General features: G+C 45.5%; 1 protein-coding gene and 1 long non-coding RNA gene across 2 annotated transcripts; one reads left to right on the plus strand and one right to left on the minus strand.

Annotated features, from left to right (window-relative positions):
* Window positions 1-8,218: 8,218 nt before the first annotated feature.
* LOC141272663 (uncharacterized) lies at window positions 8,219-16,147 on the minus strand. Its single transcript, XR_012322026.1, has 3 exons — window positions 16,048-16,147; window positions 8,435-8,519; window positions 8,219-8,352 (listed from the first exon to the last, which is right to left on the minus strand). It is a non-coding gene; the product is annotated as an uncharacterized lncRNA (long non-coding RNA).
* Window positions 16,148-16,178: 31 nt separating this feature from the next.
* VPS25 (vacuolar protein sorting 25 homolog) lies at window positions 16,179-32,196 on the plus strand. Its single transcript, XM_073683599.1, has 6 exons — window positions 16,179-16,337; window positions 17,983-18,128; window positions 19,166-19,219; window positions 20,171-20,259; window positions 29,949-30,024; window positions 31,615-32,196. Exons 1-6 carry the CDS (start codon window positions 16,207-16,209, stop codon window positions 31,725-31,727), a joined length of 609 nt encoding a protein of 202 aa, XP_073539700.1. The 5' UTR covers window positions 16,179-16,206; the 3' UTR covers window positions 31,728-32,196.
* The last annotated feature ends 39,893 nt before the right edge of the window (window positions 32,197-72,089 follow it).

Consider the following 72,089-nt stretch of genomic DNA (forward strand, 5'->3'; position numbering starts at 1 on the left):
TTGGAGCTCCCCCACAAGTGACCCCATTTTGGAAACTAGACCACCCAAGGCACCTATCTAGATGCATAGTGAGCACTTGGAACCCTCAGGTGCTTCACAAATTGATTCATACAAATGAAAAAGTGTTTTTTTTTTCACTTTTTCATTGTTACGAATCAATTTGTGAAGCACCTGGGGGTTCCAAGTGCTCACTATGCATCTAGATAGGTGCCTTGGGGGGTCTAGTTTCCAAAATGGGGTCACTTGTGGGGGAGCTCCAATGTTTGGGCACACAGGGACTCTCTAAATGCAACATGGTGTCCTCTAACAAATTTAACGGAAAATCGTCTCAAATTGTTAGCGACACCATGTTGCGTTTGGAGAGCCGCTGTGTGCCCAAACATTGGAGCTCCCCCACAAGTGACCCCATTTTGGAAACTAGACCCCCCAAGGCACCTATCTAGATGCATTGTGAGCACTTGGAACACTCAGGTGCTTCACAAATTGATTCATAAAAATGAAAAAGTGTTTTTTTTTTTCACTTTTTCATTGTTACGAATCAATTTGTGAAGCACCTGGGGGTTCCAAGTGCTCACTATGCATCTAGAAAGGTGCCTTGGGGGGTCTAGTTTCCAAAATGGGGTCACTTGTGGGGGAGCTCCAAAGTTTGGGCACACATGGGCTCTCCAAACACAACATGGCGTCCGCTAATTATTCAAGCAAATTTTACAATCAAAAAGTCAAATAGCGCTCCTTCCCTTCCGAGCCCTGCCGTGCGCCCAAACAGTATTTTTTCCCCAAATATTGGGTATCTGCGTGCCCAGGGGAAATTGCACAACAAATTTTGGGGTCCATTTTTTCTTGTTACCCCTGTGAAAATAAAAAAAATTGGGTCTAAATTAACATTTTTGTGAAAAAAGTTAAATGTTCATTTTTTTCTTCCACATTCAAAAAATTCCTGTGAAGCACCTGAAGGGTTAATAAAGTTCTTGAATGTGGTTTTGAGCACCTTGAGGGGTGCAGTTTTTAGAATGGTGTCACTTTTGGGTATTTTCTGTCATAAAGACCTCTCAAAGTGACTTCAAATGTGATGTGGTCCCTAAAAAAATGGTTTTGTAAATTTTGTTGGAAAAATGAGAAATCGCTGGTCAACTTTTAACCCTTATAGCTCCCTAACAAAAAAAAATTTTGGTTCCAAAATTGTGCTGATGTAAAGTAGACATGTGGGAAATGTTATTTATTAACTCTTTTGTGTGACATATCGCTCTGATTTCAGGGCTTAAAAATTCAAATTTTGAAAATTGCAAAATTTTCAAAATTTTCGCCAAATTTCCGTTTTTTTCACAAATAAACGCAAGTGATATCGAAGAAATTTTTCCACAATCATGAAGTACAATATGTCACGAAAAAACAATCTCAGAATCAGGGGGATCCGTTGAAGCGTTCGAGAGTAATTACCTCATAAAGTGACAGTGGTCAGAATTGTAAAAATTGGCCCGGTCATTAACGTGCAAACCACCCGCGGGGCTTAAGGGGTTAAATACAAATCAAAGAAAATGGATTTTAACAGAGTATTGGAAATCTCAAAATGCTGAAACCATTAGAGCGAACTGGGTTGAAACATTTGGTACTCAAGCCCCAAAGAGACAAACCATTTACCGCATTTGTGACAAATTCAATGCCACTGGCTCAATCCTTAATGCTCCAAAAACTGGTTGACCCAAAACAGTCTGTACAGAAGATAATAAACAACTTGTTGCTGAAACATTTGTTCAGAGTCCAAAAAAGTCCACCAGAAGAGCCTCTTTGGTATTGGGAATTTCACGAGCTTCTATCATGCGAATCCTGAAATCTATTGGGTGGAAAGCTTATCTTCCACGTCTAATTCATGGTTTATTGGAGGATGATCCAGACAGGCGGCTGCAATTTAGTGTTTGATAAATCTCCCCCTTCATAACCTTATTACACTTTCTGTCCACCTACTTTTGGACCACCCTGTGTGTATGTATATATATATATATATATATATATATATATATATATATATATATATATATATATATATATATATATATATATATATATATATATATAAAATTAGTTCAAAGGGCCCTGGGCAGTCATGGTGGAGCAATCAATATAGAGATCAGAATTGTAATACTAGCAATAAGTCATAGTTATAATGCTAGTAATAGTAGCTTAAAATAAGGTAAAGAGTTTACATGACATGATAATACTAGTAGTAGATAGGTTACCAAAATATGGCTGCCGCAGAGCAGAGTACAAACAATGTGGTTTAGGTATTGCATATAAGGCAGAAAAGGAGGGGGAAAGAGGGAGGAGTATAGATTACCTCCTGTAGAGTGTGGTGCCAGGCCCTGATGTACATTTCGGCGCATAAAGCCTCCTTCTGGGGGTCTCTTATCCTCATTCCCTTCTGACTTTCTTCCAATACTGCTTGCATCCCCAGCCAGTCTCTGTGCTTCCTCTGCTGCTGGAGCCAAGTCCAAGACCACTGCAACCAATTAATGCCTACAGAGGTGACCAACTAATCAAAGCTGCAGCGCTTACCTTTTTATTATGGTAGGACCAGGACGTACAGACCTTGTCTATTTTAAAGAAAACCACCAGGTTTGAACAACACCATTAAGATCTAGTTTGGCTTAAAAAATAAAAACTTTAAGTTAAAACTTCTACAATATGTTAAATTGCCCTAGTAGGTATATGGCAAATAACCTGGTGCTCAATGTAACTCTTTATACATCACTATATAAGCACAAGAGCATTAGAACAGCCTTGTAATATTCCCAGAATTGTGGAAGATAAAAAACAACACTATTCCCATCAGATACTTCACAAATTCAGCGGTTTATAACTCAGTATTATTATTGGAGAGTATCCTAAAAACGAATGTTTCTTATAATTGAATGGCTCTTATTTCAATAACTAAACATGCCAAATATTACCCTCAAAAGAGTGAACATTGTTGTGAAATCTTCCTAGAAGTGCATAGGACAAAGGGTCTGAAGTGTTATGAAGGTCTCCTCCCACACACTACCTTGTAAACTGAAAGTAGTCCTTAACTCGTAATTGTAGGAGAAACAATGGTTGAACTATCGTAACAATGAAACTTCATCACCAAGCAATTACATAGTGCACCAACATTGTCATCAAGCCAGCATCATCAGAATGTTCAATGGGTGACTAAAAAAATGAGAACGTTTTCTAAAGAGCCTTCCTTCCAACTGAATGATTCTTATTTTGCTGATTAATTATGCCATACAAAGCTCTGAATAGAGTAAGCATTGATGGAATGTTTGTATAAATGTTTATAATATATATATATATATATATATATATATATATACTGTATACAGTACAGACCAAAAGTTTGGACTCACCTTCTCATTTAAAGATTTTTCTGTATTTTCATGACTATAAAAATTGTACATTCACACTGAAGGCATCAAAACTATGAATTAACACATGTGGAATTATATACTTAACAAAAAAGTGTGAAACAACTGAAAATATGTCTTATGTTCTAGGTTCTTCAAAGTAGCCACCTTTTGCTTTGATGACTGCTTTGCACACTCTTGGCATTCTCTTGATGAGCTTCAAGAGGTAGTCACCGGAAATGGTCTTCAACAATCTTGAAGAAGTTCCCAGAGATGCTTAGCACTTGTTGGCCCTTTTGCCTTCACTCTGCGGTCCAGCTCACCCCAAACCATCTCGATTTGGTTCAGGTCTGGTGACTGTGGAGGCCAGGTCATCTGGCGTAGCACCCTATAATTCTCCTTCTTGGTCAAATAGCCCTTACACAGCCTGGAGGTGTGTTTGGGGTCATTGTCCTGTTGAAAAATAAATGATGGTCCAACTAAACACAAACCGGATGGAATAGCATGCCGCTGCAAGATGCTGTGGTAGCCATTCTGGTTTAGTATACCTTCAATTTTGAATAAATCCCCAACAGTGTCACCAGCAAAGCACCCCCACATCATCACACCTCCTCCTCCATGCTTCACGGTGGGAACCAGGCATGTAGAGTCCATCCGTTCACCTTTTCTGCGTCGCACAAAGACACGGTGGTTGGAACCAAAGATCTCAAATTTGGACTCATCAGACCAAAGCACAGATTTCCACTGGTCTAATGTCCATTCCTTGTGTTCTTTAGCCCAAACAAGTCTCTTCTGCTTGTTGCCTGTCCTTAGCAGTGGTTTCCTAGCAGCTCTTTTACCATGAAGGCCGGCTGCACAAAGTCTCATCTTAACAGTTGTTGTAAAGATGTGCCTGCTGCTAGAACTCTGTGTGGCATTGACCTGGTCTCTAATCTGAGCTGCTGTTAACCTGCGAATTCTGAGGCTGGTGACTCTGATAAACTTATCCTCAGAAACAGAGGTGACTCTTGGTCTTCCTTTCCTGGGGCGGCCGTCATGTGAGCCAGTTTCTTTGTAGCGCTTGATTGTTTTTGCAACTGCACTTGGGGACACTTTCAAAGTTTTCCCAATTTTTCGCACTGACTGACCTTCATTTCTTAAAGTAATGATGGCCACTCGTTTTTCTTTACTTAGCTGCTTTTTTCTTGCCATAATACAAATTCTAACAGTCTATTCAGTAGGCCTATCAGCTGTGTATCCACCTGACTTCTGCACAACACAACTGATGGTCCCAACCCCATTGATAAGGCAAGAAATCCCACTTATTAAACCTGACAGGGCACACCTGTGAAGTGAAAACCATTTCCGGTGACTACCTCTTGAAGCTCATCAAGAGAATGCCAAGAGTGTGCAAAGCAGTCATCAAAGCAAAAGGTGGCTACTTTGAACCACCTAGAATATAAGACATATTTTCAGTAGTTTCACACTTTTTTGTTAAGTATATAATTCCATATGTGTTAATTCATAGTTTTGATGCCTTCAGTGTGAATATACAATTTTCATAGTCATGAAAATACAGAAAAATCTTTAAATGAGGTGTGTCCAAACTTTTGGTCTGTACTGTATATTTTAAAAAATCCAGAAAATCACATTGTATGATTTTTACATAATTAATTTGCATTTTATTGCATAAAATAAGTATTTGATACAATAGAAAAACAGAACGTGATATTTGGTACAGAAACCTTTGTTTGCAATTACAGAGGTCAGACGTTTGCTTTAGTTCTTGACCAAGTTTGCACACACTGCAGCAGGGATTTTTGCCCACTCCTCCATACAGATCTTCTCCAGATCTTTCAGGTTTCAGAGCTGTCACTGGGCAACATTGAGTTTCAGCTTCCTCTAAAGATTTTCTATTGGGTTCAGGTCTGGAGACTGGCTAGGCCACTCCAAGACCTTGAAATGCTTCTAATGGAGCCACTCCTTAGTTGCTGTGTTTCGGGTCATAGTCATGCTGGAAGACCCAGCCACGACCCATCTTCAATGCTCTTCCTGAGGGAAGGAGGTTGTTGGCCAAAATCTAGCAATACATGACCCCATCCATCCTCCCTTCAATACGGTCCAGTCGTTCTGTCCCCTTTGCCGAAAAGCACCCCCAAAGTATAATGTTTCCCCCATCATGCTTCACGGTTGGGACTGTGTTTTTGGGGTTGTACTCATCCTACTTCCTCCAAACACAGTGAGTGAAGTTGATACTAAAAAAGTTCTATTTTGGTCTCATCTGACCACATGACCTTCTCCCATGCCTCCTTTGGATCATCGGGATGGTCATTGTTGAACTTCAAATGGGCCTGGACATGTGCTGGCATGAGCAGGGGGACCATGCGTGCACTGCAGGATTTTAATCCATGACAGCGTAGTGTGTTACTAACGGTAGTGTTTGAGACTGTGGTCCCAGCTCTCTTCAGGTCATTGACCAGGTGCTCCCGTGTAATTCTGGCCGATTCCTGATCTTTCCCAAAATAATCCTTACCCCAAGAGGTGAAATCTTACATGGAGCCCCAGACTGAGTAAGATTGACAGTCACCTTGTGTTTCTTCCATTTTCTAATAATTGTGCCAACAGTTGTTGCGTTCTCACCAAGATGCTTGCCTATTGTCCAGTAGCCCATTCCTAGTCTTGTGCAGGTCTACAATTTTGTCCCTGGTGTCCTTAGACAGCTCTTTGTTCTTGGCCATGGTGGAGAGGTTGGAGTGTGATTGATTGTGTGAACAGGTGTCTTTTATACAGGTAACAAGTTCAAACAGTTGCAATTAATACAAGTAATGAGTGCATAGTAGGAGGGCGTCCTAAATAAAAACGAACAGGTTTTTGAGAGCCAGAACTGTTGCTGGTTGGTATGTGATCAAATACTTATTTCACGCACTGAAATGCAATTTAATTATTTAAAAATCATACAGTGTAATTTTCTGGATTTTTTTAAAGATTCTGTTTCTCACAGTTGAAGCGTACCTACGATAAAAATTACAGACCTCTCCATTCTTTATAGGTGGGAAAACCGGCAAAATCAGCAGTGTACCAATACTTATTTTCCCCACTGTATATATCATAAAGCTTATTTACATAGAAATCTAAGATATTGTGCTAAATAGTTAGACAAATTGGAGTATTATAGCCCAATGCTGCATTGATAATAAGCCATGATCTGCGAATGAATACAAAGTAAAGGGATTTTACAGTTTTCGGAAAATCCCTCTACACGTGCTTCAGTTTGAATTAATAAAAGAAAAACAAACATACTGTGCTTTACTCAGCCTCCTGGCTCCAGAGCTGAATCTTTGCCACTTCCCCTGGTGCCTGTTATTGTCTGCAGCGCTGACGCCTGCAGCCAATAACTAAGCTCAGCAGCTCTGCAAAAGTTGAAATGTAAGGAGATGGACATACTACCCACGTTTTTCTCTAGAAGAAACAAATGTAATGTTATGTGGTGTAATGTGAAATGTGATGCATAATATGAATTATGATGTGCGTTAAAGATGCTAGTAATATTGATGATGTGTGTATTTTGATGGAGGAATAGTGAGAGTTAATGTTTGGGATTAGCCCAGAGTGGGAAGGATAGAGCAGAAGGGGAAGTGGCAATTTCCTGTTAGGAAGTCAGATAAGGCCTGGAGTGTATAGAAAGAGGACCTAAGATCCATTGTGAGCAGTGCCATATTCTGGGGTGTCCCTAAAGTGAGAGGAGACAGAAGGAAAGAGATAGAGTGATCTCGAGCAGAAGTGACTAAGAGACAGAGTGATCTACTGAAGACGAGTCCTGGGAGAGGACGCCTAACAGAAAGGCCACTTGTAGCTTACAGCTCTTTAAGGCAACGAGCCTAGAAAGGACTGAGTATGTGAAACGAATAGATTATCCTGGGTGGGAGCTACAGGGCGTCAGCACTAAAGAAGAAAAGTACTTGCCATACTGTCCCCCATGAGGGAAGAGAAGAAGTGTAACTGCAGGTCGAGTAAAGGACTCTTGCTAAACAGGACTGTAGTACTGAGCTGGGTTGTGGTGAAGTAGTGAGAAACAGTGGAGACAGAAGACAAGTAGAGCGAGTGAAGAGGAAAGGTGAAAAATAAAGAAAAGAATGAAGAAAACTGTGTGGAAAATGCTTCGAGTTGTAAAGGAAATGTTAATAAGACTTTCATTTCTGAAAGCCCAAAATGTACGATTTATACACATGGGGTGGTTTGTCATAAAATGCTACCTCGCAATCATCATGGTTTCCTGTACTTTAATTGCATTTCACTAACTCACTAGACTTGACTCTACATTTACATACTACTGCCCCCTGGTGATACCTAGACTGAATGGATCACAAGATTATTTTAGCAAAAGTTCGCTGTTCAGCATCTTGTTTCCATCTGTTCTCAACAGAAAATCATACTCAATAAATCACAGGAAACTGGTGAAACCTTTTCAAGAAATCACAGCTAAGATATCTTAATAAAGTCCATTCATGACTCAAAGTTTCAAGAACATGTTTCAAATCGCGACATGAACTTTTAAATTAATGTTATATACAGTCTCGCATTAAATGACTATGGGTACAGACAAATCACCATAACCAATGTAAAGACTACTGGATAACAAATAAAAAATGATATAAGACTCCGCTATGAGACAGCAGGGATAGCAGTTGTACAATGGCAGCTGTCGATAGCAATTTATAATATGAGGATATAATAAGTTCTTACTTAATTGCTCGTTATATGTTGTATACAACTTTTTCCTAAATGTACATTAAATTACTAACAAACTTTATTATATAGCCATTTTTTATTCCTTTATTATTAACCATACCATTCTGAATTGTTTCGCCTTTTATTCTTTTGATTGCTTCCTTTTTGGGATCCGTTCTCCAATTTGTATGTGGTACCTCACTCCAAATCAATATGACCAAAAGACGTAATGGTCTTGATACCATTAGAAGGCATAGTAATGTCAAGACTGTCAAATTAAAGAATTTCAGCATATTTTTACTTGGCTCTTTAGTCTCCCCCTCGCCCTCCATCTATTTGCTCAATCTTACCTTTCCAGTGGAAAAACAAAGGATATGGATATTTTGATTGATTCTTATCTGTGATGATTATTTAGCATTGGGCTTGTACTTTTACCTAAAATGATTAAAACAGATTTAAATAAATTGTGAAAATGTGCACTTTATATTTCTGTTGGACCAAAATCCTTTTTCTACCTAGATGTGACGCTGAGTCACTTCTCATGGCCAAGCCGTGACACGGGATAGTCAAGGAGTTAGAGGTCAAAAGCCAGGAGGCTATGTCACAAATAGAAGGGAGAGACAAAGGTGTAGTCAAGTAACGTTCCGAGGTCAGAATACCAGGATAGCGGATTAGAGCAGAAGGGGTTAAACAGACGAATGGTCAGAATGAGGTCCAAGCTCAGGCAAGGAAAGATCTATTCACAGAGAACAAGGCACAGAGACGCAAACCTCACACAAGCTGAATGTACATCTGGCACAGGTCTGGAGTAACAGCCCAGTAAAATAGCCTGGCAATTACCTGGGATAATAAACACCTGGAGATAGCCAGCGCTTCCCAGTCTCAGATTGGACGGCCGAGCTGTCAATCAAAGTACTGACAGCTTCAGTACGCCCCTGTACCAGATTGGATGGCTGAGCTGTCAGTAACTGCATCCCAGATACACTGAGGGGTAGAACCGTGACACTAGATAGTTCTATCAGTGAGCTCATCTCCCCAGCCACAATCCTCTACTTAAAGATGCACTCCAATCAAAGTTTTCATCCTCTTAATATATTGCAATCATCAAATTATATAGCGCTGTGTAGCTACAATTGCTCATTTTGCTTTTCTACCCAGCAAATTCTTCTCTATGTAGAAACAGGAAGTCTCGTTTCCTTGCAAAAATCTTTCCCCTCTTCAACTCCTGACCCAGCTGCTCCCTCCTCCCGTCCGCCAGGGACTTTTGCAGTAACTCAAGACTCATGCAGGGAAAATAGACTTCCTGTTTCTATATAGAGCTGAGGATTTAACTGGTCAGTTTTTAATCATGTGATGTCATAGACCTAATGGAAAAGAAAAGAATGAACTGGGTAAAAAGGCAAAAGGAGCAATTGTAAGTACACAGTGCTAGAAAATATGATGATCACAATATATTAAGAAGATAAAAACTTTGATGGGAGTGCTTCTTTAAACTGGATATTAACGTATGCCCATCCCTCAGAAAATGAATGGACAGTGTTTCTACCACACATCTGCTGATTCAATCTATGTAACAAGATATGTTTTCCAAATGCAACTAATAAATCTCCTTTCACTCGTGGTCTTTGACTGAGCTCTGAGTTTCCCTAGTTCTATTGATTGGTATTACCTCTCAGAATCTCTTATCACAAAAACTACGGTATTTTAAAAAAAACTTCAAATCACTAGATGCGCTCCAGGAAAACTGACACAAAAACACAGTCCTGAAGGTCAATTATCCCCTCGTGGGAAAATGTGAGCCACCATGTGTAAAGGAATGATATGTTTGTCCTGCTGTAGCTCCAATAATAATTTTCTTCCCAATGGAGATAATCTAGATGACAGCCATGCTCAGTTGACAAGCTAGCAGAGCGACAGTTACTAATTTATAATAATTAGTGGATTAAAGAAACAGAATCAGGACTTTAGGGAGGAATTGGAAAAAATATAATGTATTTTTATCTATAGACTTGACATGCTATTAAACTATGAACAAGAAAAGTACAAAACTTCCTTATTTAATTTATGCTGAATAGTTATCCTCTGTCAGAAGACTATTTTGGTGGCATCTCCCAAATTTTTTTTCTCCAGATTTTGGAGCAGTCGTCTTTTATGATATTTGCTTAGGATCAGTTACATGGGATGATAACAATGTGGCATGCACTAAAACTAAATAAAGGGGTTAAATATCTTAAAGGGTTACTCCTCCCAAAAAACAAGTTATCCCCTATCCATAAGATAAGGGATAGCTTACTGATTGCTGGATTCTGACTACAAGGACCTCCAGTGATCCTGAGATCGGGGCTCTGGAACTCTGAGAATGGGACTCGGTAGCCCAGTTTGAATTGAGAAGAGGCCATCTCTATACATAACTAAGAAATAAAGTTGTACTCTGTAGTGTTATAGCATGTGAACATGATATATATGAGATTTGGATAGCATTACGGTTCTAGATAATAGGAAAAACGAAGATACTTAGCACTTAATTTCCCCAATTCATACATGCTTAGCAGCCACAGCAAGGCGACCTTCATTGCTGGGAACTTATCCTAATGTGACTCCTCTCATGGGCTGATAGCCTACAATTATATGGGTAGGTAGGATCTTGCTGTGATTAAAACTGCCACGGGCTGATGGGTAGAGTACTCAGTCAGAGAGACTATATATAAATAACAAAAGACTGATTGTCACGTCCAAACAGAAAACTGGTGTGTACAGGTGCAAACTAAGAGTAGCCATCTCTATACATAACTAACAAATATAGTTGTACTCTGTAGCGCTATAGAATGTAAACATAAAATATATGAAATTTGAATAGCATTACTGCTCTAGATAACAGGAAAAAACTAAGATACTTAGCACATTATTTGGCCAATTCATGTATGCCAATTAGCCAACGACAATGTGATCTCCTTTTACAGGGAACCTATCCCAATGTGATTCCCTTTCTTTTAGATATGGCCAACCCTCAGGTAACACTAAATGAAGGTCAATGGACACAGGTGGCTGAATTGAAGAAATTGCTTCATCAGCCATTTACAGTGACTAAAAAATGTAACTCCTGGCATTTTTATTAAGGAGTGGAAGAACTTGTTATTTTGCCTGTCCCAAAGAGGAGGTTTAATCGCAGATGGCATTGGTGCTTCAATGAAACGGAGAGAGACACTGCTATTATAAAATAAAACTCTTCTGGCAGCTGTTTATGTGAACCCAAGTCATCGTATATTGCTGGATGATCAACAGCTTACTAAAGGAAAAGAAGCTCTGATTGAGGTAGCAGTTGGGATGAGTGGGCTACAGGACGGCCAAGAGCAAGAGGACTTGGGTTCCGCCAGTGCTGCTGCAGTTTCTTCAGCCTCATCAGATGAGGAGTTTAATTTTGAAAAGTATTTAGACGACATGGAGCATGCAAAGCGTTGCCGCAGGGAAAAAGATTCCACACCCATAGAAAACAGATTGACCATATTTCAGCAAAATTTTTCACTTGCTCTCAAAGAAGTACAAGAGTTCAGTTGTTCATCAAAACTGACTGTGCACGAAGCAATTTCTTTATACCCTGAAATTGTTAGAGATGTTGCCCATGTGGTTACTGCTTTGCCACTGACCCAATTTAGTGTAGAGAGGTTGTTCTCTAGCCTTAAAATAATTAGGTCAGATTTGAGGTCATCTATGAAGGATGATCTGACGGAGGTGATACTATTATTCAGTACGGTTTCGTTGAAAACTGTTTTTTTCCCACTTACTGCATAGTGTATAATAGTTGGAAATATACAAAAGTTCTTTTGTTCTAAAGTTGTATTCCAATAAATATATATTATGCTCTATCTAAATAGCTTGATAATTGTATCATAATAATGATTAAAAGCCTGATGCTACCATTTTACTACAGTAAATTTATCACTTAAACATGAGCCATGTGTGAGGGAGTCGGAGAGTCGGTGTCATGGAAATTGAGGAGTCGGAGTTGGAGTCGGAGGTTTGGCTTACCGATTCCACAGCCCTGAATAAAACCCTAGGGGCTCGCTTTCACTTGCAATTAAATCGGACGAATGCAATCCGATAAACAATCGGATTGCATTCGGACCAATTTAATCCTATGAGTGTGTGCTCAGTGGCATTTTTTTTTCCAGCGCTGATCGGATTGGAAAAAAACGCAGCATGCTGCGATTGCATGCTGGATTCGGATCTCATTCACCCATATAATCTATAACACCCGAGTGCAGTGCGATACCCGCCAATGTCAGCAGCAGAGGAGATGGAGAAATTGATTTCTCCGTCCCCTCCGCAGCTGTGCTGCGATCCTCTCCGTGTGAGAGGATCGCAGCACGGAACACTGACATTCGGCTCCCGCTCGCAGCAGAGCAGGAGCCGAATGTCACTAGCATCTCGCATAGCATAGTGGGACCTCGGCCTAACACTAACACAACCCGAATACTAACCCTAACCCTATCCCAAGAGATCTATTCACTATACTGAGGCAGAAAAGTTACTCTGGACTCTGTCTGGCCTCTGTTTAGCGGTGTCCTTTTTTCAGAGGTTCACAAACTGTGGCCGACGGCACTTTTATGTATCACTGTAAACGTACTGACCCGAAGAATAAAGCTGCCTGATCAATTTTACCACACGCGGAACGGCATAAAAAAAATAATAAAAAAACTCCGGAATTGTTGTTTTTTGTTTATTCTGCCTCCCAAAAAACGAAACAGAAAGCGAACAAAAAATGTCACGTGCCCGAAAATGGTACCAATAAAAACGTCAACTTGTCCCGCAAGAAACAAGCCGTCACATGACTCTGCCGACCGAAATATGGAAAAATTATAGCTCTCAAAATATGGCGATGCAAAAACTTGTTTTTGCAAAAAAAAAAGCGTCTGTTTGTGTGTGTGACGGCTGGCAAACATAAAAACCCGACATAAATCTGGTATCGCTGTAATCTCACCGACCCGAAGAATAAAGTCGTCTAATCACTTATACCGCATGAGGAAGGCCTAAAAAAAAAATAAATAAAACCAATTCTTCACCTGCTGCTAATTTGCTCATTCCGCCTCCCAAAGCTCAATGCTCACGCCGAGGAGCCAGGGAGAATGACTCGCTCCAGCGAGCGGGCCCCGGAGCTGTGCTCAGTGAGTGGTGTCCTGTCACCTACTGAGCTCAGCGCAGCTTCGGGGCTTGCTCGCAGTAGCGAGTCATTCTTCCCGGCTCCTCTGCGTGAGTGGTCAGGTGGATTACAGCGGAGGACATCTTCGGACAGGTGAGTATAAGGATTTTTTTTATTTTATTCTTATTTTTACACCAGGACACAGCGGGAGCAGAATACTACTCTCATCATTGTCACTTGCTCACGCTGATCGCAGTACAAGCAGGAGGCAATGATGAGGGCAGCGTTCAGCACCCGGCGCTTTGGAACAGAGCTAACTGTGTACTGATTCCCAGGCGCCGGTACGTGTCACACTGATGACACATGGATGTCATCCATGTGTCATCAGTGTGGGACGTTTTGCAACCCATGCAGCGCGAAAAAAATGGACATGTCAAGGTGTTTTGCCCACAGACACACGGTCCGTGGAAACAAACTGACATGTGCACAGGCTCATTAATTTGAATGGGTCTGCATGTGTATGTGTCTCGGGTACATTTGGAAACTGTCACCACACATACCGGGCACACTGACGTGTGAAAGAGGCCTAACTCTGCTGCCTCATTATAGTGAATGGATCCCTCAGGGGTTCATCTGAATTACGTAGAAGCTGTGTATATGGAGTCTGCATACTATTCTAGGAAAATCTGCGCTCCAGGAGGCAGATAGCGCTCCGTCCATCCCGAGTCTCACCGTGTGGCTAAGCTGTGCTGTACAGCCACATATAGGGTATTTCTACATTCAGCAAAAATTGTGTGACACATTTTGGTGCCATTTTTACCCATTTCCCAGTGTGAAAATGTAAAATCTGGGGCTAAAACAAAACTTTGGTGGTAAAAATGTAATTATTCTTTCTTCACCGCCCAATAGTGTAAAATTCTGTGAGGTACATGTGGTTTCAACATGCTCAGTGCACCCCAAGATGAATTCATTGAGAGGTGTAGTTTGTAAAAAAGGGTCTCTTATGTGGGGGGATTCTGCTGTTGTGGCACTTAGGGGTTCTGCCAATGTAACATGGCACCGTCAAACCAGCCCAGCAAAATATGAACTCCAATATGGCGTTTCTTCCCTTCTGCGCCTTGCACTGTGTCTCAAAAGTAGTTTTCGACCACATATGGGGTATCTGCGTGCTCACTCAGGAGAAATTGCACAACAAATTTTGGTGTCCACTTTCTCTTGTTACCCTCGTGAAAATATTTTCTTTTCGGCTAAAATAAAATTTTTGTGGAAAATCTTAGATTTTTTTTATTTTCACAAATTAACGTTAGAATATTCTGCGAAGCACCTGAGGGTTCAAGGTTCTCACCACACATAGAGATAAATTCATTGGGGGGTCTAGTTTCCAAAAAGGAGGCACTTGTTGGGCATTTCCACTGTTTACGCACATCAGGGGCTCTCCAAACACAACATGGCATCCGCTCTCAATTCCAGCAAGTTTTGCGTTGACAAAGTCAAACGGTGCTCCTTCCCTTCCAAGCCCTGTTATGCGCCCAAACAATGTTTTTTCTCCACATATGGGGTATCAGCGTACTCAGGAGAAATCGCGCAACAACTTTTGGGGTCCAATATCTCCTGTTACCCTTGTGAAAATAAAAAAAATTGGGGCTAGAAGATCCTTTTTGTGGAAAAAAGTGATTTTTTTTTATTTTCACAGCTCTACATTATAAACTTTTGTGAAACACTTGGGAGTTCAAAGTGCTCACCACACATCTAGATAAGTTCCTTAAGGGGTCTAGTTTCCAAAATGGTGACACTTGTGGGGGCGTTTCCACTGTTTAGGCACATCAGGGGCTCTCCAAACGCAACATGGCATCCACTTATTATTCAAGTAAATTTTACATTCAAAAAGTCAAATGGCGCTCCTTCCCTTCCGAACCCTGCCGTGCGCCCAAACAGTGGTTTTCCCCCACATATGGGGTATCTCCGTGCACAGGAGAAGTTGCACAACTAATTTTGGGGTCCATTTTTTTCCTGTTAATTTTTACGAAAATAAAAAAAATTGGGTCTAAAGTAACATTTTTGTGAAAAAAGTTAAATGTTCATTTTTTTCTTCCACATTAAAAAAATTCCTGTGAAGCACCTGAAGGGTTAATAAACTTCTTGAATGTGGTTTTGAGCACCTTGAGGGGTGCAGTTTTTAGAATGGTGTCACTTTTGGATATTTTCTGTCATAAAGGCCCCTCAAAGTCACTTCAAATGTGATGTGGTCCCTATAAAAATGGTTTTGTAAATTTTGTTGGAAAAATGAGAAATCGCTGGTCAACTTTTAACCCTTATAGCTTCCTAACAAAAAAAAAATGTTGCTTCCAAAATTGTGCTGATGTAAAGTAGACAGTTGGGAAATGTTATTTATTAACTATTTTGTGTGACTTATCTCTCTGATTTAAGGGCATGAAAATTCAAAGTTTGAAAATTGCAAAATTTTCGCCAAATTTCCGTTTTTTTCACAAATAAACGCAAGTGATATCGAACAAATTTTTCCACAATCATGAAGTACAATATGTCACGAAAAAACAATCTCAGAATCAGGGGGATCCGTTGAAGCGTTCCAGAGTTATTACCTCATAAAGTGACAGTGGTCAGAATTGTAAAAATTGGCCTGGTCATTAACGTGCAAACCACCCGCGGGAGTAAAGGGGTTAAAATCAGACAAGCAGATTGCGAGCAATTTGTAACGAGCCGTGTCATTTCTTGTCCTCCTACTTCCCAATACAGAAGCCTGAGCTCACGGTGACCGACACAAACTATTGGCTTTAATTCACTTGTAATGTGACCAGGGCAACTTACTGAGCCCGGAGCAGCGAGGGAGGAGCTGGAGCTCGGTCACCACCTCACACCTGTACCGCTCACATCACTGCTATCCAGGCAACAAGAGCTTCCCGCCTCCCCTCAGCAGCTCCGCCCTGTCAGTCACTCTCCACCAATCAGCTCGCAGCGCCGGGGCGTATGGCATGTCGGAACCAGGAACCATCTAGTCGCTGCTTTTTCTTGTCTCTGCCCGGAAGAGATTTTCGGTGGCGCCGCAGAGAGATGGGTTTCGAGTGGCCTTGGCAGTACAACTTTCCTCCGTTCTACACGTGAGAGACTCTCTCATTACCGTCGGTGAATGCTCTGCATGACAAGGGGGGAACACTTAGGGGAGAGCACCCAGTGCTGTAGAGGTGCTTCTCTATATAGTTCCGGTAGAAACAAGGAAGTGAAGTCTGGCTTAACTCCTTCCTTGCTGGGTGAACTTAGTTTCTCTGTCACTATGCTCTCAGCTGTGATTATACCGTGTGTTACCATAGAGGACAGGCTAGACTTATACAGTATCTTTTATTGCTGCTTCATATGGCCATCTATGCGGGGAATACTGCTGTATATAGCGCTCTGCTACAGCTTTACACTGAGGGGCTCATGGCAATTAGTAATCAGCTGATCACTTGGAGCTATGATGTGGGGCACGACCCCTAACCTCCTTAGAGAGTCAGACTTCGGCTATGGTCCCACTATCAGTATTCGGTCAGTATTTTTTCTCAGGAGTGGGAGCCAAAACCAGGAGTGGGTGATAAATGCAGAATTGGAGACTTGTTTCCTTTTACCTTTTCTCTGATTGTTCCTCACCTGGTTTTGGATGGAGAAAAAATACTGACTGAATACTAACAGTGGGGCCGTGGCCTAAGGGCGCAGTCAGACGGCCGGATGAATCGGACCGTAGTGCACGGATTTCCCAGTGGGTCTCCCATGGTGATTCATAGAAATATATGAAGCTGCCACGGTCAGGTTGGGAGACCCTCTGGCAAATCCATGCACTGTGGTCCAATCTCGGCCAGTTTGCACAGACTTGTGAATGTTCCCTTAGCATGATACCATTGACAATAATCGCTTATTTCCTTTCATATACACAGGATATGGAACCTCCTCTTTTATATCACTGCTATGTTATGATGCGGCCCCTCCATTGATGCACTGCAGAGCCGGCTGTCAGCCAAAGAACCAGAACGTGCTTGCAGCCGCCACGCATAGTGTTGTAGCCTCTCCGGGCACCCCAGATTATTGAAAGCCAGTGGCTCCCTGGAGGAATAAAGTTCATTTTCTCCCGGGTGTTGCATTTACCATACTGCGGTCAGGCACCTTCATAACACTATTAACCTGCAGGTTAATAGTGTTATCTGACATGACTGGTTCTTTTTAAAGAGCATCTGTCACCTGGTGAAAAGTTTCCAGTTTTTGTTTCATTCCTGGTTCTCCCCTGAATATTCTGTTTTTTGTTTTTTTTTTGTTTAATCCATCGTACGATTCCAGAGATATGGACCTTAATGATTAGTGCTAATTGTTATGGCCTTTGCAACGGGTCGTAGCTGTGGATAGATGTTAAGTATTTATTGTTGGAGATTCCCTTTAGGTAAATACAAATCTGTACTTGTTACATGTTCCCACCTATGTTCCTAATTTTCAGAATTTTTAGGTGAACATCTCAGGTCTCTTGACATTTCTCATACGACTGCTCTGAGTCGGCGCCAGATAGAACAAGCAGGTGGTTGCTAACTTGTTAGCAACTACCTGCCTGTTAGTTTTTGACTTATAGTGAAGAAAAAATAAATTAAAAAAAAAATGGTCCAGGGTAATCCCTTTTAAGAAAATAAATGTCAGGAGAGCAATCAGATCCTTTTTAACAGCATATGTCTCAATAATTTGACAATGATGGCTCTCAATTATTTTCTTTACTTTATTTTTTTGCAGGTTACAGCCCAATGTTGATACCCGACAGAAGCAGCTATCAGCTTGGAGTTCACTAGTTTTGTCTTACTGCCGACATAACAAGTTATACACCATGAATGTAATGGAAATACAGGAGAGCCCCTTGTTCAACAACAAGAAAATACAAAGTATCCTTTTTGACTTAGGAACCTCTGGCATATCCTTTTAATCATGCAGGAGGTTAGACCAGGAGATCAGCCTGTCTTTGATCATACATCTCACTCACTGAGAAATCTGCTCTAACCTTTGTTGGGGTTGTGTTGTTTTTTTCCTATGAGTGTTGCTGCCTGTTTATAATTGCTCAGCGTCATACAGGGAGAAGTACACACCTAGTGAAAACTGTCTGATGACACCCACATGTGTCAAGTTCAACATGAAAATTTTTGTGAAGTCATCTTTAAAATGTGTGGTTTAGTTTATGATGAGCTTTCAAAATATTTGGCAATTAGCTTGACAACCTTGTTATTTAACCCCTTTCACGACCTATAACTAAATATACGTCATCGAATGTCAAGGGGTTAAATAACAATATTTTTACATCATCATCTGCATCTTTGCCTTGATGCAGGCTCACGCTCTGAGCCTGCATCTTTCCCCATACTTAATGGCTGATTTAATCAGCCATCAAATGCCTCCTGCCACTAAATATGTACTTAAAGGGGTATTCTCATATCCAAGATCCTATCCTATTTTTTAGTAGGTGTAATAATATTAGCCAATACCTCCAATTAGAAATGTAGTATAGTTCTTCTGATACGCTATGTCACTTACCTCATGTGCTGGCATTGCAGAACCTTGGGTATCCATGGTTACAACCACTGGCAAGTAGCTGTCACTATATCAGTTTTCATAACCATGGATACATAAGGTTCAGCAATGCTGATTCACTGCTATGTGTAGCACAGGCAATAGGGTCTTGAAGGTGTTATCCTTTTAACAAAGTTAGCAGATTTTTCAATTGGAAATTAATAATCTTTCGACAGACAACCCCTTTTAAACCAATACTGATGTAGGTCAGGGGATGGGGCCTGTATTTACATTTTTGTTCTTTCTTCGACTGAACAAAGCATCATTGCTATTATATGTACAGTGTGGCTTGTCTTCTCACAACACCTACAAAATTGAATCTGAAGTAAAGCACTCATTTGCCCTTGACATTGTCCAGGAAAGTTGTCCTTGGAGTCTGTACAGGTTGTCTTAGAGGAACTCAGGAAAAAAGGTTGGTTTATTGTTCCTTTTATGATAAAAAAAAAAAAAAAAATCCATCACGACAAGGAGATGTTACATATTTGTCTGCACATTTTACCTTTTAGGAGAAACTGGTATATTCTTTTTAAAGGCTATGGACTTGATATTTCTATAAATCTCATCCGCTTTGCTGGAACTGTAAGACAGGGTTTTTTTGCACAGCAAAAATATACAGCTTCAAAGGGTCATCATGGGACCTTAACCTTACTAATTTTATCCCTTTAATTCAGGTAGTATGTGAGTTATCGTTGTTATAATTTGGGTTGGGGTGTAACATTACTGGTTGGTGTGGTCCGGCACCTAAAATGTTCATTCAATATTTACATCCCTAACCACTTTTGTATTAAGCTTTATTATATAATACCTTACTCTTTTTCCCTATAAAGATAATCCTAAATGTGTGGGTTTTTTTTTTTTTTTTTTTTACTGCACTTCCTGTGATGTTTCGTTTGAGAGGATTATCAAACAGGACATCACAGGAGGCTGGGGCTGCACTCACTTCCCTGCAGAGTCTATCGCCCCTCCTGGAACAGGATGTTTTCAGGGTTACATACTACAGTTTCCAGTGTCCTGGATCCATGGTGATAGATGTTGCTGGAGAGTTGAGTGCAACGTGGGCACTCTGCTCCTATCTCCACCTCTTCATCTTTTAACTGTGAAACAATATGTCGTCAGGGGCTGGAGATAGAAGCAGTGAGTGACACCAGCGCCACCCCACAGCTTCTAGCACTGCCCTCAAACGAATTGTCATCAGGGGGCGACACTGATCTCACTAACTACTTTTATCACCACCCCCTGATGACAATGACATACAAAATGGAGACTTTGAATGCTTAAATTATTGACCTTAAAGGACATAGTGTTCATTCAGCTGTCATGCAGTTTATATTCTCTACAGGCTTGTTGTATTATTACATTGTAGGTAACTTAGAATGGTTGGATAAAAACAAAACCAGATTCCTAATAATGTGGAGAAGGCCAGATGAGTGGGGAAAAGTAATCTACCAATGGGTAAGTGGATACAGCACTTTTCTACCTACTGTAGGTTTCATTATTTAAAGGGAACCTGCCATGTCCCAAAATGCTATTAACCTTCAGATATGGGGTCAATGTGCAGGTTAATAGCATTCTAAAGCCATGCGGCTGCTGCACCAAAAGTGTGGCTGCCAGGAGGAAATTAACTTTATCCCCCTCTGGCTGCCTCCAGCTTTCAGTCATAAAGGTGCCACCAGAGTGGCTTCAGTCACTGGTCAGTATATAGTGAGTGGCCGCTTTAACCATGCCCCGGCACTGCTGGCTCTTGTACTGATGCACTGCTGAGCCTGCTGTCAGTTAGTAATAGGGCGTGGTTACTGCCGCTACTCACTGTGTACTGAGTGGTGACAGAAGCCATGCCTTTGTGACTGAAAGCCTGCAGATTAACCTCAAATTTGTATTCTAATAGCATATTTTGACATGACAGATTCCATTTAAAAACTTACAGATGCTTATATACCATTGCATTATGTGGCTGACAGTAACTACTTATATTATCGTAATACTCTATGGTTCACAAGGATATCAGTACATGTTAGCTGAATGAAGACATTGACCCTGAATTATCGTGTGTGTGTGTGTGTGTTTTTTTTTCTCCAATAACCCCCCACGACAGCACCAAAGGAGGATGTCACCCCACCCTAATAGGGACAGGAAACACAAAGAGGTCAAATAGCCCCTCCGTCCAGTGTTTTTCCTGTCCTATTGGGATGAAGAGGACATCCAGGGTGCTCTGTGCCGGCGGCAGAGACCCAGCATACCTTTTAAGCCGGGCAGGTGGGACCGAGCGGTGTTCTCCTCCCCTTATGCTGCTCCCGTCTCCTCTGGGACTCGGGACCCCCATCCCCACCGAGTCCGCGCCTATGGGTAAGGTCTTGTGCGTGTCGGGCTGGAGGCCTCCTCGAGCTCTCCAGCCCAGCTCCTCCCCCCTCTCAGGCGGCCTCCGGCGTTCTCCATAGCGGGAGAGACGCGCGCTGGATCCCGGAAGTGACGCGGACCGCTGGATAAACGTCACTTCCGGTCTGCGTTCCACCGTGGAACGCAGTTACCTAAGAACGACCAGAAAATGACGGTGGACACCGAAACAGGGTCCCTTAGGTTACTTCCGGTCCGTTTAGGACAATCTGGCCTCTGAAAGGGATAATAAAAAAAAAAAACCCGCAGGTGTTCCTGCTTCACCAATTGGACCAAGGGGGAGGAGCCTTCCCACCCTCCTCCCCAGGGAATGAGGGAAAGCGCTGTGTCCAGTCGAGTATATAAGAGCCCTGGACAGAAGACATCTAAGGTAGGACCTAATCCGTTTTATATATTTATACACTGGATGGTCAGTAATCGATCTTCTCCATGTCTGCGGAGCCCAGCGCGATTCCAGCCCCAGTAAGTTTGGCACTGGGGGTTCTTTCCTAGGTGCAGGTTAGAATTGATACATTAATTACCCTTCTCCCTCTTTTTTAGGGGGACAAGGATCCTGCACCAGGAAATAAGTCTAGCCGGAAGTGTGCTATATGCGCAAAACAACTATCTTCAAACAAGAAATATTTATGCCAGAAATGTACGGAGAAGATTATTAGGGAAGAGCAGCCATCCCTCATAGATGAAATCAAGGGTATAGTCCGTCAGGAAGTTCAATCTTCATTGGCCTCCTTTTCCCGATCCACTTCTGACTCGCCTCCAAAGGCTAAGAAGAGGAAGATTTCCCTGGAAGAAAGAAGAGACTCAGACTCCCAGGACGAAATATCCCTTCCAGAAGACCTCATAGAGGAAGGTGAACTCAGCCTAGCAGAGGAAGGTCTGGAAGATAAGAAATATAATTTCTCAACGGAATTTATGGAAGACCTCCTCATACCTGTAAGAAGAACGATGGAGGTGGAAGAAGAGAAGCCCACTAGGTCAGTCCAGGAAGAGATGTTCGGTGGTCTCCGTTCAAAGAAAAAGATGGTGTTCCTGATATATAAAAACATCCAGGACTTAATCCTGGACGAATGGCAAAATCCTGAAAGACGACTGAAGACACCAGCAGAATTGAAAGACAGGTTTCCGGTAGATGAAGAAACCTCAAAATGTTGGACCGAGATACCTAAGGTCGATATTCAAGTGGCAAGAGTCGCTAAAAAAACTATATTACCATTCGAGGATTCGTCGCAACTGAAGGATCCTCTGGATCGCAAGATGTACAGCCTTCTCAGGAAATCCTGGGAGACATCAGCAGCCCTTCTGAAAACTATTGTAGTCTCCACGTGTGTTGCACGATCCATGTCGAGATGGCTCATCCAACTTGAAGAGCATCTGGCTATAGGCACATCCAGAGAAGAGATAAAAGCTTCCCTACCCTTGCTGCAGAAGGCCACTGACTTTCTGGCAGATGCTTCAGCGGAATCTGTGAGCGTAACCGCCAGAGCAGCAGCCCTATCGAACTCCACAAGGCGGGCACTATTGCTGAAATCGTGGAACGGTGATGTGGCCTCCAAAATAAAACTCTGTTCCATTCCCTTCAGGGGGGAATATATGTTTGGCCAGGCCCTTGACCTTCTGGAGAAGGCGGCTGATAAAAAGAAGTCCATGCCAGAACCCAGACACTACAAGAAGACCCCCTTTCGCCCCCCGCGGAGCAGAATCCCTTTGAGGAAAGGGAAGTCTGGTTGGTGGAGCTACCCCAAAGGAGGGAAAGATAGGAATATTTTTTTCCCAAAAGGACAGCGACAACAGAAGCGGTGACGCCAGAGCAGTGGGGAGACGAATCATGAAATACCTTCCCCAATGGCAAAAGATCTGCTCCAGTCAATGGGTCTTGAAGGTAATTCAAGAAGGGGTGAAGATTGAATTCTCCTCATATCCTCCAAGAAAAGTAAGGATAACTCGTCTAACCTCCCCGAGATTAAAAACCGCACTGATGTCCGGCCTAAGAAACCTACTATCCTTGGGGACTATTTTACCAGTCCCAAAAAACAGAAAGACAAACAGGCCACTATTCACGCCTGTTTATGATAAGAAAACCAAACGGCACTTACAGAATAATGATAAATCTGAAACCCTTAAACCAATACATAATCTACCGAAGATTCAAAATGGAGTCGATCAAATCAGCAGTTCCCTTGATAGGACAAGGATATGTGATGGCAACCATCGACTTACAGGATTCATACTATCACGTCCCTATACATCCAACATACCGGAAATTTCTAAGGTTTGCGGTGGTTCAAGAGGATCAAACGTTACATTTTCAATTCAACGTATTGTCGTTCGGGATATCCTCAGCGACAAGAATATTTACCAAAATTATGTCAGAGGTAGTGGCTTTTATCAGAAAGGAGAAAATCTGCATCATTCCCTACCTCGAAGACTTCTTACTAGTAGGTCCCTTGGTGGCATCACTCCGGGAAGATGTGCAAAGAACAATCCAGATCCTGACCACTCTAGGGTGGCTGATAAATCATCAAAAGTCCCTGCCACAGAAAAAACGTTTCTGGGTGTTCTACTAGACTCCGCCAGACAAACCTCCTTCCTACCAAAGGACAGACAGATACTTTTGAGATCCAAGATATCGAATCTGAAGACCCTGAACAGGGTGTCCATAAGATTTGCCATGTCAGCCCTTGGCTCCATGACATCCTGCATTCAATCCGTAGCCTGGGCTCAGGCTCACACCAGGTTATTACAAACCCATATTCTAGCACAGTGGGATGGATCCCCAGACTCCCTAAACAGGAAGATCGTGATCCCACATTATGTGAAAACATCCCTGTCATGGTGGCTCAGCCCAAGAAACCTAAGAACAGGGGTTCCATGGTCTCAGTTCACTCTGATAACAGTCACGGTAAACGCCAGCAAGACGGGATGGGGAGCCGTCGTCATTCAAAACCCCCTTCCAAGGGGTCTGGACAGAAGAGACCAGCAGGAGAGCCTCCAAATTCCGCGAGTTAAAGGCAGTGGAGGAGGCACTCAAAATATCAGCTCCAATCATTACGGGCAAACACGTAAAAGTCTATTCACACAACATGACTACCGTAGCTCACCTGTCCCATCAAGGGAGTACAAGGTACGAGAATCTAAAAAGTATCTCAGCAAAATAATCTTCTGGGCAGAAGGACATCTTCGTTCCTTATCAGGTCTGCACATAAAAGGCTCAGACAACATCCAGGCCGATTTTCTGAGCAGAAGGAAAATCCATCCGGGGGAATGGGAGCTGTACTCAGACATTTTCCACATGCTGACCAGATAATGGGATTGTCCGGAGGTGGACCTCTTTGCAAGACGCCAGAACACCAAGGCAGAAAAAATACTTTTTCCTAGATCCAGACGACGTATGCCTGGGGATAGATGCATTCGCTCACCCGTGGTGTTTCCATCTAGCTTACGCTTTTCCCCCAATTCCATTGCTACCCAGGACCTTACAGAAAGTAAGGACCGAGGAGGTCAAGATAATCTTGATAGCCCCACTTTGGCCCAAAAGGAGCTGGTTCTGTGCACTAAACGGTCTAAGCACAGAAGGACCCCTCATTCTGCCAGCAGTCAAAAATCTTCATCAGGGTCCAATACTCCATCCAGATCCAGAGAACCTCCATCTAGCGGCCTGGCTTCTGAGTTCACAATCCGGAAAGCCAAGGGACTCTCAGACCGAGTAATTCATACCCTACAAAGAAGTAGGAAACAAATCACAAACTCCATATACAGCAAGATATGGAAGATCTTCCTAACCTGGTATAAACCGAATATACCAGATCTTCGGCATCCTGACATGACCTAGATCTTGGATTTTCTACAAGAGGGGCTGGAGAAGGGACTTAGACCCAGCACCCTCAAGGTACAGATTGCGGCGCTGAGTACCTATTTTGACCAGAGCCTAGCTGAACACCGATGGGTAAAAAGGTTCATGACAGCAGCTACTCGTCTGCGTCCCAGAATAATCAACCACGTTCCCTCCTGGGATCTTAATATTGTCCTTAAAGGTCTGACACTACCGCCGTTTGAACCTTTGGGCCTCAATAGAGCTGGATAAATTAGCCTGGAAAACAACTTTTTTAGTAGCGAGCAGGAGAAATCCAGGCCTTCTCGGTGAATGACCCATATTTGAGAATTCTGGATGATAGGATTATTCTACAGTTGGTCCCATCTTTCTTGCCAAAGGTGGTCTCAGACTTTCATAGATCACAGGAGATCATTCTTCCTTCCTTCTGTCAGGACCCAAAAAATAAAAGGGAAGAATTCCATACTTTGGACGTGAGGCGGGTTGTTCTTCACTACCTCCAAAAGACAGAGGCCTGGAGGAAGGATCAGAACCTCTTTATTCAGCCATCTGGTCAGAACAGAGGAAAGAAAGTCTCGAACGTTACCAGCGCTACTTGGATTAAGAAAGCAATTGTGGAATCATATCAGATCCAAAATCTCTCACCACCAGAAAAACTGAAAGCACACTCTACTAGAGCCATGTCAGTCTCCTGGGCAGAAAAGGCTAGCGCTTCACTCGAGCAGATATGTAGAGCAGCTACATGGTCCTCGGTCCATACCTTTACCAAGTATTACAAACTTAATTTAATGTCCATTAAAGACTTGGCCTTTGGGCAGAAAGTGCTTCAGGCCATTGTCCCTCCCTAAACATGAGTCTTTGGTACTCCTCCTTTGGTGCGGTCGTTGGGGGTTATTGGAGAAAATAGAATTAGACTTAACGGTAATTCGGTTTTTAATAACCCACCACGACAGCACTGGTAATTCCCTCCCAGGCTTGGTTAGCCAAAAAATCATCTAATTTGAACAAGAATAAATATAATTTGAAGCATCCATACTTGTGTGGTCCTTTATAAAACACTGGAGGGAGGATGAGGGAGGGGCTATTTGACCTCTTTGTGTTTCCTGTCCCTATTAGGGTGGGGTGACATCCTCCTTTGGTGCTGTCGTGGAGGGTTATTAGAAACCGAATTACCGGTAAGTCTAATTTTATTTTTTTTTTGGGGGGGGGGGATATTAGTTGCTGATTTTGGCACCAAACACACCAAAATGGTGCACACAATTCATGAATTTGGCACAACTTCAAAAGTGGGCTTTTTTCCTGTATTGAAATGCTTTAAGAACGAAAAGGTGGAAATTTTGTGCCAAATTGCTGGTGTATTCGAAAATTCACCAAGGGGGGACTGGATTGATATTGCGGCAAAATTTTTTTTTTAGCTTTCTAAAAAGTTGCAAATCTGTTTCACCCACGCAGTGGGTACAGGCTGTAATTGTGCAGTCCATATCCTCTCGCGTCAGTATGGCCGGACCAGAGCATCTTGACAGTCGGTGTCAGTTACCGGGGCGGCAGTCCATAAGCCAGCCAGCTGTTGCCTGCCCCACATTGTATGCATTTTGCATGAAGCAGAAATTGGATTTCGGGTCTTCAGGACAGATGAGTATAGCCTTGTGGGATATCCCTCACCACTCATCTTTCAGTCATCTTCTTCCCCTCCCCTGCCCCCTACCTCTCAGGGTAGTTTAGGAGGGTGGGAACAGCTTGGATTGGGGCCCGGTGGCATTGAGGAGAGCCATGGTCTTGTGTTGTTCGACTGCCTGGACCTGCCGGCGGTTTGAGATCTTGCTGGGTAGGCAGTTCGCGGCTGTGGCGTCGTGCCGTTTCGGTCCGCCCTGTGGACTTCTAGGGATCGCTCTCTACTCTTACTGTGCTGGAGTCGTGCGATTACCTGGGTCTGGTGGGGTGGGTCACAAGACGTCCGTTGCTCGGCATCGCCTCATCCGTCCAGGCGCGGCGATCCTGTACGGATGGCAGTTTAAATCAATCGGTGTGCTGCGGGCCAATCAGAATCTCTGGCATGCCGTGGCCTGTCTGCACGGCCGCTGTGCAGGCAATCAGCGCTTCCTGGCACCCGTCCCTTTTAGCCCCACCCCTTCCTTTTTCGGCAGCGGCGCTGTATCGTGCAGCAGTATTTTAAAGATGGCGCCTGCATGTGATCCTCACCCGTGTCGTCGTGCTTCCGACACTCGTTGGAGCATAACGGACACGAGCGACTCATGGGTGCACTTTTGGGATTGCGGGCAGGGTATTTGTCATCTGAGGGCTGATCAGTGGTTCTCCTCAGCAACTGCCCTTAAAGCACTGCTCACTTTTGTTTTTTTATTTCCCCTGCTCTCAGGATCTTATAATGTCCGTGTCCAGAGAAGACCGTGCTCACCCATCGGCGCAGCCCACATAAGTCACTTATTATGCATGCCTAGCCTTTATTAATAAGTTTTCAACAGAGCGATCAGTGGCTTACTGTACTACTCCACCTCCCTCCCTACGTATACATGCTCAGGGCACCCCTATAATGTCAGAAGAGAGTATAGCCCCACCTGCTTGGGCTCGTGATCTATCTCAGTCAGTAGCCAAACTAACCAGGGAGCTCCAGGCGCCGCTTTGGGTGAGTCGGACCCTCATGCCACGCCGGGGTCTCAGCTGAGATCCAGCTCGCTTTACCTCATCCTCCGGTTCTCCCTGTCGGGGAAGACGTCCAAGATCTTTCTCCCCTCTCTCATGAAGAATACTCCCCCCAATGCTAGGATTCTGATTTCACCTCTGAGTCTGTGTTAGACTAGTATCAGATGGGGAAGCTGAGGGAGATGGTGGAAAGTCTGGTGTCAGCTGCTGACTTGTCTCTAGGGGTGATGTCAGTTGAACCACAACCCTCCACTGAAACAGGTTTCTTGAGGAGAGGCAAGCGTGTGGCTAGATCTTTTTCTAACCACAAGGAATTTGGGTCCTACAGAGGGCATGGGAACATCCTGACAGGCGTATTCAGAAACGCAGTCGTATGGAGGTGTTATACCCATTTCCAGCGGAGTTGGTGGCATCCTGGTCTGCTCCGCCTGTTGTAGATACTCCTGTATCTCACCTATCTAGGACAACTATCTTACCTCTTGCAGAGGTCGCAGCAATTAGAGACCCTACAAACAGACGTATAGAACCTGTGTTTTAAGTCCGACTTTGAAACAGCGGACTTAAACACACATCTGTATGATTTTTATATGTGACTAATGTATTTAGATTTTTCTTGTATCGATGTTTGAGAGAGACCATTTCTGGTCGAAACGTCACAACATATCGCTTTAAGCTCCTTTTTTCTTTACAGTGTGGTGAATGTAAAATATTTTGAATAAACGGTTCCACTTTTTGCAAATTACCCTGAGTGCGGCTGTTATCTATATATTTACCTGAGGAGAGTATCCCATTCAGCCAGCACCTTATCTACAGCTGAGTGCACATCTTCTTCTATTATAGCTTGTTGTATTAAAACAGCTGTCATTCAGGCTTATAAAGCGAAGGCCAGGGCGCCTCCTTTTAGGGTTAAAATGCACACTATGCGGGCGGTGGGTGCTTCCTGGGCGGTTTGTCACCAATCCTCAGTCCTGCAACTCTGTAAAGCAGCTACCTGGTCATCAGTACATACCTTCTCCAAGTTTTCCAAGATCCACACCTTTGCTTCTGCGGATGCAAGTCTTGGCAGGAAGATTTTGCAGACAGCAGTTTCCTGAGCAAGAGTGGAGGATTTGGTGGTAACTGTATTTTTTTTCCCACCCCAGGGACAGCTTTAGGACGTCCCATGGTTCTCTGTGTCCCCCAATGAAGCGACCGAGAAATTAAGATTTGATACTCACTGTAAAATCTGTTTCTCGATTGGGGGACACAGCACCCACCCTTAGTTGCCCGGTTGGGCATGCATTTGTTGTTGTATCACTCTCTCGGGGTGTAATTAAATAATTTTTTCAAATGCTTTAATGGATTTTTCTTCTCCTACTACTTTCTCACTAAACTGAGGGAGCCTGAGGCTAGCAGGCGAGGTATAGTCTGCTGGGGAGGAGCCAATTTTAATTTAGAATGTAATAATAGTGTCAGCCTCCAGGTGGCAGCAGACTATCCCATGGTTCTGTGTCCCCCCAATGAACTGTCGAGACAGATTTTACGGTGAGTACCAAAAATCTTAATTTTACGTTTGACCTCTGCATGTGATGTATACATTTTTATGTGCTTCAAATGTATATGCCTGCATACCCATAGACTACCTTTAACAGAAAAGTTGCTGTAACTATGGTTTTTTTGTCAATCTTCATGTGTAAATCATTATACCCATATGTTTGTTTACTGTTTATATTTTGTAGTTTATGTACCTGGTGTTTTATAGCTTAGTCCGATGCACTTAAAGGGTTTTTCAAGTATTTTTTAAAACCAATGGCTTATCCTTAGGATGAGCCATCAATATTGCATCTGTGGGGGGCACTATGCACTAATCCCAATTAGCTATTTTGAAGAGGGCTCGTGCAGTACAAACTAGTTTGTAAGCTGCTGTAAACATTGAAAAGTGCTGCAGCCTTTTCAGACAACGGATCAGAGTGGGTGCCTATCGCCGGACTCCCCACCGATCCAATAGTGATGGCTTATTCTAAGGATAACCCTTTAAACCCTTCACGGCATATGACGTCCCTCAATTCCAAGCCCTCATCTTTCCCCGCACATGCCTGGCTTGTGTACGGTTTCAGAAATCTCCTCCTCCTAAATCAGCTGTCAAGAAGATGCAATGTTGCCAAAATAAAATAAATTACAAAGTTTACTACTATAAAATATCGTAATCCCTGTAATTAGGGTTAATTATAAATATACATGCTATACTTTGTTTTAAATTCATTACATCTTTGTTCCCACCAAGGTTTCAAAGAATGGGATGACCAATTCCGTGTTCACACTTTATGAGTTGATTAGTGGAGATGACACAGAAGGAGAAGGTAAGGAAATACTTCCTAGACTTGTTCCACATTTCAAATAATGCCTTCTTTGTAACCTGAGAAACAGAAAATTAGTGTTTTGACCTTCTCTGGGGGCATAATATGTATTTTTCCCCTCTGTTATGCCTCCTGCTTATGATTGGCCGGTGTTACAGAGGTGGAAATAGAACACGCCCCCTGAGAAGAATTTTTGTCGACTATGTGGTTGAAGGGAAAATTTATGAATAAACTTTATAGCTCTTATCTCGGTGACAATGGTCTTTTAAAAAAAAAAAAAAAAAAAAAAAATCTCGTCACTTTAGCCTCTATCTCAGGATATAGCCAGTGTAAAGCAAAGTCAGGAAAGTTCCTATTTAAGTCTACTTTGGTGCCCAAAATAAAAGCCCCTGACGATAGACCTTACATATTTGTCAGGAGATCGTGCTGTTGTCAGCCGGGCCAGAGGAAATATCATTGTTCTCCAGGGGAAGAAGAATCTGTGCTTAACTTTTTTTATTTATTTATTTTTTTCCACCCTAAATATTTTGTTAGAATAAAGGGGTTGTCCAAGATTGGTAAAAACTCCTTTATGTACACTTAATGGTGTAAAGGGACGTAATTGACTGTGTAACTGATGACGTCCCTTTCTAGTCACCTGACCACTGCAGCCAATCACAGGCCTTAGGGATCAAGGAAGCAAAGAATGTGATACCTTTAGAGAACACCATAGCAGCCTGTTCTAAATACCTGTTCAGTCAGGCAAGTAATGCTCCATTTCTTATTTTACACCATTAAAGTATTATTCCCGAAATAACAATTTCTTAAGGTTCTCGAGCCTTCTACGTGGGATTGCTGGGCTGACATATCAGCAGCGATTAGCAAGTTATCCCCTATTTAATGGATAGGGGATAACTTGTTATTTTAGGAATAATCCTTTAACTGTTTTAGAGGATATTTTTTATTTAACCTGGACAACCCTTTTAATGGTTTGGCTATTACAGGATTTTTTTTTTGTTTTTTTCTTTCTCTTGTTTGATAAATACTTACAGTATCATAAAAGGTCTGTGGAAGAGATCAGATTTTAATTTTTTTAACCGTGCCTTTCAAAGGGGCATTACTGATACAGGAAAACAGCCACTTGTCATGGCATCCGCTACAGGCAGTACTGATCTGGGCCTACTAAGACCGATCTGCTCTTCTATGTTGGGGAGAGTAGATTCAGGAGCGACTGGTGCCACTGTGATTGGAGAGATGACCATGCATTCTCATTCAGAACTTCCATAGAATCGAATAAGGAGAGCTGCTCATATGCAGACATCTCTCCAGTTATTGTGTGCATTATACCAGTGGTATTGTGGAATCCTTACTCTGGAGATAGGTGTGGCTCCTAGAGGAGGGCCCCAAATTTGTAAGACATTTACAGCAAATCCTGTTTGTTATGAGACAACCCTGCTGAGCACTAAAAATGGAGAAATGTCAGTTCAAGCTATGAGCGGTGTATATATATGGAACCAAGTAAAACAGTAGGAAGATCCTTGGGTTCAGGGGAAGACCTCTGCCACTAAGATTATGCTCACTTGTGATAATAGTCCTAATCTGTTTTGTGTTTAGATTTCCACGGGTTGGATGAAGCTATGCTCCTCAGATCATTGGAAGCCCTGCAGCTGGAACACAAAGCGGAGATCATAACACTAAACGACAGCAAGGGTGTGAAATTCTTTTAATGATTATTATCCCACTCCTGTCTGACTATTGAACGGACCTAGAACTATTTTATACAGGAGCATATTGAGTTCTCCTGCCGTCTGCTGGACTTTTGTATATATTACAAGGTGCCAGTCACTGCCTTGTAACAGTGGTACTCCCCGGATATTTCTGCTGACAGATGACGTCCTATTTTTACTCTGCATTCAGTGTGTCTGTATATATAGAGTGATCAGGTAACACTCCTTTGGGAATACAATTTATGGCTGATGTTTAATGGGATGCCAGAAGCTTCAAGGTGATATTACGGTATAAATATTTGCCAAAATATCAGCCCCTGCTTATTTTAGTTTTGCTTACAGATTTACCTTTGCCCTTGAACCATGTTGGAGATATGATGTTTGACTGTTGATCTCTTGCATTCATAGACATTTTGCAAGATTACTCACTTGATAAATCTGTATGTACAAAATAAACAGGATCCACCCATCTGTCTGGTATTACTTCTTTACCAATGCTGAGATTTTGGAATGAAGTGTTGTTTTTTTTTGTTTTAATATGCCCCTGAACTGTGTAAATTAAGGGGCATAAACTAGAGGGCTAATTGCTTGAGAGACACTATTAGTAATACAGTCCCTTTATTCTCATGATGAGGGGGTCCCTGGAGGATCAAAAAGTAGTGGTATTTCTTAGCCATGTGCCATTACTTTGATGTGTCAATGCCTCTTTATGGACAGCGCCCCGTTGTGCATGCTTTATTACTTTCATTACAAACAGTAAGGTGGTCCTTGTCTTGTTTGTTACAACAGTTGTCTAGGATAAGAAATGATGCCACCCTGATAAAGGGTTGTACATAGTATTGCAGTTCAGCTCCATTTAATTAAGTGGAGCAGAATTGCAATACTAGATACACCTCATGGTCAGGGGGGACACTGTTTATGAAAGAAAGCAGCCATGTTTTTCTAATCATGGACAACCACTTTAAGCACTGGTGCCTCTGCCTATCCAGGTCTTGGTTCACAGGGTACAGCAGTGATGTCAGATTTACAACACGTGGCCGATGGAGCCAGTCACTGGACTCAGCACTGATGCCCAGATAAAGAGTACAAAATTGCTGAGCCCATTGGAGCAGCAGTGCCCATGTGAGACCACTGCTCAATTCAAATGGGGGACACTGAACCCCAATTCTACTGCTTTTTTGATGGTTTCAGTGGATGGACAGTGAGCAATCATATATGAATATTTTTTATTAAATATAAGTAATGTTTTTCAGCACATTTTTAATAGATAACATAGCTTTTCTAGAGTCAGTGATTCCATATACAGTGCCTACAAGTAGTATTCAACCCCCTGCAGATTTAGCTGGTTGACACATGCGGAATTAACTTGGCATTGTGACATTTGTACTGTAGATCAGCCTGGAAGTGGGAAATGCACTGCAGCAAATTTTGTTTGTTTTTTTTGTTTTTTTTAAAACGTAAAAAGTTAATTCAGAGTGTCATTTATTATTCAACCCCTCAAACCACAAGAATTCTGTTTGGTCCCCCTAAAGTATTAAGAAGTAGTTCAGGCACCAAGAATAATGAGCTTCACATGTGTGGATTAAAGATCTCTTTTGCCAGCCTTTTCTGACTATTTAAGACCCTCCCCAAACTTGTGAACAGCACTCAGACATGGTCAACATGGGAAAGACAAAGGAGCATTCCAAGGCCCTCGGAGACAAGATCGTGGAGGGTCACAAGGCTGGCAAGGGGTACAAAACCCTTTCCAAGGAGTTGGGCCTACCTGTCTCCACTGTTAGGAGCATCATCCGTAAGTGGAAGGCTTATGGAACTACTGTTAGCCTTCCACGGCCTGGACAGCCTTTGAAAGTGTCCTCCCGTGCCGAGGCCAGGCTTGTCCGAAGAGTCAAGGCTAACCCAAGGACAACAAGGAAGGAGCTCCGGGAAGATCTCATGGCAGTGGGGACATTGGTTTCAGTTAATACCATAAGTAACGTACTCCACCGCAATGGTCTCCGTTCCAGACGAGCCCGTAAGGTACCTTTACTTTCAAAGCGTCATGTCAAGGCTCGTCTACAGTTTGCTCATGATCACTTGGAGGACTCTGAGACAGACTGGTTCAAGGTTCTATGGTCTGATGAGACCAAGATCGAGATCTTTGGTGCCAACCACACACACGTGACGTTTGGAGACTGGATGGCACTGCATACGACCCCAAGAATACCATCCCTACAGTCAAGCATGGTGGTGGCAGCATCATGCTGTGGGGCTGTTTCTCTGCCAAGGGGCCTGGCCATCTGGTCCGCATCCATGGGAAGATGGATAGCACGGCCTACCTGGAGATTTTGGCCAAGAACCTCCGCTCCTCCATCAAGGATCTTAAGATGGGTCGTAATTTCATCTTCCAACAAGACAACGACCCAAAGCACACAGCCAAGAAAACCAAGGCCTGGTTCAAGAGGGAAAAAGTCAAGGTGTTGGAGTGGCCTAGTCAGTCTCCTGACCTTAACCCAATTGAAAACTTGTGGAAGGAGCTCAAGAATAAAGTCCACATGAGACACCCAAAGAACCTAGATAACTTGGAGAAGATCTGCATGGAGGAGTGGGCCAAGATAACTCCACAGACCTGTGCCGGCCTGATCAGGTCTTATAAAAGACGATTATTAGCTGTAATTGCAAACAAGGGTTATTCCACAAAATATCAAACATAGGGGTTGAATAATAATTGTCCCACACTTTTATGTTTAAAAATTAATAAAATTCAACTGAGCAACATAACTTTTTGGTTTGTAAGATTTATGCTTCTGTTCATAAAACCTACTCTCGTTTGCAGTTTGAAGGCTCTAACTTATTTGCATCTTATCAAACCAGCTAAATCTGCAGGGGGTTGAATACTACTTGTAGGCACTGTATATACCAGAGTGGGTTATTTATCACTATAAAACCATGCACATTTTGCAGTTAGGGAGTATGAGAGAGCTTGGGTGGCAATGCCATAAAATATGTCACTTAGTGGCAGCGTGACATAAGAGGATAATTCCACTTACTTTAGTGGCGATTTTTTGTTTTAATAGGTAATTTTTAAAGCTGCATTTATCCTGGCCGCTACCATTAAGCAACCACCAGTCTGTCTTGTATGTAACAATCTACTGTCGTTTACTAGTCTTTTAGACATGCTGACCACACTTCTGAGCACATACCAATTGATAATGATTGTTCTATGTGCTTAAAAAATCATTTACTCAGCACCACATGTCCCATTTACCCGAGAACGAAGATTTTTAATAGGAACCTGTCACCCAATTTATGGTGCTCAAACCATGGCCAGCATGAATCGGAGCTCGAAAATATAGTTATAATCCAGCTGGAGACTAGACTCATTAGGCAGCTACCCTGGCCGGCTTTTCCCAGCGTGATTTGAAGGGTCTCTCTGTATGGAAAAGACCTGTTAACCACCTCTAGCAACGTGGGAAGAAACCTACCAAGGGTGGCGTCAGACAAGGCAACTCTCCAGTTTTGGTCCCTGGCTGGATCTTCTAACTACACTGCTCAAAATAATAAAGGGAACACTTAAATAACAGAATATAACTCCAAGTAAATCAAACTTCTGTGAAATCAAACTGTCCACTTAGGAAGCAACACTGATTGACAATCAATTTCACATGGTGTTGTGCAAATGGAATAGACAATAGATGGAAATTATTGGCAATTATCAAGACACACTCAATAAAGGAGTTGTTCTGCAGGTGGGGACCACAGCCCACATCTCAGTACCAATGCTTTCTGGCTGATGTTTTGGTCACTTTTGAATGTTGGTTGTGCTTTTACACTCGTGGTAGCATGAGATGGACTCTCTAACCCACAGAAGTTGGTCAGGTAGTGCAGCTCATCCAAGGTGGCACATCAATGCGAGCTGTGGCAAGAAAGTTTGCTGTGTCTGTCAGTGTAGTGTCCAGAGGCTGGAGGCGCTACCAGGAGACGTGGAGGAGGTCGTAGGAGGGCAACAACCCAGCAGCAGGACCGCTACCTCTGCCTTTGTGCAAGGAGGAACAGGAGGAGCACTGCCAGAGACCTGCAAAATGACCTCCAGCAGGCCACAAATGTGCATGTGTCTGCACAAACGGTTAGAAACCAACTCCATGAAGGTGGTATGAGGGCCCGACGTCCACAGATGGGGTTGTGCTCACAGCCCAACACCGTGCAGGACGCTTGGCATTTGCCACAGCACACCAGGATTGGCAAAGTCGACACTGGCGCCCTGTGCTCTTCACAGATGAAAGCAGGTTCACACTGAGCACATGTGACAGAGTCTGAAGACGCCGTACAGAGCGATCTGCAGCCTGCAACATCCTTCAGCATGACCGCTTTGGCAGTGGGTCAGTAATGGTGTGGGGTGGCATTTCTTTTGAGGGCCGTACAGCCCTCCATGTGCTCGCCAGAGGTAGCCTGACTGCCATTAGGTACTGAGATGAGATCCTCAGACCCCTTGTGAGACCATATGCTGGTGTGGTTGGCCCTGGGTTCCTCCTAATGCAGGACAATGCCAGACCTCATGTGACTGGAGTGTGTCAGCAGTTCCTGCAAGATGAAGGCATTGAAGCTATGGACTGGCCCGCCCGTTCCCCAGACCTGAATCCGATTGAGCACATCTGGGACATCGTGTCTCGCTCCATCCACCTACGTCACGTTACACCACAGACTGTACAGGAGTTGGCGGATGCTTTAGTCCAGGTCTGGGAGGAGATCCCACAGGAGACCATCCGCAACGTCATCAGGAGCATGCCCAGGCGTTGTAGGGAGGTCATACAGGCACGTGGAGGCCACACACAATACTGAGCCTCATTGTGACTTGTTTTAAGGACATTACATCAAAGTTGGATCAGCCTGTAGTGTGTTATTCCACTTTAATTTTGGGGGTGACTCCAAATCCAGGCCTCCATTGGTTAATAAATGTGATTTCCATTGATGATTTTTGTGTGATTTTGTTGTCAGCACATTCAACTTTGTACAGAACAAAGTATTCAATGAGAATATTTCATTCATTCAGATCTAGGATGTGTTATTTGAGTGTTCCCTTTATAGTGTTTTGCTCATTTGGCCAGTCATTTGCTTGTTTAGCTCCTTCCTGCCTATTGGCCTGTGTCCATGCATGCTAAAACCTGAGCTTTTTTGTTTTTACTCAATATTATATAATATATACATTTTTTTTTTCTAGATGTAGTTTGATATTGTCCAACAATATTAAGACATTAACACTCATTGCCACTTTGAACTTGGAAGATCCTTAAGATTAAACGTTTATATTATAACGACTGATATTACTTTAATAAATGATTCATGTTATACAGTCTCAGTCTTTGCACGGCGGTCGATAAGTAACCAGTCTTTACAGTACAGATGCATTTTGGTATACAATTTATATTGAATAAAATTACATTTATATTGAATGCATATTCCACCATGTGATGAGAAGCAGACAGATCTATTATTTAGGCAACACAATAAAGAGAACAGAAGTACATAAGATGATACATTTATGAACGCAATAATCCCTTTTTCATAAGTGTGTGCGGTATTATTTATAGCTTGGATTTCATCATTTGTTTACTACACATTTATCCTGCAGCCGAGCTATAGTAGCTTTCCATTTCTGTACTTTTCAATAATTTTATTATTTCTGTTAATCGGGTGCATGAGTAGCATTGAGTTAGTTTCCAATCACATTTGTGTTTCACGTCTATTTTTGATCCCTGTTTTTCACAGTGAACACGAAACCATTGTAGTCTGATCATGTTCACTGGAGACGTACATTTTTGATCCAATTTGTGAATCAATTTCAAGTAAATTGGTCCATCAAAAAACCTTGAGCCATCTGAGTGTTGTCAGCTTTTTACTGTAATAGGTAAGGGAAGCTTGGAAATGTTTTTATTTATGAAAACGATGAAAGATAAGAACAGACACATGGACTAAAAATGGAAGAAAATTGGATCTAGCGCACGGATGAAAAAAGATCTGTTTGTTATAATTCATTAATACAATACATTTAAAAAAAACAACTTGCGAGTCAGGCTCTATTAATGTAGTAATAGTGATATACCACTAGATGGCGACATACCATAGACTGTTCCCTGTGTTTTCAGTTTTGTATCTTGTAAGCAATCCAACAACTAAATGGGATATGGATAGAATATGTCTATTAGTTAGAATGCCTTAAAGGGAACCTGTCACCTCCAGAAATCTTATTTACCTACAGATGTAGTGGTAATCTTCTGGTAAATAGCATTTTACTCATGTTTGGCAGTGTAACTGGAAAGGCGGCTACAGGAAGAAAAGTTAGATTTCCCCTGCTGCCACTCGCTTTCAGTCACAGGAGTGGTACAGGGAGTTGTTACCATCTCCGCTGACTATACAATGAGCACATCTGTAATCACTCCCCGGCAGACTGGTTGACAGCCTGCTATGCACACACAGACTGAAGAGCTGACTGCCATCCAAGCTGCAGGGAGAGTGATTGTAGTGCAATCATTGTGGAGGCACTGCTGATTAACTGCTTCCTGCACCACTCCTGTGGCTGGAAGCGAGCAGCTGCAGGGATAATATAACTTAAATTTCTCCCTGTAGTCACTGTTCCAATTACACAGCCAAACATGATTAAAATGTTATTTACTTGCAGATTACTATATCTGTAGGTAAATAGCATTTTTGTTGCTGACAGGTTCCCTTTAAATGGTTGAAAAATTAAAGAAATGAACGCAATCTGGCCTGATTCCTGTACTTGTGAAATGACCAGCACACTCTGCGCAAAAAACAATGTTCCTCTACTTTGGAAAGACACTTGTTTCTATATTAACTAAAAGATTAGTTATGACATATTTTTTAATATGCTTTACAAGAGGGGACCTAGATAACAAAAGACCACCATGGGGAAATAACATCAAACAGTTTTAGTTGATGTCTGTCAGCAAACTGGAGTCTACCATTTACAGAAATAATTTCCTGCTTTTCTCAAGCTATGACCAAAAGTAGAGTAATGTGGTACAGGATCCACAATGCCTTTACTCAAATAAGACAGATTTAAAGCACCGCGCCATCGTGTTTTATATTTCACCACTGGAATGGTACTGAAAATCCAATTCTTGTGTCATCCCCTCCTTCCAGCATTTTCATCTGTTTTCACCGCTATTCTGCTCTGTTTCCTGCAGTTTGTGACCTGCTGGCAGCTCCAGTGTTTCACGGAGCGGTGCAGAGGTCACAAATCAATGTAAGACTTTGAAACCCTCGTTCTGACTCTCATAGACTTGCATTGAGAGCTTGCGATGTAGCTTCTGACTTCGGGTCAGTCAGAAGCTGCACTCACAAGATGGCGCCGCAGGTCCGGAGCAACGCCGGACGGTGAGTATGTGACTGGGGGGCAGCTGACTTACATTTAAAGCACCACTCCAGTGGTGAAAAAAAAACAAAAGTTGAAGTGGCGCTTTAATGTATGCATGGGTGCTTTAAAAAAAAAAAAATTTCTTTATTATAGTTTTATTTTTTTAAAGGATCATTCCAGTGTTTTTTGTTTTTTTTTCACCGCTGGAGTGGTGCTTTAAACATAAATCCCCTGCCCCTGGTCATAAACTTGCCCTCCAGCGTGTTCTCCGTTTTTCGGCACCACTCCAGTCCTGCGGCGCCATTTTGTGAGCGCAACTTCTGAGTAGCCAGAAGTAAGAAGCTACATGACAAGCTCTCAATACAAGTGTATGAGAGTCAGAACAAAGCCAGAATGCAGCCCTCATAGACTTACCTTGATCAGTGACTTCCGCTCCATGAAACAGTGGAGCAGCCGTTAGGTCACAAACTGCAGGAGATGGACCGGAGCGGTGGCATCAAGAGACCGGAAGGTGAGTATCAGACGAGGCAGGGGATTTTTCAGCACCACTCCAGTGGTGAAAAAAAAACAACAACGCTGGAGTGGGACTTTTATGCGTGCATGGGTGCTTTACAAACATAAATACATAATTTCTTTATTATTATCTTGGGGGATGATGAGCAGAGGGGGGGTGCCTGGAGACTAGACATAGCTACAATGTTCCAGGTACTGTGTTTGTGTGCCACTGGCTAAATAGTTTAAGGGCATATTTTAGTAAAATGATAGATCTATAATGCTTATCTATGAAACGCTCTTGTTCTTGCTATACTATAACTTCAATGGAATGAGGTTCAGTTCATATGTCCAGTTGTCATCCTTTTGTAATGGATCCAGTAATAAACATAAAAAAATGGATGCCATATGGAAACCAAAGTTTCTGGTTCCTTTTCAGAACAGACACTTTGGTTTCTGTTTTGCATTAAAGGGGTGGTCGAGGCTTGGGGTTTGCACATTGCACACTGTCAGGAGTCTCTGGGAGCAGGGAAGCTCTTGACTGGAAGTATGCAATTTGCTTAGATGCATTCACGGGCCAAATAGATATACACAGCCACGCTCAATGGAAGTGAACTGAGCAAGGCTAGACACATCTAGTCAGAATGTGGGCGGAAGTATGCAATGTGACGTAGTGCGCCGGAAGCCCAGGTCTGCACATGCGTGGGGTGCGATTCAGTAATCTGACGCATACCCGTACATGCGGGGGCCGCTGGGTCTGCGCACGCACAGAAGTGCAGATGTTGTGGCAAAGCTCGCCAGCTGGCTGTGTTTAAAAAAAATAAAATATGGGAGAGAGAGCATGCTGCCGCCAGGAAAGGGGTGGGGCCCAAAGGGGGTGGAGCCTCCATATACTTTATAGAGATGGTAAGCTGGCAAGATGGCGGTGTCTGCATCCCCTTCATTATGAGTGAGGAGCCGCAGTCACCTGGGCAGCAGCTGTCACCGCAGCAGCAGGAAGAACAGCAGCTGCCACAGCCGCCTAAGCAACGTAAGCAGCATGTAAAACAACCTGTCCAGCAACGTCGGGAGTCTTCCCATCATCAGAGCCACAGTAGTGGGAGCCGTATGAGCGCCGGCAGAACCGGTCAGAAAAAATCGGCTCGCGAGTCCACCTCCGCCAGATGGGATCGTTCATGCGAACGGGAACCACCGTCTCCGGTACCCTAGTCTGAACGGCAGTGTGGTGAGTGATCTTCATGAAAGTTCACCTTAGTAATGTGCTCTTCTCTATTTTCTCTTTTTCGTTTCTTTCTGTTTTTGGTAGGAACTGTTCACACCGTGCAGTAACTGAGGCAGTGACCCAAGCAAGTCCAACATAAGCAGCTTTTATTCAGCAAAACTTACAGGTAAACAGAAAGTCCTCCGGTTCGCAGCCGGGTTAAAATAAGTCCATAACAACGGTTGCCGGGGGAATCGGCCACCCGGGGCCGCTCAGAGCCTGACGGGTGCAGAGCCTTCCCAGGCGTGGGTTCAGCTGCTCACAGGCCCGCCGAGCTTTCCTGCTATGCTCCTAGCAGGTCCCAACACTGAACAACACTAATCCTTAATGCAGGGTTTGTAAAGGACCTGTGGCAAGAGCCACTGGAAAACCCGGGTTGGAGGGAGGAGGCCGCCCCACTGCCTTCCTGTAGCCTCCTCCAAGAAATGAAGGCCCTGCCGGGTTTTACTAATCTGCCTTAGCCAGATAGCCTGACGAGGTCAATGCTCACCTTCATTCCTGCATTGCAGCCGCAGGTGTGTCTGTGACTACAATGCACTCCAGTGGATTTAATAGGTCTCTGTACACATTCTGGGGATATATAACATCCCTCGTATACGATCCCAGTCACTGCCTCACAGAACCTAAAAAGATAGTGCACACTCCTTATTGTTGTTCTTAGAACCTATGTAGAGTTAGCCTTCCCAGCTCCTACGCTAAAAACCGTTGCTCAGGTTGCAGCCAGAAGACTATAGCAGAGAAGTCCCCTAGCTTTTCTATGGACCTGAAAAACTTAATCCATATGGAAGTCAGGGATTCCTTAAAGAACTTGACTTCACGTAAGAAGAAAAAGCAAAGATGGGTTACCTCTGACTTACAAGAATCGGTAGAATCCCGTATCGCAAAAGAATCATCAGAATCTTTGGATGATGATGGAGGGGGTAGACCATGTTTTTCAGTAGACAATACAGAGAGACTAGTCAAGGCTATTAAAGCGACCATGGGTATTGCCAATGCCAAAGCCCCCAGAACGGTCCAGGATATCATGTTTGGGGGGCCTGGATCAGAAGAAGAGACGCACATTCCCAGTCAATGAGAGGATCAAAACTCTTATAGATAGGGAATGGAAAAAGCCAGAAAGAAAGGGCCAGCTGCCTTCATCTTCTAAGCGGAAGTACCCTTTTGAAGAGGAGGATGCGGCTAAGTGGGACAAAACCCCTGAAAATTGATGTGGCCATCTCAAAATCCTCAAAGAGATCCACGCTACCATTTGAGGATTTGGGGGCCCTCAAGGATCCGCTCGATAAAAAAGCGGAGTCTTTTCTAAAACCGACCTGGGAGTCCTCTGCGGGGGGCTCTAAAACCGGCAGTGGCAACCACCTGCACCGCCAGGTCTATGATGATGTGGCTGCAGCAATTAGAGGACCAGATTAAGGGGAACGTCCCTAGGGATAAGATTCTGTCGGGTCTTCCTCTTATGCAGGGGGTGACTGCATTTCTTGCTTATGCATCGGCAGGCTGCCAGATCAGCTAACCTTTCCAATGCAACCCGTAGGGTGTTATGGCTCAAGAGCTGGCTAGGGGATGTGCAGTCTAAATCAAAACAGTGCTCAATCCCATGTGAAGGGGACTTTCTTTTCGGAAAAGCCTTAGATGACCTCTTGGATAAGGCCGTTTTCCTAGTGTATCTGTTCCCCGTTATAAGACCTCCTTTCGGAAAAGGAAATATAATCGGAGTAAATTTTCCAGAGACCAAGGTAGTTGGAGAGACAAGAAGCTGAATAATAGAGGCTTCATGTTCAGGGGTCCATCCTCCGAAAGTAAAAAAAAAAACTAAGTGACGGACCTCCCCAGGTAGGAGGAAGGTTGTCCCACTTCCTTCCCGCCTGGGAGAAGATCTCATCCAGCACCTGGATTTTAAGGATAATCGGGAGGGGGCTGAAATTGGAGTTCAAAACCATTCCCAGAGACACCGTCAGGATTTCAGCCCCAGAGGCCTGAGAGAGCAAATGGCCCTACAGCAGGAAGTACTCACTCTGGCCGAGAAGGGGGTTTTAATAGAAACGCCAATACCCGAGCAAGGGAGAGAATTTTACGCAACTCTCTTCCTAATAAAGAAGCCGGATGGCTCCTTCAGAACCATTGTCAACTTGAAGAAGCTAAACGACCACTTAACTTACAGACCATTCAAGATGGAGTCGATAAGATAGGCCATAAAGATGTTGTTCCCAGGGTGTTATATGTGCGTCCTCGATTTGAAGGACGCCTACTACCACATCCCAATCTTTCCAGTACATCAACAGTATCTGAGGGTAGCTGTACATATTGACAAGCATATAAAGCATTTTCAATTTGCAGCTCTTCCCTTTGGCATCTCCATGGCTCTGAGGGTTTTCACAAAGATTATCCTGGAAGTCACGGCACATCTAAAGGAGTAGGATATTCTAGTCATCCCTTACCTGGACGACTTTTTAGTGGTGGGCAGATCAAAAGAACTCTGTGCACTGGCTCTGGCGGAGGTCACAGCCAGTCTAAATGGATTGGGATGGATCCCAAATTTAGGAAAATTAAACTAAAACCGAGGAAGGTTCAGTTCTTTTTGGGTCTCATTCTAGACTCAGAGAACCAGACTTTTCTTCTGCCAGAGGATAAGAAATTGAAAATCAATTCCCTCATCTCACGCGTAATCAGCAATCCATCCATGACCCTGAGAAGTGCAATGTCTCTACTGGGTACGATGACATCCTGTATCCCAGCAGTACAGTGGGCCCAGTATCATTCCAGACATCTACAGCAGGAGATCCTGACAGCAGACAAGCAGCTCAGAGGTCACCTGGACGGAAGAATATCTCTTTCAAGTTCGGTAATCAGCTCGCTGGATTGGTGGATGAATCCGGAAAATCTATCTTTGGGGGTTCCTTAGTCATTCCAGGTAACAGATACGATTACAACAGATGCAAGCGCAGAAGGCTGGGGAGTTCACCTGAGAGACCAATACAGGGACTCTGGTCAAACAGCGAGACGGGTCTCTGCTCCAACATGAGGGAGCTGTTGGCAGTCAGAAACGCAGTAGTAGAGTTCAGTTCTCAGCTTCAGGGTCAACAGATCCGGATAATGTCGGACAACCGAACAACAGTCGCCTATATCAATCGTCGGGGGGGAGCAAGATCCCTTCCTCTGATGTTAGTGACAGAACAGATCCTTCATTTTGCGGAGAATCATCTATTTACACTCTCGGAGCTGCATATAAGAGGAGAGGAGAATGTAAAAGGCGATTTTCTAAGTCGTCACGTTTTGAAACAAGGGGAATGGGAATTGAATCCAGCGATATTCCAGCAGATTGTTTGTCGATGGGGGCAACCTCAAATAGATCTGTTCTAGTCACCACTCTACTGGCAAGTAGAAAACCGATAACTACTAGGATCTATGGGAGAACTTGGGCTAAATTTCTATCTACCTCAGGGCAGTCCGCTAAAGGTAGGGTTCCTATTGGGGCCAACCAAGTTCCTTCAGAAGAGCTTAATCATGGGGTTAGCCACCAGTACTCTTAAGGTACAAGTGTCAGCTCTGGGGGCACTATATAATTGTGATTTAGCAGCAAATAAATGGATCACTAGATTTGTTAAAGCTTGCAATAGATCTAGACCCATTTCTACTCCAAGGATGCCTCCATGGGACCTTAATCTGGTTCTGAAGGTGCTAACCAAGCCTCCCTTTGAACCCTTAGAGAAGGTTTCAGAGAAAGTTCTCACCTTTAAGACAGTCATGCTGGTAGCACTAACGTCAGCCCGTAGAGACCTGCATTCACGCAGGTCTCTACGGACAGAGTAACTTTAAGACCAGACCCTGCCTATCTTCCAAAAGTAGCCTCTAAATTCCACAGGGCACAAGTAAGTACTCTCCCTTCCTTCTATCCTGACCCTAGGAATTCGGAGGAACAAAGGCTTCACACTCTAGATGTTAAGAGGGTATTAGTCCAGTACTACGAGGTGACGAAGGCCAGGAGGAAAAGTGCTTTATTCATCTCATTCCAGGGGGCTAGGAAAGTGCTTAAGGTTACAAGGGGGACCATAGCAAGATGGGTCAGGGACACCATTGGTTTAGCATACTCCTCTGGCAATCTGTCAGTTCCAGAGAACCTGAAGGCCCACTCCACCAGGGCGTAGCGGCTTCCTGGGCTGAGAAGGCAGATGTGCCTATCGACATCATATGTAAGGCGGCAACTTGGTCATCTCCTTCTATATTCTACAAGCATTACCGTCTTGACCTTTTCTCTTCTACTGATCTGTCCTTTGGGAGGAAGGTGTTGCAAGCGGTGATCCCTCCCTCTGGTGTCTGATCTCTCTAAATCTCTCAGGTGGTGCTGTCATGGGAGAAGGGGAAAAGATCCTAGTTACTTACATGTAACGGGATTTTACAGAGCTCATGACAGCACCCTATTAATTCCCTCCCCTTTATCACTTATGGTGTGCACTACTATGGGTGTTTTACAAAGAAATATTTTGGTGGTAGTTGTGTACTAACATATTTTTCGGAGGCCCTCTCATGCTCGGAAACTAAAACTGATGCGGAAGAGAGGTACCGCCTTTTTATTCAGTAGGTTGCTGTCCTTGGTGGGCAGATACCCTCTCTCAGGTGGTGCTGTCATGGGCTCTGTAAACCTGCACAACCCTGTAATCTAGTATCAAAACACAAAAAGCGAGTCTGATTGTTGCTTCTGCCTCCGAGGTCTCCAGCGCTCCCAAGAATTGAGAGACTGTTGATCATGCTCCCTGCTGCTCCATTCTTAAGCTCAATTTTCAGGATCGCTGGGGTACATGGAGGTCAGACCCCAATGTGAAGCGAGTCCTCCCCGATCTACTAGATAGACGGGATAACTTTCAAACTTGAGAATATCCCATTAAACAAAGTTTTGGGACCAGAGTCTTGCAACTGGGGCAATGATTTGAGGATGCACTAGCATCTTATGTAAATATCATATAAAATTATTGTAGTGCCGGCGTCCCTGCCCTCTGCTAGGCAGGGACGCTGCTCCCCTCACCGCTCTGCTCCGTGCCCGGCATCTTCCCCCCGCTCTGCTGTCAGCGCGCGCTCCGTCCCGGCGTCCTCCTCCTGCTCTGCTCTCAGCGCGCGCTCCTTCCCGGCCCCTGTGCTTAGGGCGCGCGCGCGCGCGCTCCCCTCCTCTTAAAGGGGCCGCGCGCGCCGCCCTAAAGAGTCCCCGGCCAATGGCCGGAGGACTTCATCATATATAAGGCACCTCCTCCAAAATGGAGGTGCCCGAGCAATGTTGTTTGCACCTGTGTCTCACCTGTGCTTCAGCCCTCAGGTCCCATTGCCAGTTACCTGCCAGTTACCTGCCAGTTACCTGCCAGTTTCCTGCCAGTTTCCTGCTAGTTACCTGCCTGATTCCTGCCTGAATACTTGTTACCTGCCTGCCTGCCTGAGGTCCGACGGTCTGCCTTACAACTCCGGTCAGTCTGTCTAAGGACCAACTTGTCCGCTCACCTGGGAGCGCACATCAGCTACCTGCCTGCTTGCCTGAGGTCCGACGGTCCGCCTTACAACTCCGGTCAGTCTGTCTATGGACCAGCTTGCCCGCTCACCTGGGAGCGCTTCTCCGCTACCTGCCTGCTTGCCAGCCCGGAGGCTCCGTTGTCACGTGCTGTGACCACCAGCTATCTCAGAGACTCTTGCCCGCTCACCTGGGAGCGCATCTCCGTTACCTGCCTGCTTGCCAGCCCGGAGGTCCCGTTGTCACGTGCGGTGACCACCAGCTATTCCAGAGACTCTTGCCCGCTCACCTGGGAGCGCTTCTCCGTTACCTACCTGCCTGCCAGCCCGGAGGTTCCGCCGTCACGTGCCGTGACCACCTGCTATTCCAGAGACTCTCGCTTGCTCACCTGGGAGCACACTTCTACCATCTGCCTGCTAGCCTACCCGGAGGCTCCGCCATCACAGGTCGTACCTACCCCTTACCCAGAGACTGCCCTGATCACTTGCCGTAACTCCCTGTCCGTTCACCCAAAGACTGCCACCCGCTCCCTTACAAGGGCCGCCCCCTTGTATAGTAGCTCAGAGGTTCCGCCTCCCGGACCCGTTACAGTTTGCTCGGGCCATGGAACCCGGTGGCACCCAAGCTCCCTCGCTCACGGACCTGTGTCATGAACTGTCCCGTCAAAGGTCCCAACAGGAGTCCATCCTGGGTCACCTGCGGAATGTCAATACTCGCCTGGACACTCTGACTGCACCACCTGCAGCCACTGCCAGTACCATGACTCGCAACCCGGCAGCTCCGCTACCCACTAATACCATGGTAACCTATCCCGGTCCCCGGCTGTCTGCACCTCCTCGCTTCGGAGGCGACTCCGTCCAGGCTCGGGGCTTCATAAATCAGTGCACCCTGCACTTTGAACTTTTGTCCCATCAGTTTAATTCCGACCGGGCCAAAATTGCCTTTATCATGTCCCATCTCACCGGGGAGGCCCTGGCCTGGCTAAATCCTCTATGGGAGAGAGGAGACCCCCTGGTGTCCAACTTGCCTGCTTTTCTCTCGGCTTTCCGGAAAGTCTTCGACGAACCCGGACGGAAGACCTCATCCGCATCCTCTCTGCTACGCCTCCGTCAGGAGGGTCTCACCGTGGGCCAATATGCCATACGGTTCCGCACCCTTGCCTCGGAGCTGGCTTGGGATAACGACGCTCTGGTATCCGTCTTCTGGGAGGGTCTGTCCGGTCGTATTAAAGATGAACTTGCTGGTCGGGACATTCCTACCTCTCTCGATGATCTAATAACCCTTGCCACCCGGATTGACCTACGGTTCCAGGAGCGTGCCAAAGAGGTCACCCGTGAGAGAAGGATTCCACGTTTAGCTCCTACTTTCCAGAAACCCGTCATTCCCTCCATCTCTCCCCAGGTACACTCTCCTGAGCCTATGCAGGTCGACCAGACCAAGATGGTCAAAACCCGTCAGGACTCACGCCGTGCCGAGGGGAGCTGCTTCTACTGTGGCAGTAAGGAGCACCGGATCCGTGCCTGCCCGGAGAGGTCGGGAAACGCCTGTGTCTAGGTTCGCTCAGAGAGGTCCACCTAGACAAGAATAAATCCTCTCCATCCCTGCTGTTGTCAGTTTCGATCATCTACGGGGAGAACCGTTATTTCGAACTAGCCCAACTTGACTCTGGAGCAGCCGGGAACCTTATTTCACAGTCCCTGGTTGAGAAATACCGCATCCCCACCAAACCTCTGGCTGTACCCTTGTCTGTCGCTGCCGTGGATGGGGGCCTCTTACCTCGCCCCATTCAACTCATCACCGAATCCATTACCCTGCAGGTGGGAATGCTGCATTCTGAAAGTATCTCCTTTCATGTTCTGCCTGGACTCTCTCACGCCCTCTTGCTAGGTCTGCCCTGGCTCCAGAGACATGCACCCGTGCTAGACTGGCAAACCGGAGAGGTCCTTCGCTGGGGACAAGACTGTCATAAAACCTGCCTGGTTCCCGTCCATCCCGTCCGTCCCTCTCCTACCCCAGCTAATCTACCTGGACTTCCGATTCCTTATTGGTCTTATGCAGATGTCTTTAATAAAAAGGAGGCAGAGACATTACCACCACATAGACCATACGACTGTCCCATCGATCTGCTACCCGGTACTACTCCTCCCCGTGGGCGTATCTATCCTTTATCCGCTGCTGAGACCCGGTCAATGTCCGAATATATTGAGGAGAATCTGGCCAGAGGATTCATCCGGAAATCTACCTCCCCAGCGGGAGCAGGCTTCTTTTTCGTCAAAAAGAAGGACGGCTCTCTCCGTCCCTGTATAGACTATAGAGGCCTAAACCTGATCACGGTGAAGAATAAGTACCACCTTCCGCTCATTCCAGAATTATTTGATCGTCTGAGGGGGGCTAGGATCTTCACCAAACTGGACCTTCGTGGGGCGTACAACCTGGTTCGTATTCGTCAGGGGGATGAATGGAAGACGGCATTCAACACCCGGGACGGCCACTATGAATACCTGGTAATGCCCTTTGGTCTCTGTAACGCTCCTGCCGTCTTTCAAGAGTTGGTCAATGACATCTTCCGGGACCTTCTCTACTCCTGCGTAGTGGTGTACCTGGACGACATCTTGGTCTTCTCTCCGGATCTCCAGACTCACCGGAGGGACGTTCGTCAGGTCCTGCTCAGGCTAAGGCAGAACCATCTCTACGCTAAATTTGAGAAGTGCCTCTTTGAGCAGACCTCGCTTCCGTTTCTGGGCTACATTATCTCTCAGACCGGCCTACAAATGGATCCTGAGAAACTGTCTGCCATCGAGAAATGGCCCCGACCGGAGGGGTTGAAGGCCATTCAGCGATTCCTGGGCTTCGCCAACTACTACCGCCTCTTCATACCACACTTCTCTTCCCGGACGGCCCCAATTTCTGCGCTCACCCGTAAAGGTACTAATCCCAAAGAGTGGCCACCCGAAGCAGAGGAGGCCTTTCTTTCCCTTAAACAGGCCTTCTCTTCCGCCCCGGTGCTGCATCGCCCAGATGGCAACAAGCAGTTCTTCCTGGAAGTTGACGCCTCCTCCTCTGGAGCCGGAGCGGTACTTACTCAAAAATCATCTTCCGGGAGGATGGTAACTTGTGGCTTCTTCTCTAAACTCTTCTCCTCCTCTGAGCGCAACTATTCCATAGGAGACCGAGAGTTATTGGCCATCAAACTGGCATTGGAGGAGTGGCGTTACCTGCTCGAGGGGGCTCTTCACCCGGTAATAATTTACACTGACCACAAGAACTTGGCTTACCTCCAGCATGCCCAGAGACTTAACCCGCGCCAAGCCCGGTGGTCCTTGTTTTTTGCTCGTTTTGATTTTGTCCTTCATTTTCGCCCGGCTGACAAAAACGTCAAGGCGGACGCCTTGTCTCGGTCCTTTCTGGTGTCTGATCTCGAGGAGGATCCGAAACATATCATCGATCCCGCCAGAGTAATGCAGGTGGCTCCCGTGAGTCTAAATCGTCTTCCTCCTGGTAAGACGTTCGTACCAGTACCTGATCGGGAGAAGATCCTACACTGGGGTCATTCGTCTAAACTAGCTGGCCACGCCGGTCAGAAAAAGACCCTCCAGCTTATTACCCGGCACTACTGGTGGCCTAACCTGCACAAGGATGTAATAGACTTTGTTTCTGCCTGTGTGTCCTGCGCCCGCAACAAAGTTCCGAGACACCTGCCGGCCGGCCGCCTCCTACCTCTGCCAGTACCTGCTGCCCCCTGGCAGCATATAGCGATGGACTTCATTACTGATCTGCCCGTCTCTGCCGGTTGTACGGTCATTTGGGTGGTCGCTGACCGCTTCTCCAAGATGGCTCACTTCATTCCACTGCCAGGTCTTCCGTCTGCACCCGAGCTGGCTAAAGACTTTATCCGCCACATCTTCCGTCTTCATGGCCTGCCCCGTCACATCGTGTCGGATCGTGGGGTACAGTTCACTTCCCGTTTCTGGAGAGCCACTTGTAAATTGCTGGACGTCACCCTGGACTTCTCCTCCGCTTACCACCCACAGTCTAATGGTCAAGTGGAGCGGATCAATCAGAACCTGACCAGTTACCTTCGGCACTTCGTTAATGCCCACCATTCTGACTGGGTGGATCTCCTGCCATGGGCCGAATTCTCGTACAACAATCACGAGAGCGAGTCTTCCTCCAAATCCCCGTTTTTTGTAGTCTACGGTCAGCATCCTCGGATCCCGTTTCCCGTCTCCACCTCGGCGGACAATCCGGCTGCGGAATCTCTTGTTAACAAATTTTCCTCCATATGGGAGAGTACCCGGTCCGCACTCCTTCTGTCATCCGAGCGTATGAAAAGACACGCTGACAAAAAACGTCTGGACCCTCCTCAATTCCGCCCTGGGGATAAAGTCTGGCTCTCGTCCAAATATGTCCGGCTCAAGATCCCTTCCTATAAGTTAGGGCCTCGGTTCATCGGCCCACTGGAGGTCATCAGTCAGATCAATCCGGTGGCCTATAAATTGAAACTCCCGGCCAACTTACGGATCCCTAACTCCTTCCATGTGTCTCTCCTCAAACCTGTGGTGCTTAACTCTTTTTCCAAGTCTACAGGTACGCCTCCTGCTCCGGTTTCTGCTGAGGACGAGTTTGAGGTAGAGAACATTCTTGCCACCAAAAGGGTAAGAGGAAAGACCTTTTTCCTGGTAGATTGGAAGGGGTTTGGTCCTGAGGAGAGAACGTGGGAGCCCCGGGAGAACATCCATGCCCCTCTCATCCTTGCTAAATTTCTGTCTGGCCTAAAAAAGGGGGGGCCTAAAGGGGGGGGTACTGTAGTGCCGGCGTCCCTGCCCTCTGCTAGGCAGGGACGCTGCTCCCCTCACCGCTCTGCTCCGTGCCCGGCATCTTCCCCCCGCTCTGCTGTCAGCGCGCGCTCCGTCCCGGCGTCCTCCTCCTGCTCTGCTCTCAGCGCGCGCTCCTTCCCGGCCCCTGTGCTTAGGGCGCGCGCGCGCGCGCTCCCCTCCTCTTAAAGGGGCCGCGCGCGCCGCCCTAAAGAGTCCCCGGCCAATGGCCGGAGGACTTCATCATATATAAGGCACCTCCTCCAAAATGGAGGTGCCCGAGCAATGTTGTTTGCACCTGTGTCTCACCTGTGCTTCAGCCCTCAGGTCCCATTGCCAGTTACCTGCCAGTTACCTGCCAGTTTCCTGCCAGTTTCCTGCTAGTTACCTGCCTGATTCCTGCCTGAATACTTGTTACCTGCCTGCCTGCCTGAGGTCCGACGGTCTGCCTTACAACTCCGGTCAGTCTGTCTAAGGACCAACTTGTCCGCTCACCTGGGAGCGCACATCAGCTACCTGCCTGCTTGCCTGAGGTCCGACGGTCCGCCTTACAACTCCGGTCAGTCTGTCTATGGACCAGCTTGCCCGCTCACCTGGGAGCGCTTCTCCGCTACCTGCCTGCTTGCCAGCCCGGAGGCTCCGTTGTCACGTGCTGTGACCACCAGCTATCTCAGAGACTCTTGCCCGCTCACCTGGGAGCGCATCTCCGTTACCTGCCTGCTTGCCAGCCCGGAGGTCCCGTTGTCACGTGCGGTGACCACCAGCTATTCCAGAGACTCTTGCCCGCTCACCTGGGAGCGCTTCTCCGTTACCTACCTGCCTGCCAGCCCGGAGGTTCCGCCGTCACGTGCCGTGACCACCTGCTATTCCAGAGACTCTCGCTTGCTCACCTGGGAGCACACTTCTACCATCTGCCTGCTAGCCTACCCGGAGGCTCCGCCATCACAGGTCGTACCTACCCCTTACCCAGAGACTGCCCTGATCACTTGCCGTAACTCCCTGTCCGTTCACCCAAAGACTGCCACCCGCTCCCTTACAAGGGCCGCCCCCTTGTATAGTAGCTCAGAGGTTCCGCCTCCCGGACCCGTTACAATTATGTACGGTAAAAAGTCATGTATTTAGTTAAAGGAGTTTTCTCACAAACAAAAGTTCACTTTAATCAATAGATCTTGGAATGTTTAAATAAAATGTTCCTATGCTGAGGAACATGGTCTGATCATACCACATCTCCTGGGCAGGGGAGGAAGCAAAAGAGTATACAGACAATACAGCAGGGGATCACAGCTGATTCTTTCTTTGAAGTAAAACATTGTTTAAAAACAGGCAGGGAAATGTTTTACCTCACGAAAAGAATCAGCTGTGATCCCATGCTGTCCTGTCTGTATACTCTTTTGCTTCCTCCCCTGTCCAGTAGCTGTGATATGATCAGACCATGTTCCTGTACGGTCAGACACAGCCATTACACTGTACACAGCAGGGGCACATTTATAAGATTATCTCACCACAGGAACATTTTATTTAAACACATACAATTGTGGAAATTATTATTATTCCAAGATCTATTGATTAAAATATACTTTCGTTCGTGGGAAAACCCCTTTAAGTATAGATACATTCTAATGATGATAAATTAATATATTTTATAACATACTGTGCTCCTTTATATAAGGAAAATATATATTGTTATACACAATGTCAGACTGAAGAACATTGGGCCCACCAAAGGATTTGATTCTGAGGACCCACCTTCCTCCCCCACTCAAGAGCCCCATGGCAGCTGCAAGGTTTGCTCTATGAACGCTCCTGAAGGATTCTCCGGTTCTCTGGTGGGCCAGTCCAACCCTGGTTGTACAGTGTTAGCCAGTAGATGGAAAAAAATAATTATTAAAAAGTATTAACCATGGAGGCCTAATTGAAAAAATGGTGACAAATAGTAAGCTGTCCTGACTGAAGAATCACATTTATGTACAATGTACTAACTGGTCTTACTGCATTATTCCTCTGTCCTGTTGTGTATAACTATGTGGCTCTTCTGATATTGTGTTAGGCCATGCTGATGAAGAGACCTGAGTAGTCTCGAAAGCTTGCCATTTGTCATCATCTTTTCAGTTAGCCATTAAAAGATATCAGCCACTGAGGACTCTCAAATTTTATTTTACTTTTAGATTTATATCGGCATATGGAAATCACTTTAATATATGATCATGGAGAACAGTTTAGTTATTATCATTTGTAAGTCAGCCAGTGCCCCACCAGTAGGTTCTCTTTGAACATTTACAGTTTTGTTTCTTTTGGATTTGTAACGGGATCCCTGTCGAGTCCAGTTGTGTGGAGGTCTGCGACATTGCATTCTTTTGTAAATCAGTCTTCTCTTCTTTCATCTTATTGCCTACCCTATCTTGGCAATTTTTTTGCACAATAATGGACTCGCATTTTACCAAGTAGAACATCTAAAGGCTCAAGTTTTTGGAATCCATATTGTTGGAGCTGGACACACTATGATCAGTTTGGATCTAAGGGGTAACGTTTCTCCTTGTGGAGAGTGACAAGCCAGGTCTGGCATGTCAGAGTGAGGAGAATTATATACGACATGCATTCTTCTCTGAGATCTGCCAAATCAGATCTGCTACAGGTGCATCTCAGTAAATTAGAATATCATCAAAAAGTTAATTTATTTCAGTTCTTCAATGCAAAAAGTGAAACTCGTATATTATATAGAGTCATTACAAACAGAGTGATCTATTTCAAGTGTTTATTTCTGTTAATGTTGATGATTATGGCTTACAGCCAATGAAAACGCAAAAATCATTATATCAGTAAATTAGAATACTTTATAACAGCTTGAAAAATGTTTTTAAAATCCAAAATGTTGGCCTAATGAAATGTATGTTCAGAAAATGCTCTCAATACTTGGTCGGGGCTCCTTTTGCATCAAATACTGCATCAATGCGGCGTGGCATGGAGGCGATCAGCCTGTAGCACTGCTGAGGTGTTATGGAAGCCCAGGTTGCTTTGATAGCAGCCTTCAGCTCGTCTACATTGTTGGGTCTGGTGTCTCTCATCTTCCTCTTGACAATACCCCATAGATTCTCTATAATAGATTCTCTATGGGGTTAAGGTCAGGCGAGTTTTGTGGCCAATGAAGCACAGTGATACTGTTGTTTGTAAACCAGGTATTGGTACTTTTGGCAGTGTGGACAGGTGCCAAGTCCTGCTGGAGAATGAAATTTCCATCTCCAAAAAGCTTGTCGGCAGAGGGAAGCATGAAGTGCTCTAAAATTTCCTGGTAGACGACTGCGCTGACTTTGGTCTTGATAAAACACAGTGGAGCTACACCAGCAGATGACATGGCTCCCCAAACCATCACTGATTGTGGAAACTTCACACTAGACCTCAAGCAGCTTGGATTGTGTGCCTCTCCACTCTTCCTCCAGACTCTGGGACCTTGATTTCCAAATGAAAATTGGAACTCTGTGACCTGTGTCAATGACTGCCTTCTGGACATCTGTCAAGTCAGCAGTCTTTCCCATCATTGTGGAGCCTACTGAAACAGACTAAGGGACCTTTTTAAACGCTTAGGAAGCCTTTGCAGGTGTTTTTTGTTAATTATTTTAATTTACTGAGATAATGACTATTGTGTTTTCATTGGCTGTAAGCCATAATCATCAACATTTATTTATTTATTTTATTTATTTTACTCACTTATATAGCGCCATTAATTCCACAGCGCTTTACAGACATTATGGGCACTGTCCCCATTGGGGCTCACAATCTACATTCCCTATCAATATGTTTTTGGAGTGTGGGAGGAAATAAAGAACCCGGAGGAAACCCACACAAACACGGGGAGAACATACAAACTCCTTGCAGATGTTGTCCTTGGTGGGATTTGAACCATTAACAGAAATAAACACTTGAAATAGATCACTCTGTTTGGAATGACTATATAATATACGAGTTTCACTTTTTGCATTGAAGAAGAGAAATAAATTAACTTTTTGATGATATTCTAATTTAATGAGATGCACCTGTACTTTGCACTGATGAGGGGCAATACCCTGAAACACAGTGTCCTCAAATTGAGATTCTGGTTTGGCTTTTATCCTAAGTCATATGGCAAGGGTCGATATTGACTTTTAAAATTGCTACTTCCAATAGGTGGCACTAGAATTTTAGTCCTCTTCCCCTCTGAAGAGGCAATTTGCATATTTAATTTCCCAGAGGAGCTAATGTGATATCGCTATGTCGGCAAAGGTCTCATCTATCAAAATTAAAGATTAGCCAGATGCAATAGAAAGTAATGAAACTGTGTCTACCCCAAAAAGTTATCAATAAAAACAAAAGCTCAGCAGCACGCAAAAAAAAAAGCCCCACCCCTACACCCCCAACCCCTTATAACTCAGTTAATGTGAAAATGAAAACATTAAAGGTCTTGGAAAGTGGTGACTAAAAATCTTTTTACAAATTTTCCCAAAAATATTTCACCACTTAAAGTAAAAAAAAAAAAGGCTTTTACAAGTTTGCCATCACTGTGATTGTACTGACCTGCTAAGTCATTTTGCTGCATAGTGAATGTCATGAAAATACAACCCAAAAAACAATGGAGGAATTGCTACAGCTTGTCCTGCAAAATAACCAAGCGATCATACAGCTATGTCAATAGAAAAATAAAAGCTGTGGCTCTTGGAATAAAGAAGAAAAAATGTAAGACTAAATCCGTGAAAATGTTCTTCTGGTATTTGGTAGATTAATGAAAAGTTAATATTGGTGGTCTGATTTACAGACCAGCAGTGCTTCAAATCCTTTCCCACTGCTGAGAGATTTTGATTCATTAACACATCTTACTAATTTCTTTGGGACTCAAATTTATGCATTTTATATTGATGAAAAAACGGTTATTATTACTAATGGGGATGACCAACTTGAGGAAACTTTTTTATTAAAATAAGTGTATTTGGGCTAAAAAAAATATTTTTTTGTAATCTGTTTTCATTAAAGGGAATCAATCACTAGGTTTTTGCAAATCTGAGAGCAGCATGATGTAGGTGCAGATACTCTGATCCCAGTGATGTCTCACTTACTGGGCTGCTTGCTGTAATTTTGATAAAATCACTGTTCTGTCTGCTGTAGATCTAGCAGTGCTCTAAATGCTGAGCTCTGTATAACCCCGCCTACAACAATGATAGCTTTCTGTGTACACTGTAAATTGTCAGAAAGCTGCCAATCATTGTTGGGGTGGGGTTTCGCACAGCAGGAGGACTACACGGCACAAAACAACTAGTCCTCCAGTGAAAAACTCCTGCTGATTAAAACACTGATTTTGTTGAAACTGCAGCAATCATCACAGTAAGTGATACATCACTGGTATCTGGGCCCCTACATCTTGCTGCTCTCAGATGACATGTAAACATATTGTAATATTTGACTATAGAAGGAAAACTGTGTTGCACAAGTATATTGCTGGCTGCTGAATGGGTTTACTGAGAATATAAGGGGAGAGTTTGCTGTCTTTCCTGTCTTTTTCTGATCTCTCAGCTAATTTGTGAGCACAAACCACATCAAAGTTGAATGTGCAGGGGAACAAAGAATCTGAAAAGGGCAAATGGTGCAAAAATTTTCAATGAAACCCAATGGCAAAAATACATTTTAGCCCCAAATGTATATGCAAATTTCCTCTTCAGAAAGGAAGAGGACCAAAACTCTAGTGCAACCTTTTTGTGGGTAGCAATCGTAAAAGTGAATATTAACTCTTCAGCTAGCCTTGCCACATGACTTAGGATAAAAGCTAAACCAGACACTCGATTTGCAGACGTGTTTGAGGGGCGGAGGAAAGGGTGAGCCTCTGACATGTGTTCACAGGGTGAGACAAGAGGCCTCTCTGGCAGGGTGCACTAGAATTCTAGTCTTCTTCCTCTCTGGCAAATATCCTATTCAGAGGACCACTGCATGGCCTATAAGTCACCTTACGTCATATTGGAACTGTCAGCAATGATATACGTTTCCCCTCAGCCCCAAATACATGCATTTAAGTAAAAAAAAAAGACTCCAAAAAGGTGATCAACCCCTTTGTAGATGTGTGGTATGTTCATGTTACAATCTTTATGTACATGTAATTCTGTCATCAATTTGACAATCTGCTATGATCTTAGAGTGCAATCATTGTGTAATTTAATTGTGGATCTCGCCTAATAATCATACAAGTGTGGCACCCCAGGGGTCTGGTTTCCACAGTAACAGCGATGTTATGTCTGAGAGCAGGTGGGAGGTCTCTTGGTCAGGGATCCTATGCATGCCACACCTCCTGCCCAGTCCTGGGAGGGGAAGAACTTCCCCTATATAAACCTAGGGCTGAGGCAGGGTTAGTGAGTAGAGAAGAAGTAGGGACAGAGAAGAGCAGCAGATATAGGAGAAGAACATCAGGAGCTCTGTGGGAGCAGTGCTATAAGGAGTCAGGGGCTGGCAGCTGCAGAGCTCGCCCTGACTGAGAAGCTATCACCGGACCCGGAGTCCGAGGCTGTGGGGACTAATCTTTACCCAGCAGCAGAAACCGCCCGGCAGGGGATTTCAGGTCCTCTGGCCAAGAAACCCGAAGGCACGGTCACACGCGTGGGACCAGCACCGCCGTCGTGGAGCGGACGCCACTAGAAGGCCCCGAGTCACCGGCCATACGGGTGAGCACCACACGGTACACTCAGGGACGTGGGCTACTTATACCCGCCTCTAGCAAGGTAGCCAGAAGAGTACAGTCAGTTTGGGAGGCCTACAACTCCGCCTAGCCAGGGGAGATCCCATCTGCTCAAGGACTGACCAGGCCCCGATCGCTAGCCAGTACTCCGGGAGGGTCAATCTTTATCACCAGTAAAGACCCTGAACTACACCGCATCGTCTCTGAGTGATTCCTGCTACCCCCATCATCCACGTCGGCTGCCCTGAGGCCATACCCCTCCCGTTGGGGGTGATACTACCACGCTGCACAATCCTACCACCGGCCTCAGCGGTCTGCCCTGCAGCGGCAGCTCCTTCGCTGCATTCAACGGGTGGCGTAGTCGTCCAACATCTACCGCTAATACAACGCCACTTAGTCTGACTCCCTGGGCACGGACCGGGTCACCGCCACGAGACTACAACCCTCAACAGATCCGGCTCCGGGTAAGCTCCTGCATGCGCAACGCTGTGCGACACAGGCCCAGGGGTGCGTCACAAGTAAATTAGTATTTCATGTACCATTGCAGAGGATGCATTGAGAAAGAGAACTGCTAAAGTAGTATGGGTAAATTTCTTCCCTTTTTTAAAAAAAACATTATAAATTATGATGTATGCTAGCCTCCATTGACTTGTGTGAGACAATGCATTTATTCTTTGTTCATCTGTACACCTGATGAATAAATACTGACCTTAATAGTAAAAAAAAGATTAATAGTATTAACTTGTTCTATAAAAAAGAACGGTCAAGTATCCAATCTATCAATACTATTAAAAGGCTATGCACACACACATTTCCTTATTGTTCATTTGCTTCCTAAACGGAATTAAAGGGGTATTCCCATCTCCAAGATCCTATCCCAATATGTAGTAGGTGTAGTAATAATAATAATATTAGCAAATACCTCCAATTCAAAATGTAGTATAGTTCTTCTGATAACGCTTACCCCATGTGCAGGGCATTGCAGTAGCTTGGATATCCATGGTTATGACCACTAATAACTAACTAACTGTCACTATATGAGTGGTCATAACCATGGATAACTAAGCTACTGCAATACCCTGCACATGGGGTAAGCAACATAGCTTATCGGAAGAACTATGCTACATTAGTAGTTGAAGATATTTTGCTAATATTATTATTGTTACACCAACTACATATTGGCATAGGACCTTGCAGATGGGAATACCCTTTTAAGCCACTTTCCAAATAATTGTAAAAAAAAAAAAATTCTAATTGTTTTACTAAAATTTTGAAAGTTTGAAAATACAGTATATTCCTCAAAGCAATCACAAAGTTCAATCGAATGTGCTATCAGCAAATCATTGGATGGGATGCAGCCTATTTCCATCTAAATAAATATCATCAAGCTGTCAAAGCACTGAGAGAGCACCTCCACTTTTGTTTACAAATATGTGACAAAGCATAATATGACCTGCAGATCAGTGGGGTCCGGATCCTGAGATCCCCATTGATCGCCCAAACACTTGCCACATTTATGCTGCTTAAAGGGAATCTGTCAGCAGGTTTTTGCTATGTAATCTGAAGACAGCAGGAGATAGAGGCTGAAACACAGATCTCAGAGATGTGTCACTTGTCAAAGTGTGTGCTGTTGTTTACTAATTGTGAAGGATTAATCACTAAGAGATTAACATTGCCATACTAGTCTGGCAAAGCCCCCTCCTGTGATAAGCACCTCACTGTCTATGGACTTTGTACATGGAGAGCCTGATGTGGGCAGGGTTAGCTTTCTCAGCTCTGCTTCATTCTAAATCTAAAAGCTCTGATTGTGTAAGAATGGGTGCACCCAGTAGTGATACATCGTTGGATTCAGCTTCTTTTTACCTACGTTATGCTGCTCTCAGATAAACTAGCAAAAATCAGGTAACAGATTTTCTTTAAGAAGCTGGGCCACTGTCCCTGCCTGAGCTCACACTGTGTGGTGTACGGGCTCATAGTCTTTCTGTTGAACCTGTACACCACTCTCTATGCATGTTCATGCAGGAGCAGAGCACAGCTGCTTACTGAACAGTTCACATGAAATAAGTGTTTTTAAAAACTCTTAGTTGTCTCAGGGCCTTACCACCATCAATGTATATGGCATTTCATGCCTGGTCACATATTGATGAGAATATTGTGGTACTCTTACATATAGTCATTGTAGTATAAATCACAAATATACAACTAGCGATAATGCAACGTTTCATACAATAAAAGTAAAGAAGAGAAAACAGTGATCAATTACACATGTTTATTCCATTTGTGTATTGGAACAACACAAAAAAAAACTGAGAAAAAAAGGCAAATTGGACATAATTTCACACAAAACTCCAATAATGGGCCGGACAAAATTGTTGCCACCTTTCCAATATTTTGGGTAAACAACTTTGTTTCAAGCATGTGATGCTCGTTCAAATTCACATGTGGCAAGTAATAGGTGTCGGCAATATGAAAATCACACCTGAAACCAGATAAAAACTTTTCCAGTTGACTCAATATTTGCTTTGTGTGTCTCTGTGTGCCACACTAATCATGGAGAACAGAAAGAGGAGAAGAGAATTGTCTGAGGACTTAAGAACCAAAATTGTTGAAAAATATCAACAATCTCAAGGTTACAAGTCCATCTCCAGAGATCTTGATTTTGTCCACGGTGCGCAACATAATCTAGAAGTTTACAAGCCACGTCACTGTAGCTAATCTCCCTGGGCATAGATGGCAGAGAAAAATTGATGAAAGGTTGCAACACAGGATAGTCAGGATGGTAGATAAGCAGCCCCAATCAAGTTCCAAAGAAATTCAAGCTGTCCTGCAGGCTCAGAGTACATCAGTGTCAGCGTGAACTATCCATTGATATTTGCTTGAAATTAAACGCTATGGCAGGAGACCCAGGAGGACCCACTGCTGACAGAGAGACATAAAAAAGTCAGACTGCAGTTTGCAAAAATGTACGTGAGTAAGCCAAAATCCTTCTGGGAAAGCATCTAGTGGACAGATGAGACCAAGATAGAGCTTTTAGGTAAAGCACATCATTCTACTGTTTACTAAAAACGGAATGAGGCCTACAAAGAAAAGAACACCGTACCTGCAGTTAAATATGGTGGAGGTTCAAAGATGTTTTAGGGTTGTTCTGCTTCCCTTGGCACTGGGTGCCTTAACTCTGTTCGCAATGTAGTGCCCAGTGTCAGAAAGCTGGGTTTGCATCCTAGGTCATGGGTCTTCCACCAAGACAATGAACCCAAACATATTTTAAGAAGCACCCAGAAATGGATGGAAACAAAGCGCTGGAGGGTTCTGAAGTGGCCGGCAATGAGTCCGGATCTAAATTCAATTGAACACCTGTGGAGAGATCTTAAAATTGCTGTTGGGAGAAGACACCCTTCAAATATGAGAGACCTGGAGCAGTTTGCAAAAGAAGAGTGGTCCAAAATGGTAGTTGAGAGGTGCGAGAAGCTTGTTGATGGTTATAGGAAGTGATTGATTGCAGTTATTTATTCCAAAGGGTGTGCATCCAAATTTTAATCGGAAAAAATCGGATTGCACTCAAACCAATGTTATTCATTGATGCAGTGCCGATCTGCATATTTTTTCACAGCTGTATTCTGCATGAGATAAAAATTACAGCATGCTGCGATTTCACTTCGGAATTGGATAGGGCGAGAAAAAGATTGCATGCCATGCGGACCGTCAGTATGGCATCTGATTTTTACAGATACATTACAGTTCTGTAGCATAGGAAATTGTAAATGGTCCTGTAAAAGATTAATAGCTTCTGAGTAAAAAACAAATTGCATACGGACAGCACACGGATGAAAAGTGAGAAAAAAATCATCCCAGTTTTCTGGATGAGAATGGGACCGATTTTTTTATACGTCAGTGTGAGCGAACCCTTAGGATGAGTTTAACTAACCAACCATATTCATGCTATCCATAGTGCATTGACATTTTTGTGCCATTTTGCAGCAGCAGAGGGTCTGCACGTCCTTTTATTTAGTTTAGTTCTTTTCAAAACGAATACAAGTCTGTCAGGTGTCCTTTGCCTATTCACAATGGCTCTCCTCTGTTCTTCACTGCTTTTTATTAGTGTTAGGCTGTGTGCCCACTATACGTTTTTTAAGCGTTTCCGCAGCGGCAATTCCACTGCAGAAACGCTTAAAAACCGCTTGGTAGAAGGTCTGCCATGTTTCCCGATGATAATTCGCATGGCTGTGCACATGCTGCGGAAATTTCCGCTGCGGATTATCATTGCGTAAAAATCCGCAGCACTACCAATTATTTTGCGGAAGTGCAGCGTCTTCGCAGCCATTGACTTGCATTGGAACGCATGGAATCCGCATCACTGCATCTGCAGATGCGGAATCCATGCGTTTCAATGTGCGGATGGTACCCGGGTTTGGAGAAGAGGAGACTCTCCTCCGGACCCAGGTACCATAGTACCTGTAAAAAAAGAATAAAATAAAAAATATACATTATACTTACCTTCTGATGGCCCCCGGTCTCCATAGCGATGCGTCCTGGATTGCCGGCAGCTCGCGATGGTCCTTTAGTCTACCGCAAGCTGCCGGCAAGCCAAGACAAGGACACCGGGGGCCATCAGAAGGTAAATATAATATTTATTTCTTATTTTTTACCATTCTTTCGGTCACACTATATAAATCCATGTCAGTTGCATGGATTTATATAGTGTGACCAAGCTGTCAAGCACTTTCCAAGTGATGCTAAAATCACTTGGAAAGCGCTCGACAACCCGCATGCGGAAATGCATGTGAAGAACGCTTCACATCCGCATGTCCCTGGCAGGAAAAACGCATATACAATCCGCATGTACAATCCGCATGTACAATCCGCATGTACAATCCGCATGCGTTTTTTCTGCCAGGGAGATGCAGAAACGCTCAGGAAAAAATCCGGAGCATTTCTGCATCGTGGGCACATAGCCTTAGGCCACGTGCACATGTTCAGTATTTGGTCAGTATTTTACATTCGTATTTGTAAGCCAAAATCAGGAGTGGAACAATCAGAGGAAAAGTATAATAGAGACACGTCACCTCTTCTGCATTTTTCATCCACTCCTGGTTTTGGCTTACAAATACTGATGCAAAATACTTCTGTGTGAATATAGCTTTAGGGTAGCAGCAGGGAGGAGGGTGGTATACAGATCTCCACACTATGGGAAGAGGGGAAAGTATCTATATGGTCTCAGGGAGAGAAAACAGAGTGCAGGATAGAAGCTGTCCTGATTTATGCTAATGAATGTGACGCGCCCCTGGGCCTGTGTCGCGCTGCGTTGCGCACGCGGGAGCTTACCCGGAGCCAGATCTGTTGAGGGTTGTAGTCTCGTGGCGGTGACCCGGTCCGTGCCCAGGGAGTCAAACTGAGCGGCGATGTATCAGCGGTAGATGTTGGACGACTACGCCACCCGTTGAGTACAGCTAAGGAGCTGCTGCTGCAGGGCAGACCGCTGAGGCCGGTGGTAGGATTGTGCAGCGTGATAGTATAACCCCCAACGGGAGGGGTATGGCCTCAGGGCAGCCGACGTGGATGATGGGGGTAGCAGGAACCACTCGGAGACGGTACGGTGTAGTTCAGGGTCTTTACTGGTGACAAAGATAGACCCTCCCGGAGTACTGGCTAGCGATTGGGGCCTGGTCAGTCCTTGAGCAGATGGGATCTCCCCTGGCCAGGCGGAGTTGTAGGCCTCCCAAACTAACTGTACTCTTCTGGCTACCTTGCTAGAGGCGGGTATAAGTAGCCCACGTCCCTCAGTGTACCGTGTGGTGCTCACCCGTATGGCCGGTGACTCGGGGCCTTCGGGTTTCTTGGCCAGAGGACCTGGAATCCCCTGCCTGACGGATTCTGCTGCTGGGTAGGAGTTAGTCCCCACAGCCTCGGACTCCGGGTCCGGTAAGAAATCTTCTCAGTCAGGGCGAGCTCTGCAGCTGCCAGCCCCTGACTCCTTGTAACACTGCTCCCACAGAGCTCCTGATGTTCTGTTCCTATATTTGCTTCTTTTCTCTGTCTCTACTTCTTCTCTACTCACTAACCCTGCCTCAGCCCCAGTTTTATATAGGGGAAGTTCTTCCCCTCCCAGGACTGTGCAGGAGGTGTGGCATGCATAGGATTCCGGACCAAGAGACCTCCCACCTGCTCTCAGACGTAATATCTCTATCACTGTGGCAACCAGACCCCTGGGGTGTCACATTCCCCCCTAGTGAAATTTAGTACTCCGGGACTAAACATATTTTAGAAAAACATAACAAGATATAACAATAACAATACAATAAAGAAACACATAAAGGTGGTCACGGCATGTCCGTAACCGGGTGCAGTCTTTGAAGAAAGCAAGGTGTCCATTTCACCAAAACAGGGAGACGTAACCAGGTAGGGGTCTGTCCTGCCCCGAGTCCTTAACAGTCTTTAGTCCGTCCTGGGTTACGCTCCAACTATGTACACAGGATTCCCGGTAAATCCACCAAAGACTCCTATAAACAACTAGAAATACATAATTATACACAAGCAACAAGAAAAACAGGTAACCACAAATAAAACAATTTATACACTTCAAATCCTCCAACGTGCGGGTAACTGGCCTCTAGTGGCCCTAGTGGACCTACGGAGCTGACTGTCTGGCCCTGAACTACAGGGTGTAGGAGCTGTCAAGGGTAAATTGGGCAGCTGTCTATGGGCCCTTTGGCTCACTAGGGATATGGCAGGCTCACTGCAAGCAGAGGGTTGATCCTCCTGATCTGCTGGTGTGGGGTCTTCTGCCTCCTGGACCGGCTGTTCTTCCAGCTCTACCTGTTGCTCCGTAGGTGCTTGGGATGCTGGTTGGAGGAAGGTGAGTACGGGTACCACAACTGCACCATTTACTTGAGTCCAAGACCGAGGGAAGTCTCCGAGCACAGTACTAACCATATCTTCCCTTTCCTCTACGGGTCGATGGTCTTCTTGTTCCTCTTCAGGGTTCCGTAGCTGTTCAGGACACTTCTTCAGGTGATCCCGGGATACAATGGCTGTGGTCTCCCCTCCGTCTTTACTGATGGTACAGACCTTCGGGTTCTCGTGGCTTGAGGGCAGTACGGTGTACGGGTCCTTCTCCCACTGGTCGTCCAACTTGTGGAGCCGTCTTTTCCTCTTCAAGACCTGATCTCCGGGCACCAGGGGAACAGTGGGAGCATACTGGTTGTAAGTTTTCTCTTGTCTCTCCCTAGCCTGACAGAGACTTCGCTCCACGCTCTCCTGTACTTTCCGGTACTGCTGCTGCCTCTCTGTGTCCCAGTCTGCTTCTGGTGAAGTGTCCTCGGGTGTCAGGACTCCCATTTCCAGGTCAACAGGTAACTTACCAGGTCTCGCCCTCATTAGGTAAGCCGGGGTACAGTTGGTGGAACCTACCGGGATGTGGTTGTATAGGTCCACCAGATCGGGCAGCTTCTCAGGCCACAGACTGCGTTCTTCCAGGGGCAACGTTTTCAGAAGATCCATTACCACCTGGTTCATTTTCTCACAAAGTCCATTAGTTTGCGGATGATAGGGTGTCGTCCTTATCTTCCGGCAGCCATACAGATTGCAGAATTCCTGGAAGATCTCCGCTTCAAAGGCAGGTCCCTGGTCCATCAGCACTTGGTCGGGGTACCCGTGTGGACGGCAGAAGTGCTGCTGGAAGGCTCTAGCTGCTGTTTGAGCCGTTAAGTCCTTGACGGGGACGACAACCAAGAACCGGGAGTAATGATCCACGATGGTTAACGCGTAGACGTAGCCACTTCTGCTTGGGGTCAGTTTTACATGATCCAAGGCTACCAGTTCCAACGGCTGCCGGGTGACGATGGACTGCAGGGGAGTCTTCTGGCTGGCACGGTCCTTCCTCCTCAGGTTGCACGGGCCACAGTCTCTGCACCACCTCTCGATGGTTCCCCTCATGCCTACCCAATGGAACCGCCCGCGCAGCAGGAACTCCAGCTTCTTCCATCCGAAATGCCCAGCTCCATCGTGGTTTGCCTCCATCACCATGGCTGCGTCTCGTCGTGGCACCACTACTTGCCAGATTAGTTCATGCGTCCGGGAGTTAACCATCCTGCGGCACAACTTCCCCTTGTAAAGGAACAGTCTACTCTTTTCTGCCCACAGTTGCTTGGCTTCCTCCGCAGCGTCTGGGTCAAGGCGAGCCTCTGGCCGAGTCAGCATCTCCTTCACCAGCCGGACGGCAGGGTCACTGTCTTGCGTTTCCGCCCAGTTGTAGTGAGGTAAGGGGTTAAGCGTAGCGCCTTGCTTACTCCTTACCCGATGGGAATACTGGATAGTCCCATGACGGTGAAACGCGGGGAGTTCGACTTCTTCCAGTCCCTCTGGATCTTCTCCTACGTCCGGTAGGTTTGGCATCCTGGACAGGGCGTCCGCGTTGGTATTGGAGCGTCCTGCCCGGTATTTGATGGTGAACTCGTAGTTGGACAGGCGGGCCATCCATCTCTGCTCTAGGGCACCGAGTCTTGCCGTGTCCAGGTGTGTCAACGGGTTGTTATCCGTGTACACGACGAACCGGGAAGAAGCGAGGTAGTGCTTAAAGCATTCGGTGACTGCCCACACCACTGCCAGGAACTCTAGCTTAAATGAGCTGTAATTCTCAGGGTTTCTTTCGGTGGGTCGCAGTTTTCGGCTGGCGTAAGCGATTACTCGCTCCTTCCCCTGCTGGATCTGGGACAACACGGCTCCTAGCCCGATGTTACTTGCGTCGGTGTAGAGGATAAAGGGCTGGCTGTAATCCGGGTACGCCAGGATTTCATCCCCCGTGAGGGCCATCTTCAGCTGGCGGAAGGACTCTTCTTCCAACTTCTCCCATCTGAAGGGCGGCTTCTGGTTCTTGGCCTTCCGGGACTGGCCTATCAGGAGGTCCTGCATAGGAGCTGCCTTTTTGGTGAAACCGGGGATGAACCTGCGGTAGTAGCCTACCAACCCGAGGAACTGCCGCACTTCCTTTACACTGGAGGGACTTGGCCATTCCTTAATTGCGGTGATCTTATCAGGGTCGGGAGCCACTCCGTCAGCGCTCACCACGTGTCCCAGGTACTGCACCTTTGGTTTCAGGAGGTGACACTTGGAGGGTTTCACCTTTAGGCCGTAGCTTGCCAGAGCTTCGAACACTTCCGCCAGGTGTTTCAGGTGGTCCTCATAAGTCTTAGAATATACGATGACATCGTCCAGGTACAACAGGACCGTCTCGAAGTTTCTGTGGCCCAGACAGCACTCCATTAATCGTTGGAAGTTTCATGGTGCGTTGCAGAGTCCGAACGGCATACAGGTAAACTCGCTAAGTCCCATCGGGGTGGTGAATGCGGTCTTCTCCCGGTCCGCCTCTGCTACAGGAACCTGCCAGTACCCACTAGTGAGATCCAAGGTAGAGAAGAAGTTAGCAGATCTTAAAGCAGCCAAAGACTCCTCTATCCTTGGTAAGGGGTACGCATCCTTGTGTGTGATACGGTTGATTTTCCGGTAATCTACACACATCCTCATGGTGTTGTCTTTCTTTTAGACTAAGACTAGTGGAGATGCCCAGGGGCTACAGCTATCCCTGATCACCCCAGCCTCCTTCATGTCTCTAAGCATCCCCTTGGCGTGTTGGTAGTGTGCAGGGGGTACGGGTCGATACCTCTCTTTTATGGGAGGATGGTCTCCCGTGGGGATGTGGTGTTCTACCCCCTTGACTTGCCCGAAGTCTAACGGGTGTTTACTAAACACTCTCTCGTACTCTTGAACCACCCGATAGACTCCCTGTTTCTGGTGTGAGGGAGTGGAGTCAGTACCCAAATGTAGTTGCTGACACCAGTCCTCCATTGTTTTCTTAGAGCCGTTACCTTCCTCCGGGTGAGATGGAGGCAAGGGTTCCACAGATTGTATAGCATTTTGGTTAATGGTATATAATTTGGCTAGCGTGGCATACCGGGGCAGGTACACTTCCCTCTTCCCGATATTGATTATGCGAACGGGCACCCTCCCATGGCGTACATTAACCACCCCCCGTGCTGTCAAGATGGTGGGCCTACTGTCTGAGTAAACTGGTTCTACCATTGCCTGGTAATCTCTACCTCTCAGACCAATAGCTGCCCGGCACCAAATCATCATTTCACTTTTTGGGGGCATGGCAATAGGGAAAGGGTCACACATTCTCACGCTACCAATCTCACCGCCGGAGAGTTCCACCTGTTGCCGTCGCATCAGTGCCCGGATCTCTTTTTGGAGCACTCGCTGCTCGCCGGAGCTGGCGTTCTTGGCAACCTGCTGTAAAAGGAAAATCACCTCTGCAAGACAATTTTCAATTACATTATTTCCTAGAGTTATCTTTGGGTGACTCTCGTGTTTGTCAGTGTCTACAATGATCAGTCCCTGTGCTGCCAGTTCGACTCTACCGATTTTAATGGTCACCTCTTTAAATCCAATCTGTGGCACGGGCTGACCATTGCTGGCGATGATACTCAAGTCGTCGTCAGGGTAGCGGGTGATATCCGAGTCATTCCAGTACTGCTTGAAGAGCACGTACGGGATGGTGGTGACCTGTGACCCGGTGTCCAGTAGGGCACTCATAGGAATGCCATCCAGTACCACGGGTAAGACTGGACGTCCTCCCACATATTTGTCGCGCCAGTTCGATGGGCCTGGTGATCTTTTTCCTGGGGGTTGGCCCTCTACCCCAGGTTGTGCCAGTTTAAAGGACAGTACCTTGCCATATGTCCGGGTTGATTGCAGCGGCGGCAGATGGGTCGTCCGTCCTCGTTGTATCGGTCGCTGGGTCTCCCTCTGGCCGGTGGGGTCCTCCTTGGTCGACGCCACGGGATGTCCTCCGGTCCGGATGCCAGCTGGATCTTCCCTGGAGTGGAAACCTGTAAAGACTGCACAGTTCGGGTTAGCGCAGCAACGCTTTTAGCTAGCTCTTGGACCTGATGGTGCAGGTCTGGAGCCGGGTCATTGTTCAAAGCCTGCGCATCAGCTCCCACAGGCCCTGCCGACAAGGGTGCCGCCTCCTGGTGGTAAGTGGTAGTGGGGCGTCTGTGGGTCACAACGCCACCTGGTGCCGGTTCTCGGAGCACCCGGATGGCTCTGTCCTTGAACTGTGCAAATCCCAGATGAGGGTCCTGTAAGGCCATTGCCCGCAACTGGGTTCGGTGGGCATTGCAATATAAACCCTCTATAAATTGTTCAGTCAACAGCCTGTCCTCGTCTCCCACGCCGTCAGGGTCGGTCTGCTTAATGGCTCTCAGGGCCTCTTGTAGGTTCAGGGCATAGTCCCTTATACTCTCGTGTGCTCGCTGCTTGCACCCGTAGAATCTAAGCTTGATCTCGGCTGAGGTGCGGGTATCAAAGGTGTCCCTCAGCCGGGTTAGTATCCCTGCGACAGTCCTCCCCCCAGGTGGCCAGGACTTTACCTCCCTTCGGGATGCCCCAGTTAATTGGGCCACCAGGATGCTCACTTTTTGCTCTTCTGTGAGGGGGTACACCTGGAAGAGGCTATCCAGCTTTTCTCTAAAGTCATGCAGGGTATGTGACTCCCTTGAGTACTGGGGTAGCCAGGCCGCTCCCGGGATATAGGGCATGGTGAAAGGCATGACTGCAGCAGCGGTGGCGCTGGCGGGGGTTGAGGCAGTGAAGCTCTCCTCCGTATCTGACATCCTCCTCCCCCCTAGTGGACCGTGGCCTACCTTGCGATGATCCTCTTCCGTAGGCCGCGGCTCCGCAGTAGATCGTCAGGGTTGAGGACCTTCCGTCGCGCTCCTGTGACGTCGGCGTCTGCTGGGCTCCTTCCAGGACCTTACGCGACGTCCGGACGTGAGGCGGGGCTTCAGTTCTCGCGCGCTTTCGGAGTCCACGCCCCTCTTCTTCCCGCGCAACGTCTTCAAGATGGCGTCCAACGGCGGGAAAACACCACGGAAGGCAGGAAGAAGGCCGAAAATGGCGCCGGATGGCGGGAATCTTCACCGATGGCGGGAAGAAGGCTGAAGATGGCGCCGGATGGCGGGAATCTTCACCACAGGTAAGTTTGAACAGTCTTTTTCAGGCACGCAGTACCCGGTGGTTGCGGGCACGAAATCCTGCCGACTACGCCAAAAGTTGACGCGCCCCTGGGCCTGTGTCGCGCTGCGTTGCGCACGCGGGAGCTTACCCGGAGCCGGATCTGTTGAGGGTTGTAGTCTCGTGGCGGTGACCCGGTCCGTGCCCAGGGAGTCAAACTGAGCGGCGATGTATCAGCGGTAGATGTTGGACGACTACGCCACCCGTTGAGTACAGCTAAGGAGCTGCTGCTGCAGGGCAGACCGCTGAGGCCGGTGGTAGGATTGTGCAGCGTGATAGTATAACCCCCAACGGGAGGGGTATGGCCTCAGGGCAGCCGACGTGGATGATGGGGGTAGCAGGAACCACTCGGAGACGGTACGGTGTAGTTCAGGGTCTTTACTGGTGACAAAGATAGACCCTCCCGGAGTACTGGCTAGCGATTGGGGCCTGGTCAGTCCTTGAGCAGATGGGATCTCCCCTGGCCAGGCGGAGTTGTAGGCCTCCCAAACTAACTGTACTCTTCTGGCTACCTTGCTAGAGGCGGGTATAAGTAGCCCACGTCCCTCAGTGTACCGTGTGGTGCTCACCCGTATGGCCGGTGACTCGGGGCCTTCGGGTTTCTTGGCCAGAGGACCTGGAATCCCCTGCCTGACGGATTCTGCTGCTGGGTAGGAGTTAGTCCCCACAGCCTCGGACTCCGGGTCCGGTAAGAAATCTTCTCAGTCAGGGCGAGCTCTGCAGCTGCCAGCCCCTGACTCCTTGTAACACTGCTCCCACAGAGCTCCTGATGTTCTGTTCCTATATTTGCTTCTTTTCTCTGTCTCTACTTCTTCTCTACTCACTAACCCTGCCTCAGCCCCAGTTTTATATAGGGGAAGTTCTTCCCCTCCCAGGACTGTGCAGGAGGTGTGGCATGCATAGGATTCCTGACCAAGAGACCTCCCACCTGCTCTCAGACGTAATATCTCTATCACTGTGGCAACCAGACCCCTGGGGTGTCACAAATGCAGCAGGCCCCTGGATATACAGACATCTCAACTCCAGCCCATATTACATGGAAAGACCTTCCCACTGGAAAAAAAATCTGAAACTTGTATCAGACTGCACTGCATATCAGTGAGTCTGAAAATGAATGAAGGCACTAAGATTAAAGCTTAGTTCAATTTTATTAGTCAGAGGTCTTGCCATTTGCAATGGCAGACAGATATCCTGGCTACGGGAACAGTTGAACACTATTAGCAAACACAAGAATAGTTTTATTAACATTACGTCAGGGAGAAGTTTGCCAGAGCCATATTTCCCTAAGTGCCAGTTCTGATTAGAAGCACAATGCACCCTCTCTGGCAGAGTAGGTTTTTTGAAGGAAAGGACATTTCTGTTATATCAGTTTCGGAAAGTCTTTGAGGCTGCCAAGATCTGAGATCAGTGTTCTGTTTTCTCGACCTCACTGGAGAGAACTAGCACCAAGAAACACCGTAGTCTCCCAGACCTTAGAAAGTTTCTTAAAACATAGTCGTGACATCACAGGGTTATTTATATGCCATGTGTGATACCCTCTCCTCAGCCGTTGTAAAGAGTTGAAGAGGTTATCCAGCACTTTTTTTTTACTACGGTGCTAAGCACTTATCGGCCGGTAGTTGCTTTTTACCTGCCTGTGCTGCCCTGTGATAAACTTTTCCAGCTCAGAGCGGTAATGGACTGCGCCTGCCGGCAATTCTTCTGCTCCTGTGACATCGACAGAGCAGCTTCTTCTCTTGCACTCTACTCTGAACTCTGAGGAAAGGGCTTCACTGCCAATGTCATGTTTTGATTGACAGCCAGGTGTCAATCAGCATGACATCAGTAGTAACACTCCATCGACAGGGCAGGAGAGAAGTGGCTGTTCCTTAGCCGCCTAGGAAAAAGAATAGTCCCAGATAATCCCAATAAGTAAATGTGCTGTCTCGTCTCAAAACAAGAGCTGACCTTTTTGTCTCAATATCATGGAGACCATCCTTTAATGTTATGTACTACTGAGAGGCTGGATGCTCAAATAACTGATGCAAGTCTGGAAGTCTGAACTATTCCTGTCAATTTAGGTTATTATAGAAGTTGTCTCGGAAGCTTTTTTCTTGCTTGTTTTTTATAACTCCTGCATTTTACGGTTATCGTTATGGTTGGCAAGTTTTACTATACATTTCTAAGTAGATGGATGGATGTACTCACCAGACATTA

The sequence above is a fragment of the Phyllobates terribilis genome, unplaced genomic scaffold (genome assembly GCF_046119375.1).
Source record: "Phyllobates terribilis strain yellow unplaced genomic scaffold, ASM4611937v1 Scaffold_5__5_contigs__length_657084704, whole genome shotgun sequence".
Classification (NCBI taxonomy): domain Eukaryota; kingdom Metazoa; phylum Chordata; class Amphibia; order Anura; family Dendrobatidae; genus Phyllobates; species Phyllobates terribilis.

What these genes read in the sequence shown, in the direction of transcription:
- VPS25 (XM_073683599.1), top strand. Translation starts at nt 16,207, where the DNA reads ATGGCATGTCGGAACCAGGAACCATCTAGTCGCTGCTTTTTCTTGTCT. An exon ending in AACTTTCCTCCGTTCTACAC is followed by an intron (nt 16,338 to 17,982) that starts GTGAGAGACTCT and finishes ATTTTTTTGCAG; the next exon opens with GTTACAGCCCAATGTTGATA. An exon ending in AGAGGAACTCAGGAAAAAAG is followed by an intron (nt 19,220 to 20,170) that starts GTTGGTTTATTG and finishes ATTACATTGTAG; the next exon opens with GTAACTTAGAATGGTTGGAT.